Source organism: Pan paniscus, chromosome 9, assembly GCF_029289425.2.
Source record: "Pan paniscus chromosome 9, NHGRI_mPanPan1-v2.0_pri, whole genome shotgun sequence".
NCBI lineage: Eukaryota > Metazoa > Chordata > Mammalia > Primates > Hominidae > Pan > Pan paniscus.
Genome location: NC_073258.2, coordinates 120,899,476 through 120,969,611, shown reverse-complemented (window position 1 = coordinate 120,969,611; position 70,136 = coordinate 120,899,476). Strand labels below are relative to the sequence as shown.

The following is a 70,136-nucleotide window of genomic DNA, read 5'->3' as shown; positions in this document are numbered from 1 at the left end:
GGAGAGAGTAGTGATGGAGAGTTGGCATGGGATCTGCTGGTTGGGTCGTGATGAAGACTGCAATTTTCAATCCAAGGAGGATGGGTCAATCTGAGAGTTCCGAGCAGAGGAGTAACATGATCTGACTTAAGCCTTTACACCTGCAGGGGTAAGAGAGGAGGAAGGGAGACCAACTGGGAGGCTGCTGCAATAGCCCAAGTGGGAGGGCAGCGGGCTGGATAGGATGGTGGCAGTGGATGCAGTGAGCAGGGCCAGGATGTACTTAAATGGACAGCTGACAGGGCTGGCTGATGCGGGGATGTGGAGGGCAGGGGAAAGAAAGGAATCCAGGATGATTCCTAGGGTCTGGGCTTCCTCGGTGAAGCTGTGGTGGTGCCACTCACTGCGAAGGGGTGACTTGGGGAAGAACTCAAGAGTTATGCTTTCGACATGCAAGGTTTGAGATGCCAATTAGATATCCCAGAAGAGGTGGGGAAATGAGTTTGACTCAGGAGAAGTGTTCGGTCAGGAGGTATCAATTGTGTAGCCCTCAGCTTATGGGTGGTAGCTAAAGCCGCAGGACCCAGTGAGGTCACAAAGGAACTGAGCCTAGATGAGGAAGAAAAAAGGGTCAAGTTTGGATGATGAGGAGGCACCAGCAAAAGAGACTGAGAAAGAGTGGGCAGGCAAATGGAAGAAAGACCGGGTAAGTGTGCTGCCCTGGAGTGTAAGAGGAGAGGGGCTTTCAAGAAAGGAGACAATATGCATTTGAATGAGACCTAGAAAGTGAGAAAAATAGCATTGTATAACAGTTTGACTTGGAGAGGGTCATCAGGTTTGTGGACAATTAAAAAATGTCTTCACTTTTGATTTCTGTGAATGCCATTATGATGTTGTTAGTGAGACCCATAACATGAAAAAGGTGTGTAAGCACAATTCAGAGATTAATTTGAAAATGACCAATACAATCAACCATTTCTGTTGCCCGGAAGTTTGGCCGTGGCCCCCTTCTCAAGAGGCATCTCACCCTGAGGATGCATCTGCTCCACTTGGAGCCTGATGATGGAGTTTCCCCTTCTCATCAAATTCATTCTTATCTGCTGTGGTATCTCTCATTTTCCTTGTTCCCAGGCACAATGAAGGGCAGGATTAGAGTGCAGGGGCCAGCCATGGCCTCCCGGGAGACTGGCCCCTAGCGCTGCAGGAGGGCAGAGAGTGGCACATGGCTCAGCCTTTGGCACTCAGGTAAGACAGCTCTTGGGAGACATGGCCTCCCTCATGTCTCCGAGCCCATGTGTCTAGGCTGAGACATAGGGACACAGTCTACTGGAGGTATTAGGTTCATATCTGGTGATGCTGTTGATTTTCCCTCCAGATCTGGCTGAAGAGGAACCACCGCAGCCCTCATTTTACTGCCATGCTTGTTCCTGCTTTCCTTCCGTGGTCACTGGACTTGTTCCATGGAGCAGCTCTCCCCACCCAGCCTACAGGAAGGCATGGAAGGTGGTACCTGGGAACTGCAGATGGTGATTTAGGTCACGGGGGCTCTGCTGTGGCCCCAATGCTCCAGATTAAGGCAACTGGCCAGTCATTCCTGCAATGCTTAAATTTATTCATCTTTGAAACAGTACTGAAGGTACTCCTCTTTCCCAGAGAAAGGAAGAGATGCAATGATTATATTGTGTTAAAAACTGGTCCACGATCACCAGAAACTTTTCTACTCCTGTAAGATGCTGTGTGGAGGAGCAGCAGGGTATGCTTAGAAAGAGTCCTGGACTGGAAGTCAGAGGACTCAGGTTCGAGCCTGAGCTCCATCACCACCAAGCTATGTGAACTTGGTCAAAGCAGGGACCTCCTGATATCTCAGTGGTAAAACAAGGTCATGATTCTTGTTTCATTCCTTTCCCAGGAATACAGTGAGAATTGGGTGAGATAAGCAGATGGCTAGGCTTCTAAACTGCAGAGCTGGGTTCCAGACACCCTATACCACCCCCCCAAAAGGTGGAGTCTGATCTTGTGTTGGGGACTTTGCATATGCTGCTCCCTCTGAAAGGCCCTTCTCTCCTCCTCTTCTACCTAGAAAATACTCACCCTTCAAGACCCAACTTAAAAGTCATTCTCCAAGAAGCTTATCCAAAGCAAAACAAAGGATTTCCTCCTCTGTGTTTCTGCATCATTCATTCATTCATTGACAGGGTCTCACCCTCTTTTCCAGGCTGGAGTGCAGTGGTGCGATCTCAGCTTACTGCAACCTCTGCCTCCTGGGCTCAAGCAATCCTCCTAGCTCAGCCTCCAGAGTAGCTGGGACTAGAGGCATGTGCCACCATGCTCAGCTAATTGTGTGTGTGTGTGTGTGTGTGTGTGTGTGTGTGTGTATGAGGTCTTATCATGTTACCTAGGCTGGTGTTGAACTCTGGGCCTCAAGCCTCAGCCTCCCAAAGTTCTGGGATTATAGGCATGAGCCACTGCGCCCAGCTCTTATCCCTTATAGCACATACCATGTTTTTTAGAGTCAGTGGCTTATGTGTCTGTTTCCCTCATGAGATTGTGAGGTCCCAGAGGCCAGGGTTATTGTATCTTGCTCATCTTTATGCCCCAAGTGTCTAAAACAGTAGGTACTGAAGGATCATATGTTTGACAGATCCAAATCACTGAGAAACTATGACATAAACTAACCTCCTATTCAGACCTAAGAAACCACAGGCATCCCCATCCACAGAAACCTGAACACGTTCTATTTCCAAGCCCTGGCTCCGTCTTTGGAAGATGGCTGCCGCTGCAGAAAAACCAGAACAGGACAGAACACATATGGCCAGCAGCATTATTTTCAGAGTCCAACACCGAAGTCTAACCTCGGAGGGGAAAACACCTTCCTGAGGCCACACATGGCCTCAGAGAACCTGAACCAGGACAACAGCTCAGATTTCTTAACTACCAAACTCACACAGTTTTTCCGATAACTCCAACGCATTGAGTGACGCAGAAAAAAATTGAGTATGGTTTTAGACCTTAATCAACAGCTTAGGCTAATAAAGAAGATAGATGCGGATCAAATCTGGAAGTGATTCGAAGCAGAGAGCAGAAAGCAATACATAAAAGTAGACCACAGAATCAGGATTAGAAAATATTTGGTAGGCTCTAACAGGAGACCCAAACCAACAAGATAAAATGTAACAGGAATAAATACAAAGTCCCATATTTAGGCTAAAAAAATCAACTATATAAAATCAAAGATGGGGAGGTGGAACTGTATGCTTAGAAATGGTTAAGATGGTAGGCTGGGCGCGGTGGGTCACGCCTGTAATCCCAGCACTTTGGGATGCCAGGGTGGGCAGATCACAAGGTCAGGAGTTCGAGACCAGCCTGATCAACATGGTGAAACCACGTCTGTACTAAAAATACAAAAATTAGCTGGGCGTGGTGGCACATGCCTGTAATCTCAGCTACTCAGGATGCTGAGGCAGGAGAATTGCTTGAACCCAGGAGGCAGAGTTTGCAGTGAACCAAGATTGTGCCACTGCCCTGCAGCCTGGGCAACAGAGTGAGACTCCATCTCAAAAAATAAATAAATAAATACATAAATACATAAATACATAAATAAATACATAAATAAATAAGAAAAGAAATGGTTAAGACAGTAAATTTTATGTCATGCATTTTTTACCATGATAGAAAAATATAAAAAAGCCAACCAAAAGTTTTATTAGGGAATTCTATTTTGACAAATAATGTAAACTGGAAATCCGCTTTTCTACTTCATATTGGATAGTCAGCTAAAGCAGTCCAATTGCGCAAAGATATGCTCCACTTTTAAGATCATCTGCTACAAGGTGGAACCTCATGAAGACTGCTTTCAGCAATACCAACAACCAACCTCAAACTGGAACCAAGAATAGAAATAATCATAGCTGATACATAAAGCAATTAAAAATGCGTGTGCATATTTTAAGATACTTTACCATCAAAATTGCTGTGAGAATTAAATGAGGGATTCGTTTTGTTTTGTGTGATAATGATATTGTGCTTAAGAAGGAAAATGTCTTCATGTTTTAGAGATGCATATTCCCTTATTTAGGACTGAAATGTTATAATGCCTGTAATTTAAAAGAAAATATTCCAGTAACGAGAATGGCAAGAATTTGATGGTTGCTGAGAAGGGGTGATGAGTGCATGGGGGCTCATTGTATTAGTCTCTCCTTTTGTGTTTGTTTAAAAATGTCCAAAATAAAAAGATATTGAAAATAAATGTATAAATAAAATACTTCAGAAAAATAGATGAAGCAAATATGGCGAAATGTTCATTATTGAATCCAGATGATGGATATGTGGCTGTTCATTGAAGTTTCTTTTCCTTTTTCTGTATGTCTGAAATTTTTCAAAATAAAAGTTGAAAAGGTTCATTGAGGGAACATTTGAAAGCACCTGGCCCTGTGCCTGTGCAGTCAGTGCTGAAATAAATGTCAGTGGACTTTTCCTTCCTCCCCATATACTGGCCTGGAAGTGAAGCAGGCTTAACCTACAGCTCCAAAGAGCAGAACAATGGTAGAAGCTGTGGGGAAGCAGGCCTCCTTTCAGCATAAGGAAGAACTCTGTAAAAAGTGTACCTGTCCACAGTGAAACCTGCAGCGCCACAGAGCTCCCCATCCTCAGGAATATTCAAGCGGAGGCTGCTTATTTCAGGGCTGTTACAGAACTGATGTTTGAATTGATGAGTCAATTTGATAGCGTCAAAGTGGATCTCAAGTGACCTCCCAAATTCCCTCCATCTGCTGAAGTCTTAGGATTCAATGCATTTGATTGAAACGTACCAGGACTTTTTCTTCCCCTCCCAGAATCTTGTCACTGTCTACAGCATCTGCAAAGAGAGGCACAGGGTGGACCAAAGAACTCTCTTCACCATTTCCCTGGGTCCTGTTGGTTCTGTATACAAATAAAAGATTAAGTACACAGAAGGGAGGGGTAGGGCAGAAAGGGCTCACAAAGGAAGTGCCAGAATTCCCTGTCTGGAGGTCTTGGGAGCAAATGGATGAGATCTGTGCCAAGCAGGAAGGGCCAACAGCTGGGATCTCTCCAGGCCTCTTTTGGTTCTCATGGACCCCTGGGAATCTCTGGGCCAGGAGGCCTCAATGGCAAGAAAGTAGGAGAGGGCATATGCCCAGGAACCCTGGCTCATAAGGCTGGGAGGGAATGCAGGAGATCATCCAGGCCTTTGGGAAGATGTGGTTTTATTATTCACCTCATTTTACAGGCGAGGAAACTGAGCCTGAGACCGAACAAGGGTAAGTGATTGCACAAAGTGAAAGAGCTTTTAAAGCATGCAGGTATGTGGGGAATGATCCTCAGGGGGAGGCAAACAAACAAACAAACAAACAAAACACACACACACACACACACACAAAACAACAAAAAAAACCCATGTCTCCAACCCCAAAGCACTGTTTTCTTCCCACTCTGGCAAGACTCCATTCTTGGAATCTTTTCTGTTTTTTTGAGAGAATGTCTCACTCTGTCATCCAGGCTGGAGTGCAGTGGTACAATCATGGCTCACTGCAGCCTTGACCTCCCCGGCTCAAGCAATCCTCCCACCTCAGCCTTTCCAGTAGGTAGGACCACAGGTGTGCTACCACAACTGACTAACTTAAAAAAAAAAATTGTAAAGACAGGGTCTCACTATGTTGTCCAAGCTAACCTGGAACTCCTGAGCTCAAGCAATCCTCCTGCCTCGGCATCCCAAAGTGCTGGGATTACAGGCATGAGTCACCGTGCGAGGTTCTGGCATCTCAAACTCGGAGAATGTCTGAGGACTCATCGAAGACCCAACTTAACCCCCCAACGCCAGCATATCCCTGCTCCCTCACAGTGCCCAGGACTGTGCATCTCCACCAAACAGCTCCCCGTGAGAAGCCAAGCTGCAGTTGGAGGGATTTGGGTTAAACATGAGAACATCTAGGTCCACAGAATTTGAATTAAGTGATCAAGAGAGTAAAAGGCACACTAAAATTCTGGGGAGCCCCAGGATTCCAATACAATCTCCTTAGGCCAAGACGGCCATAATACCCAATGAAGTGCTGCAGAGGAAAGTCCAAGGATCCTAATGGAGGAGGTGCCCAGTGTCAAAAGCAGCCTCCGCCTCCACCTCTCCTCCCCTTGGCATCCGTGGACACCGTGGATGCCCACCAACAGTGACCTGAGCTCCCTGGCCAAGCCCCTAACACCAGGAGCTAGGCGTGGGGCCCCTAGGAGGGTCCTGCTTTCCCACCTCCAAGATGAGCCAACAGCCCAGGCTAGAAGGCTGATTTGCATAGCTTTGGCAGCCCTGGGATGTGAGTTTGCCTGGGGAGCAATTCTCTGGGTGAGGGAGGTGGAAGCCGGAGAACTGTTCAAGCAGGATTTTTCACTTCTGCCTGGTAAACAATGGAGAGAACATTCGGCAATGGGGCCGAGCCTCTCCCATCTCTGGTTCTCTTCTCACCAGCTCTACTTTCCAGTATAACCCAGTAAGACTTCTAGTGACACTAGCACCTTGCTGGCATTTCCTGGGAGAGCAACCATTAAGCTACTGGGACCTTGGAAGCGCTCCTCAGCAGCCAGCCACCAGAACAAATGGAGAAGCTTCCAGCGTGGTCATTTAAACCAGCCCAAAACAAGTTTTTTCCAGGATGCCCCCAGACATTATGCCTACCTTTTTTGGTACTTGAGATTCATCCAAGGAACTGGGAAGTGTGGCCTAATGGTCAGAGTTCTGTCCAGAAAACGCACAGTAAACTGGGTTCTAGGGTCACTTTGGAGGCTGTTTCATGCTCAACTTTGGCAAGTGGCTTAATCTCCGTAGCCTTCAACTTCCTCTAAACATTATATTAAAACAAAAATTGCTGTCTCCATTCCTGCCACCTCCTTCTTAGGAGTGAGGAAATATCCAGGAGAAGCCTGAAAGCAATCCTTGAAGCCACCTGAAGAATAGGACCCAGGAGGCCCCATGAGGGACTGTGGGAAGAGCACTGGTTTAGGAGTTGGGAGGTCTGAGTCTTATTTCTCCACTAGCTGAGAGTCCTGGGTCAAGCCAGGGTGTGGATAGCAAATGCAAAGACACCGCGTGTGTGCAAGCCATGCCCAGGGCAGACATCACTAATGGATCCTGGCTTTCCCTTTTTCTTTCCTAAACTCAGGGCTCACTGACCACTAGAGGTGACCAGAATTAGTGCTCCTGAAGACACTCACTTGCTACTCCAAGATTGGATGATCTGTCAGGTTCTCTCTACCCCTGACAGTCTGTGGATTGGGGAGTTTTCATGGTTTAAAGCTCATACCTCTCTACCCAGAGAAGAGTCAACATCACCAACCTCAGGGCTTCCTTGTGACGTGGCCTATAGGGCATTCTGATGACTTTCCTTCAAATGCACAGTCATGAAATCAAACCCTGAAGCCTGCTCTCCAGGCCGGTCCCACAGATACCAGGAGGCTAGGGCCATGCCACAGGGGACAGAGGAGCTCTGCTGCACCCACCTTTGCTACAGAGGAGCCCAGCATCCCCTCAGCTTCCCACTGCAATTTTTCATGTCATTTTTTGAGAAAGGGAAGGTTCCTCAGCAAGGTCTCCTTGTTCGTTAGGAAATACAACCCACATTTCTTCTCATCTGAGATGGGGCCCTCTGGGCTTCCCATGCAACAGGAGATCCCTGCCTCAACCCCATCCCCTGTTGGCCACACACTGATGCTGCAGTCATAGAGCCAGGGGCAAAAGTGGCAGCATGGTCAGGACTAAGCAGAAGGAGCACCCTGAGCAGACGGCACCAGGTTTCAGAAAAAAGTGTCCAGGCACTCAGGCCACTGCTGCAAGGAACGGGGCCAAAAGATCCAAGTTCCCAATCAAAACCTTGACTCATAATCCCCCAGCCTTGGAAAAATAGTAAAAGTCCAACTTCAAAGGAAGTTAAATAAGAGCTCTGTTCTAGTTGCACCCAAAAACACATCTCACAGAAACGCCCCACCCAGACGCTATTTTTCTATCCGAGCTTTTTTGTGCTAGAGAGGAACCAGAGCCTCCTTGTTCTGGACCCACCATTTACAGGTAAGGAAACTGAGTCCCAGAAAGGACAAGCCATGTGCTAAAAGTCATGCGACCAGCAAATGGCAATGCAGGGACAAAATCTCTGAGCTCCAATGCCCAGACTTGACTATGTTCATGACAGCCCATGGAGTTCTTTAAACACTGATTCCAGACCAGCACCGCTCCAGCCTTACCCCAGCCTTGCCAGAGGAAGGGGCTCAGAGAGGTTTAAGGTTAGTAAGAGTCCAAGGGGCTCTTTCCTAGTCCTCTCCCCCAGGGTGAGGAAAGTGGGGGTGAGAAGGGGTAGAGAGCGAAAGAGCAGGGGGAGCTACCAGAGGTGCAAGATTCAGCTGGGCGCTGGCTCTCACGTGGTCACAAAGATGTGCTTAGTGCAGCTCAGAGGGGCGCGTGTGGAGTGAGAAAGCTCACACCTAGAGATGCTATCTCACATTTGTAAAGCAACTCACACTTGAAAACTGCTACAGATAGACTCTCATTTCATTCATTCCTCACAATACATCTTACGCATAAGGAAACTGAGGCTGGAAGAGGTTATGTAACTTGCCCAAGGTCATTTGCTCCAGAGCTGGAGAGAAAGAACTCAGAGCTCCAAGTTCTGGCTCCAAGGTCCATGTGCTGGCCACCAAAATGCATGGTTCATTTGCACCAAAATGCCTGGCTCAAATGCACTTGTTCCTTCATTATGCAGCACACTTCCATGTCCATTTCTTGTTTGATCCTCACCGTGCCTGTGAGGTCTGCAGGGCCGGAATTACAGAAATCCTGTGTTACCACTGAGCAAAGTGAGGCTCAGAGGGGTCAGGGCTTGTCAGAGAGTGGAGATGCCATGTCCTTTCCATGACGTGGTGTGACGCTGCCAGGGTCACACTCTCCCCTCCTCTCTGGAGTGGTGTCCCCAGGGCTGGAGTGCAGGGGAAAGGTGCACTCAGAGGCCCTGAGAACAGAGCAAAAACCCTTGTGGAGGAGCCAGTGAGAGGCTAGAGCCACGGGACCCCAGGCCAGGGTCACAGAGAGCCCCTGAAAGTGAGAATCGAAGGGTATGGTGACCCCGAGATGTGGCAGGAGCAGGTCACGTGGTGCCGGGCCACTTCTGAGGGAAGGGTGGTAGGCAGAGGGGAAGCTCTGTCCAAGGAAAGAACAAAATAGCAGAAAGGAACAAAACCAAAGCAAAGGACAGAGGACCTGTTTCTGGGGCAGGGAAAGGGTCCTAAGGAAACGTGGGTCTTGAACTCCCGCTGTGACCTTGGGAAAATCATCCCCCTTCTCTGACCCCAGTCTCCTCCCCTATAAAATAGGAAAATAGGGCAAGATCAGAGAATTTTCCAACACTTTGGCAGCAGAACACTGTTTTCAAATAATAAGGATTAATTAGTAGCTGACATTTATTGAGCATTTACTACGCACCAAGCTTTGTAGTAAACATTTTATACACAGGACAGTATTTAATCCTCACAACTACCCTGTGAGTGGGTGTTCTTATTATCCCCATTTTACAGATGAGGAAACTTGAGGCTCAGAATGGTTAATTACCTTGCCTAAGGTTACTGATTAATAAATCACTGAGTAGAGACTGAAACCCACATCTGTCTACCAGCAAAGGCTGTCCATACTACACCATGTTATCTCCAAATGAAACCTCATATGAAGTTGCTGCAGAAACTCTATGGGAAAAAAAGACTTTTAGATCTTCTGGAACTACAACATCTAGTCTCCGTGAATCTGCACCATCTCTTAGCACTGGGTCCTGGGAGGAGGGGGTGCTTCCACCAGCTCCCTCCCCTTCTTCCTGCCATGTTCCTACTTCCTAAGAAGCAAAGACAAACTTGAGTTAGGATCAACATGAGGAGCCCACAGTGGGTTAATGTGACAGATGCATCTCCCTGGGTGGCAGAGTGGGCTTCTTGTGGGGTGACAGTCACTGAAGCATGCTTCCAACTCGAGAGTCCTGGACGTGTGTGGACATGACAGTGTGCTGACCACGAGTGAATGTATAGGCAAGCCTTCCTGGGAAACAGGCCATATTTCTCACTGAGGCTCCCTGGAGTGGCTGGTGGTCACAGCACCCACCACTTGGACACTTTGTCCTGCTGATACTAATAATAGCAAATAGCATTATCATCTGGCAGGCGCTCTTCTAAGTGCTTTACAAATGTTGACTTGTGTAATCCTCACAGCAGCACTATGAGGTAGGGACTATCATTAATCCTGTTTTATAAAGGAAGAAACTGAGCAGATAGCCTTTAAGTAACTACCCCAAAGTCAGAGCAGAGGAGCCCTTCTCAACACATCAGAGACACTTAGGGGTGCAGCAATTCACACTGCTCAAAGAGCCTTACAAATACTAACTGATGTGTGAAAAGGGTTAGAGTGTGTTCACAGACCCCAGCATCTCAGAGCTGGAAGTTGTTTTAGAGACCCTCAGATTCAGACCCTTCGTCTTATGCACAAACTCCAGCCGAAAGAGGGACGGTAACTCAGGTGAGTTCACAGGTTTGTGATAAAGATGAGTCCAGAATCCATCTGTCCTCACACCTCCTCTGCCAAACAAGAAAGTGCATGGATTATTCCCCAGTCTCGCTGAGGGACAACCTGAGATGATCAGTCCAAGGTCACTAGAGGGAGGAAGGCATGAACCCAGCCCCAGAATTCACGCAGTGGTCCTTCCCATGAACTCAGATGTCCTCAGGACACCGAGGGGCTAAATGGAGCCCAGGTGCAGGAAGGGACGGAGACCCAGCCGGCTCTCCTGTGAGGCAGAAGTTATAACACCCAGCCCAGCGCCGACTCCTCCAACCACCCCCAGCTCTCCAGGGTCCCGTGGAGATGGGGTGGGAAGGGAGCCAGTCAAGTACACACCTCCCTTTGATAACCTGGAGCCCTGGAGCTGACATTTGCCAGCAGGCTTAACCCCTTTTGTCCACACTTCCCTCCCCAAGAAAACCTTAATCATCCTCATTTGAATTTCAAATGACCTCTCCCCCTCCCCACCCCAACAGGCTTTGAGGCAGGGATATGGAAATTCACCCTGCAGTATGGAAATCATCGCCCTATGCAAATTGGGCGCCGAGACCCCATCGTCATAGCAACCACCCAGTTTCCTCTCCTTTCCGCACCTCTCTGGGCTCCCCGGCTTCGATTTTTCGTTCCTTTTTCCAGCCCAAGCAGCTGAAGGGAAGGCAAGCCCCCTACTGGGGCAGGTGGAGTTTCCCCAGCTGAGGTGCCCAGTGGGGTCCAGATATGCCAGCCTACCTGCCCACACCTCTCATACAAACCTGGACTGGGCACACCCAGGCAAGGCCAACCGCTGGTTTTTCTGGCTGGGCTAAGCCAAGGGTGGGCTAGGCTGTGGTGGGGAAGACCGGGAGTCTGGGGGAGACCATGAGGCCCCCAGAGGTGGCAGGCAGGAAAGGAGACACATGGGGGGCTTTGGTGGTGCCAGTGGTAGGAGATGAAAGGCAGTGTGTGGAAGCTGTATGTAAAATGCCATGCAAATGAACACCTATTATTTTTTGAGTCAACAACAGCACTGATGCTTTTGGGAGATGCCTGCAGCTGTTTCCCATGCTCCTGGCTTGGCACAAAGGCCTGCCCTTCCTGAGTCTCCCAGGGATCTGCTGTTACCCCAGGAGTGCCCACCAGCAAGCTCACCAGTCCAGGGAGAGGCCAGGTGGGCACTTTGAACTCTTGGTGTCTGAAGCCCATAGGAATGAAACCCAGCCACTTATGAGGGCTCTGGTCACACATCCTGCCCTGTCCTGCCAGACCCCCAGGCTCCAATGTGGGAGAACCCCAGAAGCCCCTGTTGGGGTGACCTCATGCCGCTTTCCTTTTAAGTACTCTCAGCTTGACTCTGGCCCTCTTCCTCCAAACCAAAGCCTATGAGGAGTGGGGATGAGAGGAAGCGCTCCTGCTTTTCTCCCTTTCCACTTCTTCACCTCCTAGACAGTCCTAGGAGTGGGTCGTCCTGTGCAAGCCCTTCCGGGGGGAAGTGGTCTCCACAGACCCATAACAAATGCTGGCCCCAAACTCCAACTTGTCATCTCCTCTGCCCCTCCTGTAGTTTCACAAACTTCCTCAAGCACCCAATTCTGCCTTGAAAGAGCAACCTCGACCAGAAAAGAGACTGCCTCTAGGTGCACCCCCCACTCTGGGGTCTGAAGTGTATGTCTGCTTGTCTATGCGGGTGCTTGGGGGCTGGGTTGGGACAGACTGTAGCTGCATGTCAGTTGCCTGGGTTCTGGCTGCTCTTCAAGGCCCTAAGATTTGTCTAATTTGAATGCTCATTTCTTTCTAAATTCTTCCTCCACTTTTTCAGCACTTTTCCACACTCAGGTGTTCATTGCCCTAATCGTTTCTGGGGGAGGAAGGTGAACCCAAGGTACATAAAGGATTTACTCCCAGCTTGGGGCTGGGGGAGTCTGCAATTTTGGGTGCCTTAGTGAAGGGCTGAGGCTCAGAAAGCTGCAGTGGCCTGAGTCTCTGGATGCTGCTCAGTCTTCCAGTCTGCAGGGTAGGTGGGTGTCATGCCACCCCGGTCAGCAAAGGACAGACTGGGACCTCCCTCTCCTGCTGGGTCTCCCATCATCATCCCCCAACATCTCCAGGGAGGGAGTGAGAGGAATGGTAAGGAGGTCATACGAAGATGTACCCAGGGTCAGGTGGAGCCATTGCTCACGGAGGCCACAGGAAAGAGACTTTCTAATACACAACGCAAACTCCACTAAGGTAGTGCACCACAAGGCATGAGCCACCGCGCCCAGACAGCTACCATTGTCTTATGTCCTCTGTCCCTGGTTCTCCACGTTGACTCCCAGTCTTCCTACCACCATCTTTAGGTAGAAAGTCCCCGCAACGACCAAAGCTGGTCTGTGCACTGTGGAGGTCCAGGACCAGCTACGGACAAAGAGTGAGTATAAGAACTTAGAAATGTTGGCTGGGTGCAGTGGCTCATACCTGTAATCCTAGCACTTCGGGAGGCCGAGGTGGGCGGATCACCTGAGGTCGGGGTTCGAGACCAGCCTGGCCAACATGGTGAAACTCCGTCTCCACTAAAAATACAAAAATTAGCCAGGCATGGTGGCACATGCCTGTAGTCCCAGCTACATGGGAGGCTGAGGCAGGAGAATCGCTTGAACCCGGGAGGTGGAGGTTGCAGTGAGCCAAGACTGTGCCACTGCACTCCAGCCTGGGTGACAGAGTGAGACTCCATCTCAAAAAAAAAAAAAATTAAAAATGTTAATAGCACATCCAAGCACTCCATCAGTGGGCCCTCCAGCTGAATTGGGTGTGAGCCATTTGGTGCTGTTGAGTACGCATGGTAAGTGCAAGCTGCAGGCTGTCGGGCACAGTAGGTCTGGGTGCATGTCTGTGACAGGCTGGAAATATAAACACTGGTCCTCCTCCCAGACTGTTGGAGAAGCAGTGCTCTAAAGAATGACCACTCATAAACTAAGGGAACTCTGGGTGGTAAAAGATGGCTTATGGATGCCTCCCACACCAGGCTCCCCCTCCTTTTTCCCCTCTTACGTTGAACAGAAAAGGAGTCCAAGTTCTACTGGGGGCTGCAAAGGTGGCAGCTGGGGTCGAGGGGTGACCATTTCCTTAAGGAGATCTCCAAGAGGAAGAGGGAATGGTGTCGGGCAGGGCTAGCCAACTCCTCACGGCTCATCTGAACCATACAATCCTGCCCCCTCTGCTTACCCTAGTCCTGGGTGTTGGCGTGGGAATCTACGGATGAGAAAGTATCTGTAGTTGTAAGTCATGGTACGGATGTGAGCTGCTGCTGTGGCTGCTTTATTTGATAAGGTTCTCTGAGTGCTGGAGGCAGAGAAGCAACTCCTGGCACCACAGGCTGTTCTGCGATCTCTGGCACATGGAGCCACAGTCTGCAGGCTGAGTGGCGAATCAGTACTTACTAATTTCCCTGTCACAGAAAGCAGAAACTAGGTGGGGTGGGAGCCACTCTGAGAAGGGCAGAACAAGGCTGGGTGCGGAGGCTCATGCCTGTAATCCCAGCACTTTGGGAGGCCGATGCAGGCAGATCACTTAAGGTCAGGAGTTTGAGACCAGCCTGGCCAACACAGTGAAACCCCGTCCCTACTAAAAATACAAAAATTAGCCAGGCGTGGTGGTGGTGTGCCTGTAATTCCAGCTACTGAGAAGGCTGAGGCAGGAGAATCACTTAAACCTGGGAGGCGGAGGTTGCAGTGAGCCGAGATCGTGCCATTACACTCTAGCCTGGGCAACGAAGCAAGACTCCATCTCAAAAAAAAAAAGAAAAGCAGAACAAGAGGTAATGGGCTTATGCAGCAGCATGAGGGTCTTAGGTGAGAGATAAGAAAGGACTTCCAGGCACTGAGGATGGCATCCTGTAGGAATAGGCAGCCAAGGCCAGGCGCAGTGGCTCACGCCTGTAATCCCAGCACTCTGGGAGGCTGAGGAGGGTGGATCATGAGGTCAAGAGTTCAAGACCAGCCTGACCAACATGATGAAACCCTGTCTCTACTAAAAATACAAAAAATTAGCTGGGTGTGGTGGTACACACCTATAATCCCAGCTATTCGGGAGGCTGAGGCAGGAGAATTGCTTGAACCCCGGAGGCAGAGGTTGCAGTGAGCTGACATCATGCCACTGTACTCCACCCTGGGCGACAGAGCAAGACTCTGTCAAAAAAAAAAAAAAAAAAAAAAAAAGGCAGCCAAGAGAAAACGTGGGGTTGGTTTTTCTTAGAGATATAAAATAGACAAAAAATAAGTCTCTAAGAAAGCAGCTTCTCTCATTTTCCAGGGATGGGTTTGAAACGTCTCCAAAAGAAGAGAGAGGCATGGACAAGATGTCCTCTCAGGAATTCATAGCAGGAATATCAGGACCCCCTCCATGTCTGGGGGGGCTACAGTTTCATTCCTCTCTTCCAGAGAGGTGATGGATGGAGCCAGTACAGACTGAGGTGCAGATCCTAGAGGCTGCCTAGCCCACTGCTTCATTTTATTCCTGCACTACCCTTCTCCTTCTATTACGATGAAGAAATTCAAGTCCTGGGCACAAGTGCATGCAGGACTTAATGACGGACTGTGAAAATTGTACACCATCATACAAATACAGTTCAGACTTGCTCTGTCATTTAATCATAAAAAGGGAGGGTGTGTGTGCATGTGTGTGTGTGCGCACGCACATGCTCACACATGTGCTTCATCTAGAGATGGTTGTCAGCCGGGCATGGTGGCTCACACATGTAATCTCAGAACTTTGGGAGGCCATGGTGGGAGAATTGCTTCAGGCCAGGAGTTCAAGACCAGCTTGGGCAACATAGCAAGATTCTGGCTCTACAAAGAGATAATTTTAAAAAATTAGCCGGGCATAGTGGTGCATACCTGTAGTCCCAGTTACTCCAGAGGCTGAGACAGGAGGATCACTTGAGCATAGGAGTTCAAGGTTGTGGGGAGCTATGATCACCCTACCACACTCTAGTGTAAGTGACAGAGTGAGACCCCGTTTTTTTTTTTCTGAGACGGAGTTTTGCTCTGTCACCCAGGCTGGAGTGCAGTGGCGCGATCTCGGCTCACTGCAACCTCTGTCTCCCGGGTTCAAGCAATTCTCCTGCCTCAGCCCCCTGAGTAGCTGGGATTACAGGTGCCCACTACCATGCCCGGCTAATTTTTTGTATTTTTAGTAGAGATGGGGTTTCACCATCTTGGCCAGGCTGATCTTTAAGTCCTGACCTCGTGATCCACCTGCCTCGGCGTTCCAAAGTGCTGGGATTATAGGCGTGAGCCACTGTGCCTGGCCGAGACCCTGTCTTGAAAGAATAAAATAAATAAAAATGGTTGTCAAGTACTTCTTAGATTTCTCCTGTCCTCTCTGCCATTTTAAGAATAGTTTTATTAATATTTGGACTGAAAAATCACACTCACTCCTAAAAGTCTTCTGCCTATTCCTACCTGGAACCTCACCTCTCAGTTGCCATTTTCAGCTTGTTTTCTTGGGGAGGCAGCAGGGTCTCATTCTTTCTTTAGGACCTTATGAGAATCACTAACCTCCTGTGCCTCAGTTGTGCTTCCCTCTAAAATCATGTCCGTGCCTTCTGAAAGCCATGCTGAAAATCCCCAGGGTTAGGTGGGAAGACTTTCTGCAAAGGGTCCCCAAACAGCTGACTCATCTCTGAGGTCCTTCTGCAGGGTGGGGCTGATGTTAGTCATTCCTCCTCACAGACAGGACAGTGGAGGCCAGGGAGGAAGGGCAACAGGAAGGGCTGACAAAGCCCAGTTCCCTCCCTCATCTCTAGCTTCCCCCTTTCTCCCCGGGCTTCCCTCTTGGAGTCCTTCCTTCACAGATCTCTAAGCAGAGCAAAGGTGCCAAGGCACTTGCTCTTCAGTCGTCTGGGCTTGAAGCCCCACCCCCTGCCCCTGGCCCTACCCCTGCCAAATGACAACTGAGCCTAAGGGATATGGGGGTGGGGAGTAGGGGAGGAAACTGTGGCTTCTTGGACTAGATTAGTGGGGGACTTTGCTTCCCTCCAGCCCCTCTGTGTCATCCTCCATAATTTTGCTACCATTGTCTTTTTTTTTTTTGAGACCAACTCTCACTCTTTCTCTCAGGTTGGAGTGCAGCGGCGCCATCTCAGCTCACTGCAACCTCCGCCTCCTGGGTTCAAGCGATTCTCCTGCCTCGGCCCCCTGAGTAGCTGGGATTATAGGTGCCCAACACCACGCCCCATGCCCGGCTAATTTGTGTATTTTTAGTAGAGATGGGGTTTCACCATGTAGTCCAGGTTGGTCTTGAACTCCTGACCTCAAGTCATTCGCCTGCCTTGGCCTCCCAAAGTGCTGGGATTACAGGCATGAGCCACCGCGCCCAGACAGCTACCATTGTCTTATGTCCCCTGTCCCTGGTTCTCTACGTTGACTCCCAGTCTTCCTACCACCATCTTTAGGTAGAAAGTCACTAGAAAGACTCAGGCTTAGTTCTGTCATTCTCTAGGTATATGGGAGCTTGGGAAAAGTAGCTAAGGTTCTTTCCCATCACCAGCCTCCATTTCTCCATCTGTGAAGTAGGCTAATAATACCTGCTCTCATAGAGTTGTTGTAAAGGCCAAATGCATGAAGTATTTGAGAACACCCTTACAGACACATGTTGTCACTGTTATCCAGGCAGCCATGAATTCCTGCACTAGAAGGACAACTCCTTGAGGACAGGGATGCTCTTCATCTGAGCCCAGGATTTGCCACCAAGCCATCCTCCAAAGATGTTGGTTATACAACTACAAGCTAAGTCAAAGAGGATCGGAGCCCAAACAGAGAAGACAGCTGTGGGTGTCAGAGGAGAAAAGACTGAAAGGGAAGCTGGAAAGAAAGGAATGGGGAGAAAACTAGGAAAAAGGATGGAGAGAGAGAGCTCAGAGCTGAGGAAACCTGCACAAAAATGCAAGATCTGGAAACAGATGGAAAGAATTGTGAAAAGCAGAACTGGGCACACATCCTTTAAAATTCAGCCCTTAAAGAGGATCTACTCCAAACCCTGCCTCTATGGGGAGGAAAATAAAGGTCCACGTGGGGAAACGCTTGCCAAGATAATATGCAGGGAGTTAATGGCAGACCCAGGATAAGAGTCTGATAGAGTCAGACAAGGCCAAGTTTGATTTCTGGCTATAAGCTGTGTGATATTGGGCAAGTTAGTTTCTCACTCTGAGCTATGGTTTCCTCATCAATGAAGATGGGGTTAATCGTGTCTCTATCTCATAGCCTTATTGTAAGAATTAAATGAGATGCTGTAAATAAAGTTGCCTATATGTGCCTGCTGTGGGAGGAGGCTCTGTGAATGTTACGATCTCTCCCTCCTTCCTCCTGACTCTCTGTTCTTTCCTCCCTTGTGATTGAGGCAATGATGTGGCCAGCATGGTCAAAAGTCACAGGGTTAGCCACATCTGCACTTGGGGGTTGTCAGTTACAGACCTGGGGGCTTTTGAAATATGGGTAAGGCTATATTCTCATCAACCACATAATTGAGAACAGAAAAAAATTGTTGTCAGCCTCAAGAGCGGAGAAAAGTCCCGGCGCGGTGGCTCATGCCTGTAGTCCCAGCTACCTGGGAGGCGGAGGCAGGAGAATCCCTTGAGCCAGGAGTTCGAGGCTGCAGTGGCCATGACTGTACCACTGCACTCCAGCCTGGGCGACAGAGGGAGAACCTGTCTCAAAAAAAGAAGTGGAGGAAAAGTGACAACAGATAAGGAAGCAATAGGTAGGAAGGACAGAAAAGCTGATAGTTCAGAAATCTAGAAACAGGAAAGAGTACCGAACAGGGGCTCTGAGCTTTGGCTGGTCCCTTGTGCTGCTGCAAAGACATTCTGAGCTCGTGGGCAGCTTATTCTTCATCTATGCCTCGGCTTCCTCACAGGCCAAAGAAAGGAAAACATGTGCCCCCGGCCACGTCTCCACCAGCCAGGAGGTCTGTGTCTGGCCCTGAGAATGCTCGCCTGGGCATTCCTGACCAGTGCAGATGGGGAAATTTACCTCCCTTTCCCAGTTCTTACCCCCCCAGTACCCCTTGGGGATTTCACGCAGCACAGGGGGCGCTTTCAGGGAGCTGGGGCTTTCTAAGTCACCTTTGTTTATAGTTCCTTTAAAACCCAGAGACAAACCACCCCTTAATTCATGCACTGCTGAGAAGGTGAATCTGCCTTTTAAAATCCAAAGGAAGCCATTAAACCAAGTTGGTAACCATTGTGACTCATAATAAGCTTTCTTCTGTAAAAAGAAAATGAGTCAGAACGACTTTCCAGGAAGTTTGGTTACTTTAATTAGCCACCTCTTTCTTCTTGCCCTTAAACACAGGCAGTAATTTGAAGATCACCTAAGTATTGATGCTACCAGCCGGGAGCCCTGAAGTGAAAGATCTCCTGGTGGTGGTAAAGTTCCAGACATCACGGGCTCCTTGGAGCTGAAAAGGGACCTGTGCAGAATCCTTTCCTAAATGGGAAAGGGAGCAAAACCAACCTTCCGGGCTGACGCACTGGCCTGAGTAAAGCGGGGAATGAGCCAGAAGTACTCAGCAGCGATGCCCATCTGTATATTCCAGAATCTTAATGACGATCGCAGCTGCCATGTGCCAAGCACTGTGCTAAGGGCTTGAGACATCATCTCGAGTAACTCTCAACCCACTCTCTAAATTGGGCATTAATTTTCCCCCTTTACAAAAGGGACAAGGATAAATTTTCAGGTCATGCAGCCAGTAAGCAGTGGAGCTGCAAATTTTATCCCAGGTCTGTTTGATTCTAGATCCATACTCTTCAAAGCTCATCTGTTCCTACCTCCTAGGGAGGCAAAGTGGCTGGTCTAAGGTCATATATTGAATTGGTGGTATCCCCGGATAAGAGACAGATTCTGAAGGTCTTAGCCAATGTCTGGATTCTTTCTCTCTTAACCTACTTTATATATAGCTCCCAGATAGGAAGCCAGAATTTGCTCATATTGACCATAACACACTAACCTTCCTAACCCCCACCAGGATCTGAACTCCCTCCCTTTCCTGGCTCCTCTTTCAGGGTTCTATGTGGCTCATTCTCACTCCTAACACTGTTACCCTGATTTGGTCTTAGTAACAGAACACCAGTGCAAGCTGGTTAGGCGTGGTCTTCTTTCCATGTGGACACTCTCTTAGCTGTGTCCCCACACACCTGGGCGATGGGCCCCAGGTAAACAGAGTTGGCTCCAGCCAGCCTGCTTCCAGAAAAGGGCAATCCAGCCTCTCTGGATCATGGCTCCTGGGCTGATTTTTCTCTAGGGAAGGGTGTCAGTGTGGGGACTATATCTATCACTCTCTAGCTGAACTGAGTTTAAAGTCTTGCTCAGGTTTTGGAGATAAAAGGGAATCTTCTTCTCAGCTGGGAAGAACAGGTGCCCCTCTCCACAGACCCTTAGTAAAAGATACTCTGCTAAATAATCTATTGAAACATGAGTGTGACCGGCCCACATTCTCCTTAGTCTTGCTGCCTCTGTACATAAGCAAAGCAAAATAGAAAGATTGTAGTTTGATGTGTATTGCTACCTGTGCAAGGAAACACTGTTTCAGTATTAAACTGGGGAGCAGAAAAGTTTATGGCAAATGCATACTGTGGATGCCCTCCCTGCCAAGACCCCCAATTATCTTGCCCCTGACAAGAATCTCATAGCTTCAAGAATGGAACCAGACAGCTCTACAAGATTTGAAAAAGATTTTAGCTCTGGGGGACATTGATTCTCTTCCACTTCTAATTTCTATGTCTCTAATGATCCAGATGAAAGACTAATTGAGTTCTGGTTGGAATGCTATTAAAGTTATTTGGTGGTGTTACAATTTATACTCATCTTTAAGTTCTTTTTAATTATATGGAGCTTTCAAAGCAAGGCTTGAACTATGGAGGTAAAAATAGAGAGCTATGAAACTCTCTTTTTTAATTCTTCTTTGTTCCTGTCACCTTTTTTTGAGACGGTCCAGCCTCAAACTCCTAGGCTCAAGGAATCCTCCCACCTTGGCCTGCCGACTAGCTGGGACTACTGACATCCTTTCTCTTCTTTCCAAAGCAAAGTCATCTCCAGGCACCAAGCCTTCCTCTCTGAGCCTATTTGCCACCCACATGCACGTTATTTGGAAGAGAAATATTTGTACACAGGCCTCTTTGGTTAGTGCCTTGAGTAGGACTATCAAGGTATCTGGGGCTAAAAGGCCTTGTCCCCATCTAAGAAAGACAGGTTCTGCCTCTGCCAGTCACAGCAGTTGGGAACACAGCTGCTCCTGAACTTTTTTGGTTTCGTTCTGTTTTTAAGTATCTGATCTCTTCCTAGCCTAATTCCAGAGGTTTTGTTCCACTGTGGACCAATATCTACTGTTCAAAGGCTCCAGAATCATATCCCATGTCCTCAGGGAATTCCCTTAGTTCCTAAGACCTAGCTTTGGGGTCTGCTTGGCTGAAAGACCAAGCAAGAAGAGACACCAATTGTTCAACAATTCCCAACAACTCTCTTCCCCCCACCCCCTCCATCCCCGAGAAGAGAAGACCCTTACCTGGCTCCACCTGGCTGAGAGTGCTGCGAGCATCCGTGGAATCGGCTACATCCCCACTCATCTTGATATCTGCAGGGAAAACACAACTGATTTTAATAACAGGTCACAATTTTTCTTGCTATGACATATGTGGCTTTAACTAAATAGCAAAGATGAATGTGTAATTACAACAACCATCAGACTTTCAAATTCCTGATTCCCGAACATACAACCATTAGAATATTCATAAGCTTGAGGGCACGGATCCCCTCCTCCCATGCTCGCCTCCTCTCCTTGCCTTTCTCTTCCCCTTTCCCCGGTGCCACTGCAGGGTCTCTCACCTTTTGCATCATTCATGGCCACTTGCTTCTATCACCAGGACTCAGTTGGTAAAAATTTAACAAGGGGGTGGAGGGGACACTTCCCATTTCCAACACTCGTTTCCTTTGGGATCTGAGGAATTTATTTTATTTTTAAATAGTGAAAGTATTATCCCTCCCCGCCTGCCTCCCCAGCTCTGTTTCCCTTAATAACCCCATCCTGGAAGGTAAGAGTGCCCTTAAACCAAGGCTTGCCCTTCTCACCTTTCTTCCCAGGTCCTGCCCGGGTTCTCTGTCTGGTCTCAGAGGTCAGCCCACTGTCTGGGGATCAAGTCCTAGCTCCTGTGTTGTCCTCCTTGGAGATCCTGTCCTCTGGGGATCCTTACCTTCTCTCCTACTCCTTCAACTGGCTCAGTGAGAAAGGGATGGCAGCGGGTCAGTGCCCCACAGAAAGAGAATACCTACACCAGGCCCCTGGCTCAGCCCCCAAGTCCTGCTGGTCCGGCCTCTCTGCCCTGCTTCATTTCAATAAATTAAACATTTACCCTTAACAGACAGCTGCCACCACCTATGTGGGAGGCCCCTAAGTCTCCTCTTGGGGTCAGCAGGGGGAAGAAAAGAGGCAACTTTGAACCAACTCACTCTCTCTATGCTCCTCTCCTTATTAAACCACCCAAAGACTGAAGCCTTAAAGACAGAAGAATATTTTATTCAAATCATGTTGACCCCCACACCCCCCCTTCTCTGGGGCAGCACTTTAACTCTTTCAAACCAGATAAAGTCTTGGTGAGCCAATTTGCATACTCAGCTCCCCAGCCAATCCCAGTCAAGCAGGCAGTCTTAATTTGCATCAGGTAATCAGGCAGTTGGCAGTCTGGATGCCCAGGTCTGGAGATGATCAGGATGAGGAAAAAGGGTAGACCTGTGCCCCAGGGAAAGAGGGGAGAAAACCTACTTTTTCGTGTGTGTGAGGACTAACGTGTGTGGCTCCGGCCGAGGTGTACACCTCTGGAGTGTAGCAGCTTCGATGCCAAACAAGACATAGATGGGGGATCCAGAGATTTAGAGGCTAGAATACCCCAGAAATAGGGGAGAAAGTCAGGAGTCACTGTGGTTTAAGGAATTTTCAAGACCAGCCAAATTGAGGGAAGACGCCAAGGTAAACACTTAGAGCTCTATGGAACCCTCCCCAGACAAATCTACACTGCACTTTGTGGTTGGTCACAGAGCTCTGAGGAAGACCTGCAACCTTACCCCCCACCCCTAACCTCCTAGTGCACAGCGTTTAGGGAGGCATTTCTTGAGCCTAACCTCGATCCGTCCTGCTGCAGTCTCAAACTCTCTATAGTTTGCCATGCATGAATATGCAGAATAACTACTATGGACCACCCAGACACATTTGCAAACGGCTTCTGCTGCCACTGGCCTTCTGTTCCAATGGAGAAACGGGCTCCCCTCTCCCACCCATTAAGTACTATCCCCCCTGGAGCTGGGCATTGCCTAACGCAGATCTGCTCAGCTCATACTTCACCATGGGGATTCTTCAACAGTGCTGAGAAGAGGCCCTGAGTTAGAGACTGCTGGAAAGGTGCACAGGAAGTTCTCCCCCACTGGTGGTTTCAATTTGCTTCATCAGCACCAGGATTCAGAGCATGGGATTTGGCATCAGACAAACCTGGATTAATCTCAATGCCATCACTAACTAGCTGGGGGACCCTAGCCACATATTCGGATGTGAATTTTCTCACCTAAAAATGAGAATAATGATACACACTTCCCAGGGTTTTTGTGAGGATTAAATGAAATACTGAATGAAAACTGCCAGGAAAGGAGTTCCAGGCACAAAGTAAGCACCTAATAAATGAACTAATTAAACAGACACTTAGGCTTAGATGCTAGTCCGCTTCCCTTCGTGCCTTCTTCTCATGCCCCTCCATTAACCCCTTGCCCCATTATAAGGAATAGCTTTGGTTTTCTGTCTCAGCACCATTGTAATTTGTCCTTTATCTGGGAAACCGTTAGGATTCTCCAAATTCTGACTTCATAGAAAAAGTGTTCATGAGGACAGGAAAAAGTTAAGAGGCAGTGACGCTGGGATGATGACCAGAGTCTCTGAATCAACTCATTTCAAACTCCTGAAATTTAAGCAGGTAATTCTTTAGCTAAACTGTAATCGCATGCCTAGAACCCAAATTCTCCTCCAACACCCATTCTCCACATCACCTTCATCAAATACACACAGAAGCTCTCATTCATCCTTCAAGTTAGCCTAACATTTAGTCTTAATCATGTCTAAAAATAACTTTTAAAGGCATCAACCCCCTCCCCTCCTCATCTGCCATGATGTCTACTCATTTGATGTATCCATTATGGGATCAACAAGGTGGCACTTCAGGATTGGAGGGGCAGGGTGAGATAACCTATCAAGCCTCTTCTTGAGTCCCATAGGATGCTAAGACACTGAGAACCTGTTCCTGTTGGGTAGGAGGCTGAGGCTGATGGGTGGGACGAGCTTTTGGGTCTCAGCCTAAAAATGGGCCAACATCGAAACTCCCTGAGACGCTGTAACCCTTCACCTGTCGGACAGCACTTGCCAGGGGTGAGTGAGAGAGGTGTGGGGTGGGGCCAGGCTCCTCTGTGTTATCTCAGCCAGACACTGAGTAGGCTCCTTGCCATCACTCCCTTCCCTGGGGAGGCTCAGCTGCTCTGTGAAAGAGCCCAGACACCAGCTGCAGACCCTTGGCTGCCCCACTCAGCACCATCACACCCTGAAGTTAGCGTTGGCTTGACCAGAAGTGGCCCCTCCTTAGACATCTGTGAACCCCAGGGAAGAAAGCTCGAGAGGAAACACTCCCCCCAGGCTGCAGGCTGAGGGTCCTGGACCTCCTGGGACCAGGCTACTCTGGAAAAGCAGAAGCCACAGCCCTCTCTCCTAGTGTCCATCTTCATGTTCTTGGAAGGACGGGAGCTCCCTCTGGCTCCTCCCTCACATACCTGCTGATGGCGGCGCTTCCACTGGGAGACTTCAAAGGACCCACTGGCCCCACTTCTGAGCTAGCCAAGGCTCCAACTCTCTGCCAGAGGAGACTTCTCTCATTTCTTCTCAGTCCCATCATCAGGCCTTCCAACCCAAATGCTATTCCTGAGCTCCAACTGGCACCCGTCTGTGAGACTCAGCCCCCCTTTCCCAACCTTGGTGGGGAAAAGCTCACAGTGAGGAGAAGGGCAGAGAAAGAGACACCTGGGGCAAACCAGGTGTGCCCCCGCCAGCTGGCTTCCCACTGTTTTCCTTTGTCTCTTATCTGCCTCCCTAGCTGGCCACCTCAGGTCTACTTCTCTGCCTGTTTTTAGTCAGGGAGCAGGGAGCCCCTCCTTGCTGCAGAGCCCCTGTGTCTGGTGATCTTCTGCCTGCTCAGGTCTTTGTGCTTCCAGGTGAGAGATGCTCTATAAAGTACAAGGTGTGAAGGCTCCAGGCAGACCTGAATCATGGCTCGTACCCAGGTTATCAGAGCAAGACAATGGGGCTAACTCCAGCTGGCCTCAGTGCGAGTGGAGCCCTTGGAGTGGGCGACCCGGGAGCAAGCCTATGCTCTAGTTTGTGTGCTCCTGTTCCTCCTCCTTCCCCCATCCAAACTCCTCCAGTAAGTCAATTAAGGAGGAGACCCCAAGGACCCAGCCCTGGGAATTCACAGGAGAAGTACTATTTATCAAGATCAGTAGGATACAGGATTACCTTGGCAGGGGAAAATTGGGACTCAAAAGAGACCACATTTCCAAAAGAGGATCCTGGACTAAGGGACCCTAGAGAGGGACCCATAATGAGATATTCCATAGAGGGAAGAGCGATCCTCCTTCACAGACCCCACAGCAGGGCGCGCACTGGAAGACCCTACAAAGAAGATCTTGAACAATAAAGGCCACCAGGAGGACCCAGCAAAGAGAGCCCTCTAATAGAGACCCAGTTAGAGAGAGGGGACAGAAAGTCCTAAACTCAGAGACCTCTGGAGGTGCCACTGAAGGGGAACCCTCAGACACTACAGAGGGGCCAAGACCCAGCAACTGCACAGGGAGGCCAGGTAGCCCTGAGGGGGGAATGGGCTGGGGAGGGAGCAGGCAAATGGAGAGAGATGAATTGGGCAATCTACCCCCAGGTACATGGAGATCCCGCCCTGAGGAATCACCCCACCTGGGGTTTAGCTCAGTCTCCCCCCATGTGTCGGGAATACCTGCTCACAGGGACAGGGTGGAGAAGGTGTCTGGGCTTCTGAGAAGCATCAGCCAGGAGCTCACTCCTGGGGAAGGCATAGAGGCCAAGCCCTATGCCTCAACCTCATCCTCTGGTGTTCTCTGCTCTCTGCTATATCCTCTGAGGCCCCAGGCTGCCTCCCTGCTGGGTCCCAACTGTCCCACCCCCTCCCACTTCCACAGAATGGGAGCCTCCAGTAGACAAGGAGGTGGAAAACCCCCAGGAAGTCTGTGATCTTGGTGCTAAAAAACTTCCCATCCACTGCTAAGCCCACCTTTCTGAAGAGACTTGCTCCCATTCAAACCCTGGCCTTCTCTGCGGGCAGTGAAGGGGAGAGCACCTACCCGGGGATCTGCCCCAGGTTTGCCCAGTCTAGAAACAGACTTTCCTCAGACTCTGGATGACACCCAGTTGGATGGCTTCTTCCGCCTCACCTAGCCTTTCTGGCACGTCCTGGAGAGCCACTCAGTGCCAACATCTCACTGCCAGTCTGCCTCTCACTCAGCCCTGCCAGGAAACAGCATCTGGGGAACTGGGCACTCCAGGTCCCCTCCCTCCGGGCACTCACTGACGCTTGTTTTCAGGCTGGGTAGGCCTCAGGCCTGCTCTGCTTCTTGGGGTGGGTCTGGAGCATTGCCTCCTCCCTACTCTCCCAGAAAGGAGACCAGGTAACAACATTCCCATCAACAGCCCCGAAATCCTAAAGAAAGATCACTGGGTCCTGCCCACTTTGAGAGTAAGTTGCTAGGTTAGAAATGGCCAGGTCAGGTACCGCTTTCTTCACTTGTTCTTTGCTCAGGCCCTGTGACCTCCAGAAGGCCCACCCTAACACGAAGCCCCAAGCCAAGCCCAACCTGGCTGCCTGGCAGCTCCTGCCTTAGCCCAGCTGTGGAAGGAGGAACAGCAAGGTGAATGGAGGGGCTGGGTTCCCTCCATGCCCACCTCTCATTCATTCATTCAGGGAAGCCTGACTCCCGGCAAAGCATTTGCATCTCCTAGGTTTCCACCCCTTAGGGAAGGAAGGCATGGGACATGGAACCCAGAGGATGTGTCTGTCACCATCCCCTCTCAAACACATGGGGGCATGGCCCCTGCCCCAGGGGCACCTCTGTAATTGCCCCACCTCAGCCACTTCTCCTAAGCCCCCCAACCACCTAAATGTCCGCTTTGCCTCCATTTCACACATACGCCCGGACACCAGCACACAGCATGTGGACACATACATTTCCCTCACTTATGCACTCCCAGGTCCACACCCCTGGCTGAGTGACTGAACCACCCATCCCTGCAACCTCCTGAGACTATGACAGTTCAGTACTCCCACGTCCCATACAACTGCCACTCCCCAGACCGGGGGCTTCGAAGCCCTCCCGCCCTTCACCAGCCCCCACCCTCATTCTTTTCCAGGGTTTCTTATCCCAGATCCCCTCCCTTTAGTCCCCAAATACTGACCGGCACCCACCCCAGGACAACCCGCTATCCACACCGCCCTCTCCTGGCCGCTGGGAAACAAGCCCCCCTCCCTAACCAGAACGTTGTCCCTCTCCTTCACCCCTGCCCACACGCAGTGACACCTGTCAGAGCTCATTCCCTCCGCCCCTCACCTGTGTGCATGGACTCCAGATTCACCATCCTGCCCCAGGCGGGGCCAAAGCCAGCGCCCCCCCAGGCCCCTCGCCTCTGCCCCAGCCGGGCCCCCTGCGAAGCCAGGGTCTCCTTCCTCCAGTCCCCGGCCGCCGCCGCCGCGGGAGCCGCTGCCGGAGCCGTCGCCGCCACTGTCGCACGCTCCGCTGCTCCGGCCCGGGCAACACTCGGCGCCGCCAGGATTGCCACACTCCCCAGGTGAGCACGCGGCGCGGGGCGGGGGCCGCCGGCCACGCCCCCTGGCGGGAGCCCCGCGCCTGGCCCCGGGCCCATGCAAAGCAGTGATTTGCATACATGGAGCTGGGGACCTGGGGAGGGGGCCGGGGGTGCTGCCGGGGCGGGTCTCGATCCCGCGGAACACCTGCCTGCTCCAACCCAGCCTGGCAGCACCTCCTCACCGCGCCCGGAGTGGCGCCAACTCCTGGTCCTGCTCGCCCTTTTTAGGAAGCACTGGCGGGTTCTCCAGCCTGAGCCCGAGCTTCCTTCTGGACAGATCCCGAAGTGTAAGCGCTGCAAGGAGTTGGAGTGTTTGGAGAAGTCGCGGGGGTCTCCTGGAAAGAATTCAGTTTTGGAATCTCGCCTCCCAACCGCTTACCAGCAGTGTGGCTGGGACAAGGTTCTTCACCTCCCTGAGCTCATTTAACTCACCTGTAAAACAGGACAGGTGCTAATCGGGTTCCCTATTGGGCTGAGCAGGTGACCAAGCTCAGGGCCCCCATGGCATCCTCACAGCATTATGGGATTTAGACGGGGTGCAGCTTATTATTAGCAGAGTTTGCAGGTGCACACAACTGCTTCCTGCTTGCCCCTCCAGTCTCCGGCCCCAGGTCCCAGGTTGCTGTGAGGCTCTACGAGATGATGGATGTGGAAGTTACCAGTGCCCAGGCTTTTGGTGACAGCCACCTTCCAGAGCTGGGAAGTGGCTTGCTCAAAGGTGCACACTTCCCTAGGGACAGAGCCTGGCTGGAATCAGGTCTCTGGACTCCCACTCCAGTGCTCTTTGCAGCACCCATCATAGGCTCACCCCTTTCTCTTCGTCTCTTCAAGTCCCAGTAAGTGGTCTGTCACCACGGGATGGCCTGCATGGAAGCCCAGAAAGCTGTGTGCAGACAGGAGGGCAGGGCCTCGCTTTCCTTCCCAGCCAGGACTCCTCATGAACATGTCTTCTCCTTAGTCCCATGGGCTACTTTCTGAGCACAGAACAGGTTTTGGGCTTTCCTGCCTCTACACCTTGTTTACAGTGTCCTTTCCCCCTGGCACGCCCATCCCACCGTGCACTCCAGTCATGCCCACGATAACACCCAGCATTTCGTGTGCCTTCACTGTGTATCAAGCACTGGGGTGACCAACACTTGAAAGGCATCTTTCGTGCCTTTAGTTCTTGTTTAGTCCTCAAAACCTGTACATTGTACTATGATTATTGCCATTTTATAGATGGGGAAAATGAGGCTTAGAGAGTTTAAGTTCCGTGTTCTTTTTTTTTTTTTTTTTTTTTTTTTTTAGACAGAGTCTTGCTCTGTTGCCAGGCTGGAGTGCAGTGGTGCAATCTCGGCTCACTGCAACCTCCACCTCCTGGGTTCAAGCGATTCTCCTCAGCCTCCTGAGTGGCTGAGACTATAAGCACGTGCCACTACACCCAGCTAATTTTTGTGTTTTTAGGAGAGACAGGGTTTCACCACGTTGCCAAGATGGTCTCGATCTCCTGACCTCGTGATCCACCTGCCTCAGCCTCCCAAAGTGCTGGGATGACATGTGTGAGCCACCACGCCCAGCCTAAGTTCCATGTTCTTAACAGCCTTCGTGGCAGGTTCTGAGGGCCTTTTCTTAGCTTACCTCCTGGTTGGTAACTGATCAATTGCTTCATTCTAGTGCCAGCACCCCAGCACCTAGAACAGGGCTGGGCACACAACAGGTATCAGAAAGTGTTCTGTGGGTGCTACAGTGGCCCCAGAGGAACAGGAAGCACTTAAGTGCTTCTTCAGGTCCACATACACCACCCTCCCCAGTCACATGGACCTCCCTTCCCCACGCTCCCGAAAAGAAGGGAGGAGAGAAACTTCTTCTTGCTTCTTTTTCTTTTTCTTTTTTGAGATGGAGTTTCTACCTTGTTGCCCAGGCTGGAGTGCAATGGCATCATCTCGGCTCAAGGCAATCTCCGCCTCCCGGGTTCAAGCGATTCTCCTGCCTCAGCCTCCCGAGTAGCTGGGATTACAGGCATGCGCCACCATGCCCGGCTAATTTTGTATTTTTAGTAGAGACGGGGTTTCTCCATGTTGGTCAGGCTGGTCTCAAACTCCTGACCTCAGGTGATCTGCCTGCCTCGGCCTCCCAAAGAGCTGGGATTACAGCTGTGAGCCACCGTGCCCGGCACTTTTTCTTGTTTCTTCTGGGTGAGGAAAGACACCAGCAAGGGCTTATTGGAGGCCCAAGGGGGTCCCTCTCAGGACACTCTCAGCCTCTGTTCCTTCCTTCCCTCCTATTCAACACTCCCCCAACTCCCATCCCCTTCTGGCCTTTTCTTCTCCTCCCCAACTTCAGGTTTGGCCCCTTCCCTGAAGTCCATTTCTTACCTACAACTGCACTCACCTGCCACCATTCTGGAAAAATGCCTGCACACAGCTTATATACCCCTGTGTGCTTGTGATTTCCATATCTCTATTTGCATATTATTTGCATGGCCATGTGCACCGAGGGTCTCATTCTCCGACCACCTTATCTGGGGCCCGTTGCCCTTTTTCATGTGCAAAGTCACATTTCTTCTCTGGGCTTTAGTTTTCCAAAAGTCAGAGAGGCCCATATTTGATAATTTCAAAGGGCCTTCTGTCTCCAGCAGCCTAGGATTCTGGGGTTCTGGGGGGAATGGGGATATGGAGTTCTTGTGGGGATTGGGGTGGAAGCTGAGGCACAGATAGGACCTTGGAGGTTCACAGTTGGAGGCACAGCTTTGGGTTCCAAACTTGGAGTGTGGAGGTAGGAGGATGAACGGGGCAGAAGGGGCTGGGTGGGGAGAGGATAGCAGATACTCCCTCACATTCATTCATTTACTCATTCACTCAATGAATATAGATTGAGTGCTTCCTACGTGCCAAGAACTGTGCTCCATGCTGAACATACACCATCTGATTTTAGTCAGTGCCACTTTAGATGGCAGGTACAATTATTAGCCCTGCGTTACAGATGAGAAAACTGAGGTTCAGAGAAGTAAACGCAGCTAGTAGACTACAGAGTTGGTATTTAGACCCAGGGCTGCCAACCCCAAAGCCAGGATTTTAGTCTTGCCCTCCAGTTTCTGAATCTGAGCTTCCCCTTCTCTTATCAGATAACGAGGTAGAAAGAACCTAGATATCATTGAACCCTTCATTTGAGGGACCTGAGGCCCACAAGGAGGGGGACTTACCCCAGAAAACAGAACAAATATATGGCTCAGCAGAGACGTTTCTACTCTTCCCTGCTTCTCCTTCATGTGCCCTGAGGCTTAGAAGGCTGAGGTGCCCTGTAAGTCCCACCTGTGCATGGGGTTGAGGGGGAATGGTGAGCAATCTTTATTCTTTCGCTCTCAGACTTGCTCACTGATCATTTCAGTTAGATGAGCTAGAATGGGAACGTAGAGAACTCCTTTATCCCTTCCTCTTTTGCAGTTCTTGGAGACTCCTTGAAACCGGTTTTTTGAGCTCTGGGCTGGAGAGAGATAGAGAGGAGAATGTCAACCCCCCTGAGCCTGATACTCCATGTCCCTGTTTAGCTTAGGAGAGGAAAAGCTCTGGGGAAGAGAGAGAGATAGGGGTTTGCCTGGAGGTTAGAAAGGAACAGAAGAAAGAAAGGGAAAAAGAAGCCAGGACAGGAAATTTCTGTGCCTTTGGACATCAAAAGAACTATATGTAAATGAAATGCAAATTAAATGCAAATCATCCCTCCCTCCCTCCCTTACCCCACCTCTCTCAACAGCTGGAGGACTTTTTTCAGAGTAGCAGAAGCCTTACTCCGGGATGCTGTGGTTTTGAAACTGTCATCAACTCTGACCCCTCCCCAGGTCCTCCGGGGTCTCCTGGAGTGACGTCTAACCCTCTTGGCTGCACCTCTAGGGAGTCACTAGCGCCCCAGGCTTCATTTCTATTTGAACATATCATCAACTTCTTTTGTTTCAAGGACAGAAAGCTCTAAGAGTCAAGCCTCCTTTCCAGACACAGTGGGTGGAAATGGTGCACAGCCCTGGAGAGGGTACTGCGTGGAGTGGGCCCAAGCCCCATCCCCACCCCAGCAGGGAAAAGGGACCTTCTTGGCTGTAGACCCTGGGCTCACTCCCATTTCCTGTCCTGTCAGCTGGATTGAGTTGTCAGGGCTAGGAGAAGGGCGGAGAGTGAGGCATCCTGGAAGGCCACCAAGGAACAAGTCCCTTCTAGCCCTTTCCTTCTGCCAGGTGGGCCATAGGGCCCAGAGCGTGGGGGTACAGGAGAGGGTCAGCTCCTTGCCTCAGGGTGATCAAAGAGAATGGATCCAAACTCAGATTCCCAATAAAAGCAGATGGGAGCAAGGGAGAGGCTAGGAAGGACTTCCAGGCCTGTTTTAAATCATATGTCAAGGTACATCTGAGGGCATCATTGCCGGGAGGCTTTTGGTGGAGGTGGGGTTCGTGTCAGGGTGACACAGTGAAAGGTGTCTTGGGAACCAGGATAAGGTAACTGTGACTGGCAAGGGGATGGGTAGAGGACACCAGAGTCAGGATACAGAGCTATTCTCTGCTCTGATGTCTCTAATGCTGAATACCCCCTGCCCTTGCCCAAGGGACATCTCCCCATACCCAGCCTTCACCCATGTCGGGGGGCAGCACACACACATTCATTGTCCATTTTGCACTTAAAAGTTCAGAATCATTGATAATAGCAACATATATTTAATTTAAAGACAACATAACAGCAACTCTGCTTCCAATCAATTTTTTTGACTTTGAGGCCGGCATTGGACCTGAGCTGGATCTTTCTAACTGCACCTTCGACGGAGCCCAGCCTCAGCCTCTGCCTCAGCCAGCCCTTTCCTGGCTGCCTGGACCCACCTCACCCCAGGTAACCTTCCCAATCCACTTACACGCTCAGGGCAAGTCTAGGCCCTGCGCGCCCTCTTGTGGTCACAGGGGCGTGTGACCCTGACTTTTGCACCTCTACCTGCAAGACCCCGGAGAGATCTTTTCACACGAGTGCCCATCCATGGCTGGGGGATGCACAGGGGAGGGCCCCAGGTCTAGGCAAGATGGGGATGTTGAATTTTAGTTTCAGACCACCATTGGGTCTTCCAGTCCCTGCTCCCCATCAAAGACCAGACCTCAGCCCAGAACCCTAGTTGGAGTCAGCCAGCTTGGTTGTTTCTGCTCAGTCAACGCAGTGACAGGTGCTCCTGGCCTGTTGGGCTATCCGTCCTGTTGCTGGACATCTCTGCCAGTCAAAATGTCCTACCTCCTGTACTTCCCTTTGCAGCTGCAAAGGGCACTGATCCCCGTGGGATCAGCGTATAGACAAGGACTGAGTGTGAAGGCGCGAAAGCAGGAGCCACGAGGGTGGTGATATTCACATGGGAAGGACCTGGAATCTGCCCTGACTTCGGTGAAAATAGTTCAGCCATTTCAGTAACAGACGACTTGTGACACATATCCTAGCTGATTGCTGCATAGCCTTGAGTAGCGATTCCAAGGTTGGAAAGTGCTGGGGAGGAGGATGCTGGCAAAAAGGTGGTCTGTGAAGGAGCAGGGAGAAATAGGGCAGAGGTGGAGAGGGACCTGGTTTTGAGGTGTTTTTTTATTTTGTTCTTAAGATGAGAAAGAATGCGAACTCTCCAGGGCCACTGGGAAGGAAGCAGGAAAGGGAGCGATGCTAGAGGAAGAGGGGATCATTTCCCCCAGAGAGGGAGGTCCGGGAGAGTGGGGAGAAAAGACATGTCTCCATGAGGACAGGAGGGGAACTGGGAAGGTGGGTGCCAGCGTAGGCCAGGGAGTGGTGAAGAGGCTTCTCCTCTCGAGGCTTCTGCTTTCTGTGATGTAGGAGGGGAGGGAGCTGCCTCTCATCCTGCCTCTCCCTGCTTAGGAATCAGGACCTTGTCACAGGAGCCAGGGCTGGTGAGATAGTTGCCCCCCAGGGGCATGTGGACACCACCCTTGTGACTGTCTTTCCCTGGCTCCACTGAGAGCTCCTGAGGTCCAGCCCTTCTCCATGGAGGTCTGCACTGAATACCCACCAAGTGAGCCTACACTTTCCACCCGCTTTTACCCTCTTCCCTTCTACCACTAACCTTCTAGGTCCCCAGCTGGGGCCACTGTGGTTATCAGTCAGGGTTTCTGCAGGAAAACAGAACCAACTTAACTCGGAGTGCCTCTAACAAAGGTGTTATTGACAGAGATGCCAGCAGGCTTAAGGGAACCAGCACCCAGAGAGGGGCTGCACAGAGAAGCGAGGGCAGAAGAGGCAACAGGAGGAGACAGTGGTATGGGAGCCCCGGAAGATCTGGAGCCTTGGAGGAATGAAGCCAGTGCCACATGTGTGGTGCTGAGGCAGCCAGCAGGGAACTGACACCCCACTGCTGTCCTGTGCTCCCACCTGCAGTGCTTCTCATCGGCTGAAGCCAGAGGGTGAGGAATCCCAGGTGACGGCAGAGGAGGGTGGAGGGGAACAACCATCTCAGCTGTCACCTGGCTACAGCCAATAGCTGATACTGAGAATAAGCCCTGGAATGCTATCATGTTTCTCACTGGTCAAACAGCGAACAGTTTATGACAATACCAAGCGATGGCAGGCATGATGATTCATTTTATGTGCCAATTTGGCCAGGCTCTCATACCCAGCTGTTTTGTCAAACATTAGCCTAGACGTTGCTGTGAAGGTATTTTATAGACGTGACTACCTTTATAATCAGTTGACTTTAAGTAAAAGATCACCCCTGTATTGCGGGTGGTCCTCATCCAATCAGTTGAAGGCCTAAAGAGCGAAAATGGAGGTTTCCTGAAGAAGACATTCTGCCTTAAGACTATAACACAAGAGTCCCGCCTGAGCTTCCAGCCTGCTGCCCTGCCCTACAAATTTCAGACTCCAGGCTGGCCACAACATTAAGTTTTGCCTCAGCTGCCAGACTGCTAGTTTGTTAGGATTTTGGGCTTGCCAGACCCCAAAATCCAGCAAGCTAATTCCTTAAAATAAATCTTTCTGTGTGTGTGTATCTTACTGGTTCTGTTTCTCTGGAGAGCCCTGGCTGATACCACAGGAATATGAGAGAATGGGAACTTTCAGACACTGCTAGTTGTGTGTAAACTGGAACAGCCCCATCTGTAGGGTGATCTGACAGCATCTACAATGTTCACGCCTGTGACACAGACATTCCAGTTGCCTGTTTTTTCTTTTCTTTTTTTGAGATTGAGTCTCACTCCATCACCCAGGCTGAAGTGCAGTGGTGCGATCTTGGCTCACTGCAGCTTCCGCCTCCCGGATTCAAGCGATTCTCCTGCCTCTGCCTCTCAAGTAGCTGGGATTACAGGCGCCCATCACCACGCCGGCTAATTTTTGTATTTTTAGTAGAGAGGGGGTTTCGCCATGTTGGTCAGGCTGGTCTTGAACTTCTGACCTCAGGTGATCTGCCCGCCTCGGCTTCCCAAAGTGCTGGGATTAGAGTCAGTTGCCTGTTTTTTCTATTCCTGCCTACAACCTGGCTTGTAAGAGCAAGTCACAGTAAACAATTCGATTTTCCATCAGTAGCCAAATGGCCAATAGACCATTTGGGAGAATATTAGGCGATTAGACATGGAATGCCAGTGTTGGGGAAGACCTTGGAGATAACCCAGTGAGACCCTCTCTCTGATGGGATGTGTGTGACCCACACAAGGTCACACAGAGCTGGGCCCCAGCGGGTGCCCATGCTCCTCAGATACAATGCTGGCCTCGAGCCTTTGGTTCTCGAGAGTGGCACTTGCCCTCCTTTTTGCCGGAGTCCTTGTCCCCTCATCCACCAGAGCCAGGTCCAATAAAGACCCTGGGGCAGAGGTCCTCCAGGTGTGGCCCACAGTTCCCCCACTGAAGGCCTCCCTTGGCTAACATGCCTGAAGGGAGAGCTGCCTGAAGAAAACCCTCAGGAACTCCACAGTGAGGTCCAGCCCAGCCCGGGTGAGGTTGCCCAGGGAACCAGGCACAACTCATCCTCCCGGCTTGCAGCAGCACCAGTCAGGGCTGGGTTTCTGGCCTCCCCGAGGGTGCTTTGCTTACCCTGGCAAAGGGAAATCAGGCACTTCTTCCTGCCAATTCTGGTCCCAGGAATCTTTGGACACTGTCCCCACCACCCCCTGCCCACATGTTCAGTGATTGCTACTACAGAGACTGGCCCAGCAGGTGCTCTACACTCCACACTCCTCCCCGTCCCACCGAAGCCTAGGTCCCCTCCTGTGGGCGAGCTGTGCTCTCGGAAGTTCTGGCTGGCCAACCTCATAAAGCCCTTTGGGTTAGGAGGGGGTGTGGAGTAAGAAGGACAGGGGTTGGATCTCAGTTCTGTTCTAACAAGATGCCTGGACTTGAACTTGGGCTGGTCACACAATTTTATAAGGGAGCCACATCTATAAAATGTTACAGAGTCACTACAAGGAGCCAATGGCCAATTTATATGAAGGCACATTGTAAACCCTAAAGTCCGCAGAGAAATAAGTACTGATATTACCACTCCCAAGTGTTTTACACGGCCACAAAAGCCTCCTGCGATAGGGAAGTCTTATCTCAGTGTTTGCCAAACAGCTGACCACCTACGTCTATTTCAACAAGCTCCTAAGTGATTCTGATGCACACTAAAATTTGCTTTTCAGCAAAGAAGTGACTGTCACGGCAGGATTTCAGGTGCTGTGACAGTCGGGCTAAGGCGGTTGGACGAGTGCTTTGGAATGGTGGACTCGAGCCCTCGGATGCGGCCCTGTGGGAGGTGCCTACTTTGCAGAGTGTTAAGGTCAGCCCAAAGTCTCAGGGATTCTTCCCATCACCATCCCCTGAGGCTAAGAAGGAGCCCAAGGCAGCTGGTGTCTGTAGTGATGGTGTCCAGAGCCCCCTCACTGCAGGAGCCAGACAAGCTAGGAGGTGCTAGTCAAGGAAGGTCAGAAAAACACTCCAAGTCGTGAAAACATTGCTTTTTAAAAAAGCATTATTTTTGGTGACTTGGAAATCAGAAGGGAAAACATACTGATTTGGGGACTCCCCTTCCATCAACAAAGGCACACAGGAGGTAGCAGGTGCCTTCTCCAAGTATCCCTCGCCCACCTGGAGCAGTGGCTGGGGCTAGGGATGGAGGCCCTGGCAGAAAGGGAAGGAGAAAAAGGACTGGGGGGTGACTGATGGGACAGCTCCCTCCCCATCCCCCAGCAAGGCTGAGCTGGTCCTTGAAAACAGGTTCAGAAGGGAGGTGTGCCCACCTGAAAAGGTTATCTCCCCGCTGACCCTCAGCTCAACCAAGGCCAAGCAAGCCCAGCTCCCTCAACCCTCTGGCCTGCATGACTTCAAGGGGCAGTTGCAGCCTGTTCTGGGAGTTCTGGGAGCAGAGTAAAGGGGATCGCCCTGCAAACCCCTTCCCTCGCCAAGGCCTTCAAGGAAGGATCTGACTGTCCCCATCTCTTCCTTGAGAAAGTTGGGTCCCCTGGGGAACCCATGAGACTCTTCCAACCCCTAAAACACTCCTGCCTCCACCTTGCCAAATTGTTACCATCTTCCAGCCTCAACCCACACCCCAACTCTTCCAGAAAGCCTTTCCCAATACCTGCAGCCTGCACATCCCTCGCTCTGGAACCATCCAGAACCCTGCCCGGCACTTCCTATTACAGCCTCTTCATGTTGAAAGATACTTTGGAAGTGAAGAGCCTTCCAGATGTCTGATTTAATTGAGTCAGGCTTATAGCTGCAGGAATGTCTGCTTTTTTCACTAATAGTAATGATACTAGGAATGGCTAACAGCACTATGTGCTAGATGCTTGACATGCAAGAATTCACTTCAGTCTCTTAAGTAAGCTCATTTTATAGCTAAGGGAGTGGAGGCACAGAGAGGTCAAGCAACTTGACCCATGGCTGCACAGCAGGTAAGTAGCCGAGCCCAGATCTGAAGCGGGGTTCCAATCTCCATCCCATCTGTTGCCTTCGCGCTGGCTGTTTCTGACTGGCTTACCACGGTTGCAGCTATGTCTGTCTCATTGTCTTGGGTGCAGAAGTTTTATCTCATCCTTCCCTAGTAACATCTTCCTTCTCCTCCTTCCTTCCTCAAATGGCTGAGCACACAGTAGGTGCTTTCGAAGCTGTTCCAAGATAGGCCACTGCTAGGGTGTGGGGACACTTCTGACACCAGGTGGCAGCATTGGCCAAAAGTTTTCTCCAAACTCTGGGTCTCATCAGTCAAGTAAAAACTTAAAACGTTTATTTCTGGTAGAAATGATAAATACTTTGCATTAAAAATCTGGAATTCAAGTTTTCCTTGTACTTCATGCTCCCTCCCTGCCCCAGAACCTTACAAAAATATTTCTGTGTAGAGAGGGAAAGAGCTGGTGCCTGCTCTGGAGGCAACGTCCAGGTCCGGGAAAGGCACTCGTGGTCTGATCTGTCTCAGTGGTGGGAGATCTCCACTCGCCCCACAGGCAGCCTCGGGGCCAGAGATGAGAACATGCTGTAATCCAGTACAGGGGCTGCGTCGTGGGTCCCCAACAGCTCCTTCTTTGGGGATAGTGAGCCCCTTGTTGGGGAGTAGGAAGGGACTGAGGGGCCAGCTCCTTCCAGATGTGTGCATGGGGAGGGGAGTTGTGTCTGGGGAGGTGGGTGTCCAGGTATAGACTCCTTTTAGGGTCTAAACATTTAAGGAGTTCAACAGAACCACCATAGGCCATCACGTTTTGGCAGCTTGCAAGTGAACACTCCAGGGGAGATGCAGGAGGGAGGGGTGTAGGTCTGGGGAGCCCCTCTCTCCCTCTCTGCCCGCAAGGAAGGCACAGGGTGGGAATGGGGGTGCCTTCATGAGACCCCCTGCCATGCCACACCCCCTTCACAGTCATGTGAGATGGGGCCAGAGGGGCCTAGGCTCTAGGGCCAGGGGAGTGGGGAGGGAGGGAAATAAGGCCTCAGGTGGGGGTTGCCACCCCCTCTAGTGGCTGGTGAAGAGCAGTGGGCCCAGAGCAGGCACCCGCCAGGTTGCTCCCACCCTAGCCTGGGTAGGGATCCTCATCCCAGAGACACAGCTGCCTCTGGGGCACGTAGAAGTCGAAGCTGTAGCTCTTCTGGCAGCTGCGGATGCCACACTTGTAGGGCGTGGGCCGGTCGCGGCTGTGGCAGTACTTGAGCATGCAAGGGTACCAGGCCAGGCTCAGGCCATAGCGGCAGACGCAGGGCTTCCCGCGGTCCCCCACCTGCCCGCAGCGAGGCAGCTCCGCCTGCTCTGAGGCCTTGGGCAGAGCCTCGAACACAGAACTGTCCACACCTGGGGGAGAGAGGCAAGGATCAGGGAGGGAGGGAAGGAGCTCCCCTAGCCAGAGGCCGCTGCCATTCCCCACTTGGTCTCCTCTGTCATCCCACAGGCATTTACAGACACCTCCATTTCCAAGCTTGCCATGGGACACAGAGGTAAGACCTGGTTACTAGGCTCCTCCTTGCTGGGCTCGTGGGAGAAACAGATTAAATAGGAATCACCCTCCTCTATGGCATCAACTGTGTGCTACGGGCTCTACTTACAGTACCTCCATCAGTCACCCCATGGGCTAAGTATCGTCATCCCTGTTTTACTGATGAGAACATCGACCCAGAGTTTAATGATCTGGCCAAGGTTTCAAGGCCTCCACTCGACCACACTGCCACCCAATGCTTTAAAAAATCACCATACTGGAGTGTGCTGAGACAGAGGCGTGGGGAGACAAGGTTGGAAGTCAAGGAAGGCTTCTTAAAACAGGTGACATCTGGCCGGGCACAGTGGCTCATGCCTGTAATCCCAGCACTTTAGGAGTCTGAGGCAGGTGGATCACCTGAGGCCAGGAGTTTGAGACCAGCCTGGCCAACACGGTGAAACCTTGTTTCTACTAAGAGCACAAAAATTAGCTGGGCATGGTGGCAGGCACCTACAATCTCAGCTATCCTGGAGGCTGAGGCAGGAGAATTGCTGGAACCCGGGTGGCGGAGGTTGCAGTGAGCCGAGATCGTGCCATTGCACTCCAGCCTGGGGGACAACAGTGAGACTCTATCTCAAAAAAAAGTGACATCTGAGTAGGGCTAGGCAGAGAAGGGCCAGCAAAGCACACCCACAGAGGGGCAGGTCAGGTCAGGGTGGCCAGGGCTTGGATCAAATGGGAAAGTGTGCATATTGGGGCGCTGGAGGACACGGAAGGTACCGGCCCTGATTAGGCTCAGGGGCTGTATGGGACGGGCCAGCTTCTGGAGGACGCTTACATCAAGCTTGCAGCATAGTCTGGGGTGCAGGCCATGGGGGAGGGTGTATGTGTGTGGGGGGCAAGACCACAGCTCGGTTGGGTATTTCTAAATCTGGGCCTGCCCTGGGAGGAGCAGGCATTTCACCAGTGCTCAGTTGGCTGGCAGAAGGCACAGGGGCTCAGAGTTGGAATGGCGCCATTTCCCTCTCCCCTCCACACAGGGGACCTGAGGGCGGTCCTGGGAAAGGTACCCAGAGAGGGGTCAGCGCTGAAGTCACAGAGGTCAGGAAGGCAGGGACCATGCAGTATGGAGAGGAGCTTCCAAGGATCTTGGGGCAGAGATGCCGGCACCAGGGAGGGCCTGAAGCTGATATCTGAGAGGTGTCAGTGGAGGGGGGCAGGGTGTCCTTGTGCCCCACACCCATGACAGAAGACCCCATCTCTGTGTCCTCACTAAGGGCAGGGACAAGGGGAAGTACCTGGGAATCTCCCTCCACAGGGCCTAGCAGAGTCTGTGTGCCCTGCCTGGAGCAGGGCCCTTTCCTCTGGCTGAATCTTCTCACTGAATAATCACACAGGCGCCATTTCCTCCAGGAAGCCTTCCCAGACCAACCGTAGCCTGGTTTGGGGGTCCCTCCCTGAACGCCTGTAGCTATCATGGTATTCTATCACACTTAACTCTGTGCAGATCTACCCTGCTGGGGGACAGGAACTGAGCGTCTACATCTCTGATTCCTGCGCCAGTACATCTCTGTAGGTGTTCAGTAAATGTCTCCTGAACAAAGGAAAGGCTAATGATGAGACTTGGCTAATGATGAGACTCAGCTAGTGATGCTCCTGCCCTCCTCCACTGCTCTGTGTTGTCTCCCTGTCCCCTTCCCTCCGCCCAGCAGCGGGCAGTGCCCAGCTCCCAGCTGACCTTGCTCCAGCCAGAACCGGACATCCTCCTGGCGGGTGTAGATGGCATCCACGGCCTCGGCACACACGTTGTGGAGATGGGGGCTCAGCAGCGCCCCCTGGCTGAAGTTGACAGCGACATCCATGTGCAGATGCTCCAGACCCCGAACCTCCTCCGCCTGCCGCACTGCCCGGGGATTTTTCTGTGTGTGGGAGAGAAGTCACTCCTACCTGGCTTCAGAATGCTCCCTGTCCATCTTCCCCTGACCCTCCAGAGTCAGGCGAGCCCAGGCTGACTGCCTTTAGAACGCTGGGGCCATCTGCAGGGTGGCAGCCCCACCCCTCTCCAACTGGCAGTGAAACTGATGCCTAGAGTACAGTCGAGCCTTTTCAGCCTCTATCCAGAATGGACGCTTCCCAAACTATGTGCTGGCCACTGGGCTGACCTCTGGGGCCTGATGGAGAATGCTGAGGTGTGGATGGGAGGTGGAGGTGGGTGAGCCAGGCGAGCTGTGCCAGGGCATATGACCTCTGGAATCACGTACTTTCCAACATTCAGGGAACCAAGTCCCTTTGGGAAAGCAGGCAAAGCGCAGGGGCGAGGAGGCCCCCAGGGCAGGCTCTGCTGGGCAGGCCAGGGAACTCAGATGAGGCTGGGGCAAGACCCTGGGTCTAAGAAGACAGCAGGAGCAGGCCGGCAGCTTTGAGGGTCTTGAACACTTCACATATGTTAGCTCACTGAAATCCCCCATAACCCAGTTGCAATGAGAAAATTGTGGCTTTGAAAGTAACTTGTCCAATGTCACCCAACTAATGAGTGACGAAGATGTGATGTCTGATCTGACCTCAGAGCCCAAGCCCCTAGCCTGTCACACACGGGGAGGTGCTGGAACCAGACGGGAGAAATCTGAGAGTTGGGGTTCAGTTAGCGATCTGCAGCTCTAGGGTCAGGTTTGGCCTGGGGCAAAATCAGGGGCTCAGGACTCTTGGGTGAATGGGGTACCAGGGATGAGGGCGGGTCAAGGGCCGTGGGTCCAGGAACAGCGTGAAGATGAGGAGCTGGGTGGGAGGCTAAGGTTGGGGAATCAGAGCTTAGAGCTAGGCTGGCTGCAGGGGTCGGGTCTGCAGGTCAGGATCCGGGCCGGGTCTGCGGGTCGGGATCCGGGCCGGGATCTGGGCCGGGTCTGTGGGACGGGATCTGGGCTGGGTCTGCTGTGGGTCGCAATCTGGGCCAGGTCTGCTGCAGGTCAGGACCTGAGCGAGGCAGGCCTGGTGGGGCACTTACCTGCCGGAGCTTGGCCATGGCCTCACTGGGGATGATCTCATTGTGCTGCAGCTGGGTGACAAAGCAGAGGGCCTGGAACTGACTCTGCCCCTTCTCCAGCTCCCCCAGGATCAGGGCCCGGAAGATCTTCACATCCTGAAGAAGGGCAGGAGGATGGGAACAGCTGGAGGGTGCGGGACCTTCCCACTGGCCCACCAGGTGCTCAGCTTGGCCCCTGAACAGGATGCCTGGACACTGCCCGGCAACAGACACCTCCCTCCTGCTGGTCTAGGAATTTTTATCTTTTCCATTTAAACCCATGACTTAAAAGAAAGAACACATCCCAAATGTTCCAAAGCCTCCTGGAAAATTGACAAAGTGAACCACTAGAGTTTTTCCCAGCTGATGATTCCTCTCGGCAGAACCCCTTAACGTCACCCTGCTCAGGGTGGGTCAGGGCCTCTACAGGCACCTGATCAGGGGATCATGGAGGAGGGCTGGACTTTTCCAGTACCGATTCCAGAGTTCCTCTCTCTGACTTTTTTTTTTCTTTGTAGTTGTAATGGCTAGAAATCTTAGACATTCTTATTCAGTAGATTTGGGGAGAGGTCTCAAGATGCCCTTGGTGCTTCTGATTGGCCAGGCTCCTGGCCACCGACCTCTGAGTGAGTGGAGTGGTGGGGCCGGGAGGGGGTGAGGGCAGAGTGGGAGGCTGGCTGCAGCTGTTGCAGCCTTCCGGCCTGAGGGAGCTAAGATGCCTCGCCTCTTCCTTTCCCTCCCCACTTCCCCTTTCCCCCATGGGGTCGCTAATGGCATTGCCGCAGTCCAAGGGCTCCTTCCTGTTACTGACTCACTGTGTGAATGGGGGGTCTGCAGCAGGATGGAGGGAGTAGAGCTGTAGGGTGGGCTGGGGCCCCCTTCCCTATCTGGCTGCTGGAGCCCTGTGCTCTGCTCACCTGTACCGCTCACCACATGAGAAGTGGCCCCTTGCCTTCTTACCCATCTCTGTGACTTGATTAACTCTGCTCCCAGTGAGAAGTTAGTGGGTCCCAGTCAGAAGTGGTCTACATCTGTCAAGACCCCTCCTGTGGTGGAGGCACCCTGACCTCAGTGACCATTCTCTGCTGGGAACCCCTATGTCTCTGCACTGAGACTTAGAATGACAGCTCTGTGGATCCTCTATTAATGCCCGGGCCCCAGCCCCCCACCACACAGTCACTGAGTACTTGCTGTACACCCGCGAGAACAGAAGTGTCTCAGCAACAGGCTCTGAGCGGCCCCCTTGGAGTCCAATACATGCGGCAAGGGACTCACAGCTCCGCCCCGAAGCTGCAATGTATTAGTGAGTCCTCCAGGCTTTCCCCTAATTTCTCTGATGTGTAAAATGGGGATGATCCCAGTTATGTGACAGGGTTGTGGTGAGGACTAAGTAAGTTATCTGGAAGATTCTCACATGGGGTCAGCGCTAGCTGGGATTACTCTTGTAGGTGACCAGCAAGCATCGTAGGTGGTCTGCAACAAACGAGTGCATGTCATCTCATAAATGCCCATGTATTTCTGCAGTCCTTTAACTCTACAGAGTTTCTCTTACTTGCTTTTATTGTAAATGATCTCTGGAACGATGAGGTATGGAAGTATAGGGGGAGGTTTTCCAGAAAGGGAAACTGAGGCTCAGCTGTTGAGGAAGGTTCCATTAGGTTCCTTATGATCCCAGAGATTTGTGAAGAAGGTGAATCAGAGCTCAGCCAACCCCTGCTTCCTCTCAACAGGAAATCCCTTCTTGGTCATGATGCTGCAATCTCCTTGTCCTGCCAGCCTGGGCTATCTGATCCTCCCCTCACTCAGGTCGGCTGAGGAGAGATGGGAGGCGGCTCTGCCTGTAGCATATTCCATTCTGGGCTCAATTCCTGCCAGGTGAGACTTGATACCAGACTTCCCCTGCTAGAGCTTGAGCCAGGCCATGTCCCTGGCAGGATCCCCCAGGAAGGATCCAAAAACCACTTCCCTGGTATTTTCAGCTCTGACTCTTTGGAGAGAAGCCTATCTGGATATTCACAGCATCTTCTCCAATACCGCAGGTGCATGAAATATCCGGAAGTCTCAGGGCTGCTCAGGGGTCTCTTTGCTTGGTGACATCACCTGACTACCGTTGGCAAGAGAAGGTATTTGAACTTTCAGACCAGACTAGAGGATGAAAGAAATCTATTTGAGCTTTTTTCCTGCCTCTATATTAATAATGTCATCAATGACAATAACAAAATGCTGTCAAAATGGGAACTGACTGGGGGTGCAGGAAGGGAATGATAATTTCTCACTGAGAGGATTTCCTCTGTATCTCCTATTTGTATAGGAAAAAAAGTTACTGAAATTTGTAACTAGAAGAGAAAAAACATTGTTTCCATGGGTCAAAAGGATGTATGATCCTCTTTAAAATCCTTACAACAGGCGGTAGGAGCTATGATTGTTACCGAGCTTGGATTAGGTAACCTGTTCAAGGTCATGGACTAAGAGGAAACATAGCCAGGATCTTAACCCAGACAGTCTGACTTCAAAGCCTGAGCTCTCTTAACCAGAATCCATAATTGCCTCCTGGATCAGCTAGTCTCATCTCCTTGATGCTCAGCTAAAGAAGCTGGAACTCGGGCACACAGAGGTTGTGCGGTCTGCCCTTGATGCCTGAGGTGGCCAGCAGCAGAGGTGGGATTAGGACCCGCTCCCCATCATGCCCATCTGGTGGCAGCCTGCCTTAAGTCAGCACACCTGCCTTGGAATGTGGCGGCTCTGGCTCTTGGTTCCTGCAACTACCAAACAGCATGACACAAATAAGAGGAGAAGAGGAGGCAGGAATACCCTTCTAACCCACCTGCCTGCCCTGCCAGGACTTTTTTTGTTGTTTTTTTTGTTTTTGTTTTTTTGAGACAGAGTCTCGCTCTGTCACCAGGGTGGAGTGCAATGGCGCGATCTCGGCTCACTGCAACCTCCACCTCCCGGGTTCAAGCGATTCTCCCGCCTCAGCCTCCTGAGTAGCTGGGACTACAGGCATGGGCCACCATGCCCAGCTAATTTTTGTATTTTTAGTAGAGATAGGGTTTCTCCATGTTGGCCAGGATGGTCTTGATCTCCTAAGCTTGTGATCTGCCCGCCTCAGCCTCCCAAAGTGTTGGGATTACAGGCGTGAGCCACTGCGCCCGGCCTCTGCCAGGACTTTTTAAACTGCAAATTCTCCAGTCTCTCCTTTGTGTGCATGTTTTTTTTTTGGAGACTGAGTCTCATTCCGTCACCCAGGCTGGAGTGCAGTGGTGCAGTCTCGGCTCACTGCAACTTCCGCCTCCCAGGCTCAAGCAATTCTCTGGCCTCAGCCTCTGGAGTAGCTGGGATTACAGACATGTGCCACCATGCCCAGCTAATTTTTGTATTTTGTAAAGACAGGGTTTCACCAGGTTGCCCAGGCTGGTATTGAACTCCTGACCTCAGGTGATCTGCCTGCCTTGGCCTCCCAAAGTGCTGGGATTATAGGCGTGAGCCACTGCGCCCGGCCCTTTCGTCCTATTTCCCCAGAAAAGCACATTCCACTTGCTGATCCCTGAGAAAGAGCGGGCAGCCCTACTTTCTGGGTCTATTTGGTAACAGGACTCCATCATCCTGACCAGTGTCCCTCCCGCTTTCCACTCCTTGCACCTCAGACTCCCTGGCAAGGTTCTGGGGCCCCCTCTTCTTCCAACCTTCACAGGGAAGGGTGAAAGTCCCCTCAGATGCTAAGCCCAGGCCAGATGGAAGCCTGGCTCCCAGCCTTCCTCCTTGCCCAGGAATCTGTTGGGATGACGTACTTCACGTGGCCTAACACCTAAAGCAGATGCTTAGCTGGGGAAGAGCCTACAACAGGGACTGCAGGCAGGCTCCTGAGGCTCAGGACCCAGGATAGGGCCCCCAAGACGGGAGGTTGTTATAAGGCTCCTTCTCCCACAAGCTTCCAGGAACCTCCAGCCTACCTGGAAGAACTGGAGCATACTACATCCAGGGCCAGGATCTGGGCCACGCAGAGGGTGTGGCAAGTACCCTGGGGAAATAGTGTTTGCTAGGGTCCTCATCTGTAGTTTTAAGTAAGGAGTAGGTAGGCTCTAGGATAGCACAGAATTTAAGAACAAAGGCTCTGGAGCCAGTGTTACCCATGTTCAGATCCTGGCTTTGCCTCTGCTGGCCACATAACCTTGAGGGGATTTACTTAGCCTCTCTGTACCATAGTTTCCACATTGGCAAGCTGAATAAAACGATAGTATCTACCTCAAGGGACTGTTGCAGGGAATAAATGAGTGAAAGGTTTCAGAACACAGTGGGCTGAACTTTCAGTTTCTCTCTTGTGGCTGCAATTCCTGGCTCTATGTCTGCCTTGCTCCACCTGAAATCTACTCCACTCCTGAAGACCCAGGAGTTGAGATTGTTCTCTTCTAGATGTACCTACGGCCTAGACAGGTCAGGTGACTCCTCTGGGGCTTGCAAGTAATCAGCCAATCAGTGGGAGAGCACTGATTAGCAGGACATGGGGCAGGGCCTTCACAAACACCTGGGCAGGGGAGTGGCCTTGGCCAAGACACAGATTCCTGTTTTCCAGGGGATGGTGGAGGAGGCTGACTTCTGACAACTCAAGTCAGCAAACAATAGGCCTAGGATTGAGGTTTACTCCAAGTGCAATGGAGGTAAAGGGTGGATGAGGGAGTGCTCGTTGTCCCCTTAAGGTTGGGGCTGGGGGTGGCATGAGGGAGGGAAGACTTCGCACAGTGAGGGACTCCTCATTGGCCCTTGACAGTTAAAGGATGGAGGGCTTTCCAGCAATGAGGCATTTACCGAAGACAGCCAGGCATGAGTCTCCCAATGCCCCCACCCAATCATCCCTCCATGCTACTATCACCCGAGTGGCTGAATGCCCTTCAAGGGCTCCCTTTGTCCTCACCAGAAAGCCTAACCCCAGAGCCTGGCATCCCAGGTCCCTGCTCACAGCAACTGTTGCACTTCCCATGCAATGAACCGGAGAGCTTGTAGTTCCCAGAATGAGCGATGCTGTGTCACCCCTAGGCCTTTCTGTGAGCAGGTTCCTCTGCCGGGATGCCCTGTGCTCAGCTGTCTCAGCTGTGCCTTGTGTGCAGGGCACAGCTCACAAACGACCCTCCTCTGACTGCCCTCCCAGTGCTGCCCTCACCAGCCCTTCTGCAGAGTTGGCCAATCCCAGTCGCTGCCTCTAGAGCACAAATCCCACTGTCTACTCCCACTGTGTTTGTGTTGACCTCTTTACTTGTCTTTCTTTCCAGACTCAACTTGAGCCAGGAAAAGTGGCTTGCTTGAAGTGCATCCCTGCCCCCTGGAACACAGCAGGTGCTCAATAAACATCTGATAAGGAATACATGAAGGGTGAATGAACAACAGCATGGAAGAGTTCTCTGAGAAAAGTGGTGGGAATGTACTAGGGGAGGAGGGGAAGGGTCGTGAGTGCTGATGAGGCTGGCAAGGGGCCAGGACACAAGCAGGACGCAGGGTCTGAACCAGGCTGAGGAGTGGGAGGCTTCCTCTTGTGCATCTCTGGAAGTCATTGGTGGGTTTGAGCCTGGGGTGACATGAGGGACCTGTGGTTTGGAGCTGAATCAGACTCCGCCTGAGGTTGTGAGAGTGCCTTGGATCTCAATGCCCTAGTCAGATGGTCTCTGTCCTCATGGAGCACCTTCTGCCCAGGCAGTAAGTCATCCAGGCCCTCTGTGACCTGCCTCTGGCTCAAGAGCAGCGACTCTAGCCTATTCACATGGTGACCCTGGGGTCTGTCGCACAGCTGGGGCTCAATGCTTAGTAGCTGGAGGAACAAATGAATGCTCTAGGGCCTCCATCAACCCACTGGCCTCCAATGTGCAGACACTCTTTCTTCTCGGCCTTGCCTGCAGCTGGGCTCCTGCAGGCTGGTAGTGCTACAGCTGCTATTTTGGTGTCTAGAAGGTTTAGGGGATCATCTAGTTCATGGCCCAGTGAGGTTCCAGCAGGGAAGTAACCTTCATGAGTCACACAGTGGCAGAGCCAGGGCCAGAAGCCTAGACCTCCTGACTCTGAGTCCAGTGATCTTCATGCTTGTCCTGGCTCCCCTCCGTAGCCCTTGTCCAGATACTCAATTCCTCCCTGTGCCCATCCCAGCCATGCTGTCTGACTGGGATCCACCTGTGTCTCCAGAGGGAAGGCTGCTCTGGTTCAGCCGCACTGGGGGATGCGCTGAGAGACGGCAGAGCACCCCTGGGCAGACATCCTGTGCTCAGCACTGAGGGTGGGGAGGGAGCCCATGGATCCCAGGGGATAGCGGGGCTGTCACACCAGCCCTGACTAGCTTCCAGACTCAGATAACATTGGGAAGAATGAAACAGGCTGTTTTGCCACAGCCTCAGCCGCTGTTCCTGGGGGTTTATTTTACTCACGGCTGAGCCTAATCCGAACTGATGCACAGGCTCACACAGCTTCCCCATTCGCGCACACCGTCCTCTTTCACAGACAAGCTGGGTCTCAGTCTCCTTCCCGCAAGGTCTCCCAGTGGCTCCTGTTCCACATTCCCATTCCCTCCACAGGGGCGCATCTGGGCCTGTCTCCTCCCTCAGTCTCCCTGTTCCCGGCAGAGGCGGCTCCCCACCCTCTCATCACACCCCTCTCCGCAGTCCCCACGCCCACCCCCCTGTGAATTCCCCATCTCATGCCCAGCGTCAGGGCACACCCCGCATCACCCTCCTCACTCGCTCGATTCTCCTCACACGCCTCCTCCCGACGCCACTTCTCATAACATGTGTACACACACACACACACGTGTACATGCGTGCATGCGCAGGCACACACTCTTACCGCATGTCATCACCTTGCTCCAGCCTGCCCGGTCTCTTCTGGCACCCTGCCTTCCCATCACGGTCCCTAGCTGGCCCCACTCTCCAGGCGCTCTTCCTCAGCCCCTCCCCAGAAAGCCCTGGGGTTTAGGGGGAGGCCCGCCTGCAGGAGAATGGAAAGCAAAGGGGGCCAGGGCAGCAGACTGCTCCTTCCCTCCACACCCTGCTTCCAGCCACCACTGTCCAGTGCTGGTCACGGCCCAGGCTGCAGGTCATCGCTCTAGGGCCACACAAGCCACTTGGCCCCCTCCCATTCTTCCAGCCCCCTTGCTCCTGGACAGCTGGCGCTCTCTCCTGGGAGTGTCCTCTGCCATCTTGGTCTCCTTCCTGTCACACCAGAGAGCATGATTCTGGGGCCCAGGCTGAGCCAATCTAAATATTTATTCCTCTGCTCCTGGCTGGGGCTGCTTTATGGCTAGAGAAGGGGCTGGCTTCGCTGGGCTGGTGAGGGGAGAGGGGGTTTAGCCTGCAGAGCCAGCCAGGAAGCAGTGCCTTCCTAGCCCCACGGCAAAGCTGGAAGCACTCTGGCTGCTCTGCCCAGGCTTCTCGAGCAGGAACGGGGTGGATGGATTCCACCCAAAGCCAGGCCACGCACATCCCGAGGCCAGTGCCCAGGGACCTAGGCCGCCCCATGATGAGATGCCAGCATCCCCTCAGGGCTAGGCCTGGACAGAGGCTGCTTGTCTTGGGGCATTAGCACAACCACTCACCCAGAGCAGTGCTCCTGCCCCCAGCCCCTCCCCAGAGCAGTGCTCCTGCCCCCAGCCCCTCCCCAGAGCAGTGCTCCTGCCCCCAGCCCCTCTCCAGAGCAGTGCTCCTGCCCCCAGCCCCTCCCCAGAGCAGTGCTCCTGCCCCCAGCCCCTCCCCAGAGCAGTGCTCTGTCAGCCGAATCCCAAAGGTCACCACTGTCCTGACTGCTGCAGGAACAATGTGAGGCTTTATGTGGATCAGCTGCGCCCCACTGTGCTGCTGACTCAGTGCTCCTAAGATGGGTCTCCATGCTTCCCTCTCACCCGCACTCCCAGCCCTGATGCCTCCCTTGCTCCCTGCCCTTTATCTGAATCTCTAGTGGCAGCCACTTCAACATTTGCCAACTTCAAGGATGTTAGCTCCTCATGATGCTTTGGTCCCTACAGCAGAAAAGCAGCAACATGCTTAACGGTGGGGTAGACGGACCTCCCGGCCTGCGGGCACTGGCACCTTGCTCCTCACATGCCCACGCGGGCCTCTGTTCTGCGAAGGGCCTCTTAGTCACTGCGCACACTGAGCCCCGAGCATCACACTGTTGTCTCTGGTGTACCGGCAAGGAGCCTGGGGCTCAGAGAGGTTAAGTGACTTGCCAAGTCACACAGTGGGTAAGTGGCAGGAAAAAACGTACATAGTGATTGCTCACTAGTGTCTGTGAGATATTTTCTTTTCTTTTTTTTTGAGATGGAGTCTCACTCTGTTGCCCAGGCTGGAGTGCAACGGCGTGATCTCGGCTCACTGCAACCTCTGCCTCCCCAGTTCAAGTGATTCGCCCGCCTCAGCCTCCAGAGTAGCTGAAATTATAGGCACACACCACCATGCCTGGCTAATTTTTGTATTTTTAGTAGGGACAGGGTTTCACCATGTTGATCAGGCTGGTCTTGAACTCCTGGCCTCAAGTAATCCGCCTGCCTCGGCCTCCCAACATGCTGGGATTATAGGCATGAGCCACCACACCTGGCCTTGGTGAGATATTTTCCAAACTCATCCCCCTCACCCAGCTCCCCAAGAGGCCATGCCTGCAACTCCTCTCTCCCCTGCATGGACTCTACTAGAGGTAAGAGCGTGGGGGAAGTGGTCCAGCCCACGTCTGTACAAACGAGGGTCTCTGTGGATTTGTTCCTCTGCACCAAGGTTTTTTCCAGCCTCCTTCTCCCCTCCACCTCCCTCCCCAGGGTTCTTTAGCCTACTGGAAGGAGCCCACTCATGGTACCATGGCAGACAGGCAGTCAGGATATACTGGAAGGAACCCTGGGTCCTAATCTGGGATCATCAGCTGCTTGATCTTCTCAGCCTCACTTGAGAGCTCCAGGCCTCAGCCTGCACATCTACACAGAGAGGCACCATTTGCCTCCTGCTGTCTATGGCAGTGAGGATCAGATAAGACCATGTGTGACACGAGGGACTGCTCAATGGGTGATCTCCAGACCCTATGCAATCCTCACTTCAAGGCTGGGCCCTCCGCCAGCAGAACAGGAGTCTGTCCTAAGTTTATCTCCACCACCTCTCTGTGCCTTGGGAAGCCTGGGAGGGAACTAACTCACTTTCCCCACTAGCTTCCCAGCAGGATCCTCCATTATCCCAGGTGGCAGTCTTCATGGCCTACCGGGATCTTTTGCTAGGACTCCACCTGGACATAGCATTCAGGGGCGGGAGATGCTGGCCAAGCTCCAGGGAGGGGGTCTGAACCCTCAGGCAGGGCTGGCCATCCTGATCTGAGGAGGAATTCCTCACACGCAGAGGAGGGACAGATATTAGACCCAGGAGCCCCATGTCAGTGAGCCTGGTCATTCCATCTGGCGACTTCTTGTAAATACCTGTGAGGAAATGCTCTGACCTCCAGAAAAGTCTGGGCCTCTCCCGAAAGCACCTCCACTGCCTTCTCCTCCCCAAGGAGACTTTCCATCCATCAGATGCCTCCACGCCAAATCTTAAGGGTGCCAACACAGACAGGGTAGGGGCAGACTGGGCCCTGAAAGCTTCTCGGTCCCACGTCTACGTGCTGTGATATCTCCTTGGGATACACGTTCTTAGGTGGCAACGTGGACATTGCACATTCCACATCTTCACTGACTGCACCTCAAGGCTTCCCGTGTTGCTCCCCTACCCACAGACCAGGCCCCCCGGCACAGGGGCTCTAGCATTCTTTGGACTATCCCTTCCTCTGGCTCCCACTCACTCATCAGTGCCCAGGACAGGGCTCAAGCTTCCATCCTCCATGGGTCCTTGTCCCTTCGAAGTGGCCCTGAGCTGACCCACACAGCTGTACGGTTCCCCTTATCTTGCTTATTCCCTCCAAGGCTCCAGCTGTGGGCCTTCAGGATCCCCTCTTTCTACACTTTTGGAGTCTGTGTCTCCCTATCCTCCCTGATGCTGGGAGGGGAAAGGGACCCCCACCGCCCACCACCGTGATGCCATCACACATGACCTTCTTCATATCTGTCAGTATCACCCTCCCCATCCGGTCAGCCCCAAGGCAGGCAGCCTGGAGCGTGACTCATCCTCTTCCCAGCTTTTGGCCACTTGGACTAGGGGACAGAGGTGAAAGAGAAATTGGCAAGAATACCAGCTTCCAGGAGGTAGACCAGAAGGGCTGTCAAACAGCCAGTTTAGGGAGAGGGGATGGTGACACACCTATGATTAGATATGCCAGTGATTATGTACATCCAGGGCTAATTACACCCATAGGATGTGGAGTATAAAGGAGAGTGTTGCCCACCAAGGGCGCGCTGTGAATTAGTTTGTGTACTGAGGGCACACAGCATTAGGCCCGAAGTATATGTGCTGCTCAAAACACATTAGGATTAGTGTGGGTAAGATGACAGGTTTCAAATATGTGACTGAGTTTGGGCCCTACCCTCATTTAACCTGAGCTGGCTCCTTCTCCAGGTCCCCTCCCCTCCCCTAGAGCAACTGCGCCAGTGGTTCCCAAACTTTGCTGCACATTGGAATCACCTGGGTTCTTTTGTCACCCAGACTGGAATGCAGTGGCGCGATCCTGGCTCACTGCAACCTCCGCTTCCTGGATTCAAGCGATTCTCCTGCCTCAGCCTCCTGAGTGGCTGGGACTACAGGTGCATGCCACCATGCCCAGCTAATTTTTTTTTATTTTTTATTTTTTAGTAGAGACGGGGTTTCGCCATATTGGCCAGGCTGGTCTCGAACTGCTGACCTTGTGATCCGCCTGCCTCGGCCTCCCAAAGTGCTGGGATTACATCACCTGGGTTCTTTAAAAGAAAAAACAAAACCAAAACGACTGCTGCCTGACTCCCATCCTGAGATATTCTGATTTCACTGGTAGGGTGTGCAGCCCAGGCACTGGGAATTTTCAAAGCTCCCCAGGTGATTGTGAGGTGCGGCAAAGCTGGGAGCCACTGAGCTGCAGCATCCTTTCAGAGCTGTGGCTCGGTCAGCCTGATGGCCTTCACTCAGCCTCTGGGCAGGGCTTGCAGTAATGCAGGATGGCCATCTGATAGCTCCAAGCTACTGAGTCTGCAAGCCTCACCTGGGCTCCAGGCTATGTGTCCTCCAGTGGGTTGACGACTGTGACTGCTTTGCTGCGTCAAGGTCCAGAGTAGTAGCGTGGGAGAGAGTTAGACTGTCAGAACTCTGACGCGGGTAGAGACAAACAGGTGGGAAGGGCTGGAGAGAGGGGGCTGGATAGGGTTGGGAATCAGACAGAGGCCTTGGTCCCATCCCACACAGGGAGGCTCACTGCTGCCCTGGGTGGACTGTCAGGACAAGGATGGCTGCTCCTGCTCTGAGGGGCTGACCAGCAATTTTGGCACTTCAAGGAGAAGGTTACGATGAAGAGCTCAAGGCTCCTCCAGGCTCAGTACTGACTTTTCTGCATGACCTTGGGTCTGTTGTTCAATGTCTTTGAGTCCAAGTTTAGCAGAGAGGATCCTTGCTGAAATGCTGTGTGAGCCACAATTGCAAAGCTAACAGCTCCTATGTCTTGAGCCCTTAACACAGTATCTATTACAGAGTAAGGATGTCATAGGCACTACTAACTGTGGGATATGTGCTATTATTATCCCCATTTTATAGATGAAGAAATGAAGGTCTGGAGAGATCAAATAGCTTGCCCAGGGTGAACCTGCTAATAAGTGGTAAACCAAGTCTGTCTCATTCAGTCTGGACTGTTCTCCCCAACGTGATCAAATGGCAAACAAGGCTCTTCCCAAGTAGATTAGGACTTTTCCCAAATCACTGCAAATGAGTTTGGTACAAGAAACACAAAAAGCATGACTTCCCAGGCTGGAGTGCAGTAGTACAATTGCAGCTCAGTGCAGCCTCAGCCCCTGGGCTCAAGTGATTTTCCTGCCTCAGCCTCCTTGAATAGCTGGGACTACAAGGCACACACCAGCGTGCTCCGCTAATTTTTAAATTTTTTGTAGAGACAGGGGTCTCGTTTGGCCTGAAGATTTCATATTCCTGGTTTCAAGCGATAAGCCTGCCTCAGCCTCCCCAAATCCTGGGATTACAGATGTGAGCCACCACACCGAGCCGAAGTCTTTTTCTTATAGGAAAAATCATTCCTTCTAGACCGAACTTTCTTATGGAAATCTGACAAACACTATGAGGCATGAGGCCTTGAGAACTGAGAGGTGACCCACCCTAGAAGGATTTGGACATAGAAGCTGCTGTGGCCAGTGCAGGCAGTGAGTGAGTGGCCTGGGTGAGGGTAAGGCTATTCTCCCCCACACTGCACTCTCCAACTCCACCCCGTCCTAGGCCAATGGAGAAACCTGGAGTTAAAGGGACTTGGGAAAGCTGGTTTCCTTTCGGTGTCTTCCACTCCCAATTCCCTCCCTTGCTGATGAAAATGGAGATGCCAGAGGTGGGTATGAAATGGTAGCTTCTGGGCCAGAGGCTAACCTGAAAATCAGACTTTAGAAACCTGGGCGGAGGTCTGAACCACTGTAGAGATTCAAATGAGGTGCTCACAGTCTCCAGATGCATTTTCTAACTGGGCAGTCAGATGACCAGCATACCCTCACTCCAATCCCCAGCACCCCACCCCCGCCATCAGCCACTACTGCCATCACATCACAGCTACCTGGGTACTTCTTAGCCTCTCCCTTCAGATCACAGCAATAAAAACCTTCCAGCTGTAGCTAAAGGCTATAAAAGCTCAGCCCTACTCATTGCCTTTCACTGTCCTGGCCACAGCCAGGGAAGTCTCTCTGCAGGATTCTAGTGCAGCCACAAGATGACATCCAGTGGGCAGGGGGGTGGGAGCCTCACAGCCTGGCCTAAGGCTAACTTTCAAGGACAAAGGGCTTGGACAGAAGATTAGATCCCCGATTCCTGATGGATCCAGCCACTAACATAGATTTTTCAGGAACAGAACACACTTGATAAAATTCTCCTAGGGTTTAGGTGGGGAGGCAGGGTGGGGAAGCCGACCCTATCAGCTTCCCTCTCTCTCAACCTGCATCTGAGAGCCTAGCTTAGGCTTGCGGAGTAAGGATGGGCTACAAAGTCTTCCCATTTGTGAACGCTCACTACCCCACCCCCCATCTGCCTGCTTATGTCCAATGTCAGTGCCAACTCTGTGGCCCTGGGGCAATCAGCGGTCAAGCCTCACCCCCCAACCCCACCCACCTCTAGCGGTCAAGCCTAACCCCTCACCCCTGCTAACTATGGCAATCTGGCTGGGTCCCTAACTGACTTCCCAAACTCCGCCACCTCTCCTCTAAAGTGCCCTGTCTCTACGAGGGAGGAAAGACAGGCAGCTTCAGCAAGGGTCCCCGGGGCCCCGGGCTCCCCCAGCTATCTAATCTGCTTCACCCCTGCACTCCCCCAGGGACAGAGCCTCACAGGGCCTCTCTTTAGCTGGGGGAAGGAGACAGAACGCTCCTTTTGAATACCTAAGACTTACCCACCCTCTTTTCCTCCAGCTTTCCTGCTGCTGGGTCACTGTTAGTCACTCACCATCCAGGCCCATTTCCTGATAATCCCCCAGCCCCCTGGGTGCAAGGCCCTTCTTATTCCCTCCAACACAGACACACACACACCAAGAGCGGGCTGGTCTCTAACTCCCAAACCCTATTCTGGGACGGGGACGGACACACACACACACACACACACACACACACACACACACACACACACACGGCTGGTCTCTAACTCCCTAACCCTAATGTGGGCCAAAATAGGGGGGTTGGCTCGCTTCCCTGCCAGGCAGAGTGAAGGGCAGCACTTCTCCCAGAGGGAGGGGGCCTCAGCTGGGGTCTCTCTCCAGGATCCTCCTGCTGCAAGCGCCCCAGCCTTCCAGACCAAAGAGGAGACAGGGCTTCTCCCGGCTTGAGAGGGACCAGGGGCAACCAGCTCTCCCCAGAAAAGTGAAACAGAGGGAGAGGTGACAGAGGGACTCCAAAATGTCAGGGCTGGGAGGCCTCGCAGACCCCTCAGTGCCCTGTACAGGGGTGAGAAGCCAGGCCCATAGGAGGAAAGAGGCTTGCTTGCTCTAGATCACACAGGGAGAACCCACAGTGAGAGCCCACAGCGAGAACACTTCGCCTAGGACTTTCCCACTAGAGCACAGGGGAATGACTCCAAGAAGGGAGTCCAGTCGTTAGTAGGAGTTCTGGAGGAGGGTTAGCACCTGGGGGGCTCTGGGAGCGCTGGAGGAGGGAGTGAGAAAGGGAAGCAGAGGGGTTCTTTGGAGAGAATGAAGGGGTGGGCCCTGGGGAGTGGGCAAAGAGGTGTAGAGAAGAGCCCGGCGTGACCTTGGGCCAGCCGCGTCTCCCTCCTGGGCCCGCCTTTCCGTCTGCAGGCAAGAGAGCGCCTGGGATCCCGGGGGGCTCAGGCTTGAAGGTGCCACCCCGGCGAGTGAGGGCGCCTCACCTTCTTGAAGTCGGCGGTGAAGGAGACGAGGGTGCCGTCGGGCTTGCGCAGCTCGAGGCTGATGCTGTCGGCGTCGCTGTCCGCCTGCAGGCTCTCCTCGGTCACCTGGCCGTCCGGCAGCCGCACGCGGACCCGCAGCTCGGCCGGCGCACCCGTTCCCAGCAGCGGCGCGAGCAGCGGCAGCAGCAGCAGCAGCGCAGGGCGCGCCAGGGGTACCCCGGGAAGGCGCATCCCCGGGGGCCGCTGCCGTCCGCGGCCCCGGCGCGCCGCGTGGGGGCGGGGAGAGGCGCAGGCAAACTTCGCCCAAAGTTGGGGGCTAGTTCGGGGCGCCCGGGAGCCGCTCCGCCGGGGGCCTTGGCCGCGGGGTCGCCCGCGAGGTGGCGCGGACGCACGTGGGTAGCGCTCAGCAGGGCGCCCCCGGCGGCCCCGAGGCGGAGACGGCGCTGCCCTGGCCCGGCTCCGCGGCCCCGGGCTCCAGCGCTGCGAGCCTGTGTTTTGCACTTTTCATTCAATCCCACCCCCCGTCACTTCCTTCAGAAAACAGAAACCACCAGGACCCGCCTTAAAGAGACCGCGCACCTCGCGGCCCTTAAAGGGCCCGCGGCTGCTCTCCGCGCTTCGGCGTTGGCCGGGCAGGGGGCGGGGAAAGGGGGCAGCGGCTCCGCGGCTTTGTGCAAGCGGCCTCCTCGACCTCCCTCCCGCCCGGCCGCGCGGAGTCAGCGACCCAGGCGGTGTCAGAAGTTTGCTCTCCCGGCAAATCCCTTCATTCCAGCAGGGGCAGGACGGGTGACTCTTCCCCCGCCCTGCACCGCCACCCCCCACCCCCCGCTTTTTTTTTTGGCTTGCTTTTGTGCCACGTGGATGAAATAATCGGGCTTGGATTTTTAGGGGTTTTGTTTGGTCTTTCAGTTTCTCTGACAGCGAATTTCTAAAAAGCTTCTGCAAAATCAGACCTCGCTTTGCACTCTGCCTTTTCCCAGCCCCACATTGGGAGGGTGGATCGGGGGTTCTCGCCCAGCTTTGCCACGGCCAGGTGTTAGACCTTGATGAGTCAGGTCACCCATTGGGACGCGGCCCTCAGGTTTTGTGAGCCCCTGTGCCTCTTTCCTTTTCAGTCCTGCCTCCCGTGCTTCCCGCATTCACGGCCTTTCCTCAGTCCTGCCCACCACCGCAGACCCGGTTCTTTCTCTCTATTATAGACTATGAAAATCCAGGGAAATGTTAGATTCCAGGTCACTTGGGAGAATTTACAGGGACTCGGGACGCTGGCGCTCCATGACAGTGGCTTTCCCACAAGCCACAAGGAAACATGCGTGCCCTGCGGTGCACCCCAACAATGAGAAGGGTGAAGACCAGGAGATCTGGATTGCTGCCTCCTCTGATTAGTTGTGGAATTTAGGCACGTTTTAAAAATTCTTTGGGCTTAAGTGTCCCCGTGTGTATCGTGGAAGCTGCTCAGACCTACACTGTCCTGCCAGTCCCAGGCAAGGGAAAAAGCCCCACGAAGATGCTCAAAACCAATTGTTCCCTGACTTCCATTTTCACTTCTGTTGGGACCTTGATTACTGATGGGTGAAAACTCCCTTCTCTGCAGCCTCCTTCCCTGCTAGGGCTTCCCCAGCACAGGGCCATGTGAACTGCAGGGTCCGGCTAGAATCGGCCTCTTGCTATCATCCAGGGGCCCTTCCCGCTACCCGCTCTCTGCTGCCTAGATTTAGGACTGAAGGGAATTTAAGAGACTACCAAGTCAGCCTTTTCCAAATTTGCCTTTCCTGAAGAATCACCTGGATGCTTGTTAGAAAATAGATTCCCGAATCCCTAAACCCATGGAATCAGATTCTAGGGAAAAGAACTGAGGATTAGCATTTTTGACAAGGCCCACATGATGCTCGACATAAGTGGTTGACAGCAGGTATTTGGCAGATGTTTAAGCGTAGAGCGTCTGGGCCGGGCGCGGTGGCTCATGCCTGTAATCCTAGCACTTTGGGAGGCCGAGGCGGGCGGATTGCCTGAGCTCAGGAGTTCGAGACCAACCTGGGCAACAAGGTGAAATCCCGTCTCTACTAAAATACAAAAGAAATTAGCTGGGTGTGGCGGCGTGCGCCTGTAATCCCAGCTACTCGGGAGGCTGGGGTAGGAGAATTGCTTGAACCCAGGAGGCAGAAGTTGCAGCGAGCCAAAATTGCGCCACTGCACTCCAGCCTGGGTGACAGAGGAAGACTCCGTCTCTACAAAACAAAACAAAACAAAACAAAAACATAGAGCATCTGAAACAAGCAGCAACCTTCCTGGAGAACCTGGCTCCTAAGGAGTTCATCTTCACATCAGGGAGATAAGGCAGGCTGTTAGGGAATAATTGGATTAGCACAAGGATTGCTCCCCTAAGGACTCCCACTCTTAGCTGGCAACCGTTTAGACTAGAGATGCCCAGGGTCTTGAAATTGGCCTCCCGCCTGACAGGATGCTGGATCTCCATGCGGCCTTGAAGCTAGGTCTCCCACATGAGTCAGCCCACACAGTCATTAAGGGCCTCGCCCACATTTCCTAACTACCCTTGTTTCAGGTCCTGTCCCCATCCGCCACCAGCTCTGCCCTCAGCCATTTCCCAGGCTCTTACCCCTTCTCCTCCCACAACAGCCCAGAAGTGGGCAAAGAAGCCCTGGATGTCGGATTTCTTGTTTAGGTCCCTGAGGTTTGTCTCTGTTCACATTTTGGGTTTGGAAACAAGGATGGAAGACCTCATCTCTTTCCCACCTCTTCCCCATAGTCAACTTCCTTCTCTACTTCAACCACAGATCAAACCAGATTTTTCTTTGAAAGTGATAGGGCATTTGATAAGCCCTGCCTACCTACATCTCTATGCCTTGCTATTGATTTCACCTGACCACCTCTTCAAGCTCCAGGACAAAACTCAGGTTTCCCAGGAAGACTTTCTCGACTCCCCACCGACCTAGCCCTCTGTTCTGTGCCACTGTCTCCGGCCTCTGGACTCCAACAGTAGTCATTATTATAGCAGCTCCTCCCCCATTGTATTTTGATTATGTCCAGGTTCTGTGCCAAGCATTTTACATGGATCATCTTATTTAATTTTCATGGCATCCCTCCAAAGTAGGTTCTATTCTTAGGCTCTTTTTACTGACTAGGAAACCAAAGCTTAGAGAGGTTAGGCAACATACCCAAGGTCACAAAAGCAGTAGAGCCAGCCGGGACTCAAACACAAGTCTGCCCGCCTGACCACAAAGCCCTTGCTTTGAACCACAGTAGCCTCTGCCTGTCGGTAGCCCTCACTTTCTGCCAGTCCCATTCGGGGCTCACATCCTGCGCTATCTTCTCCTGTTATCTAACGGTTTCGCGTGTGGCAATCCTGTATCCCCAGTGAAGCCGTCAGTTAGTTCAAACAGGCCAGCCCCGTGCTGGGAACAGACAGCGTTTCCCTCAAACCATCCAGGCATAGAAGCATCCATTCATCTTAAATGTAAAGGCCGTCAGAGGAAGAGCTCTAAGAAGCCTAATTACTCCGACTACAACCAAACAGCCCTCATTGTCAGAGAGTTCTTTATGTCTCATCGCAAGACCTCTGCCACACCGTAAACCAATTTCCTTTTTTTTTCTCATCTCTAGCCCTTGGAAAGCAGTAGCCAGTAGTGGTTCAGAAAATGGGCATCAGGATCTCAGTCCTGGAGCTCGGCCCCACTCATGAGCTGTGCGTCAGTGAGCCTGTTTCTTCAACTGTAAAATGGGCGCATACGTTTCTCCCTCACTGGGTTGCTTTGAAAATTAAATGAAACATTGTGCATAAAACATTTCGCAACATGTTTGGCATATAGTACAGATCCAATAAATGGTGGCTGTTATCCTTTAATTCTGTTTATTCTTTCCCATTGTATCACATACTAAATCTCTGATTATACAAGTCTCTCCCTCTCACCCCCTGCCACATGTATACGCGTGCATGTACACATATTCTTTCAGAAACATTTTTTTGGCTGGGCGCGGTGGCTCACACCTGTAATCCCAACACTTTGGGATGCCGAGGCGGGTGGATCGCCTGAGGTCAGGAGTTCGAGACCAGCCTGGCCAACATGGCAAAACCTGTCTCTACTAAAATACAAAAATTAGCCGGGTGTGGTGGCGGGCGCCTGTAATCCCAGCTACTCTGGCGACTGAGGCACGAGAATCGCTTGAACCCAGGAGGCAGAGGCTGCAGTGAGCTGAGATCGTGCCACTGCATTCCAGCCTGGGTAACAGAGCGAGTTGGTCTCAAAAAAATAAATACATAAAAAAGAAACATTTCTTCCTCTCTATCCTCTTTAGGTGTCTAAGTTTTATGGGTCTTGAGACCTCTGAAACTGAGAAATGGATAGCAGCAAAACCTCGGGAGGCACCTTCCCTTTGCTTTTTGGTCTGAGTGTGCCTTAATTTGGGAGGAAGAGAAACACCAAACCATCTCCCAATCTGTGCCCAAGAAAACAGGTGCTGACAAGACCCTGCAGGAGGTGGAAAGGGAAACTGAACCAATGACCTTTACCGAGAGACAGGGAGAGAACCACCAGGTGCTTGTCTTTGCAAGACTGGAAAGATTTTTTTCTTCCCATGACTTTCTGTGAGTGGCTGTTTGGTTTGGGTTAGGTTACAGCCCCTTTGTCTCTGGGCCTTTGCAGATAGAGTGGAGGATTTGCGATTTGAGTTTGAGAACCAGGGATGGAGTGAGGGATCCCCTCTGCTTCTCAATGTCAATTGCAAAGCTCCAGACACTTCATTGCCAGCACAGAAGTACAAATTAGCTTTCTGCCATCACACAATTATGCAGTTCCATCCATCAAGGGTGTGGTGGGAAAGTGGATTGGAGAGACAGCTGGTGGGGATACTGAGTGGAAAGGGAAGAGAAGTGGAGATAGCTGGGGTAGGCATGGAGAAACTATTCTTTCCAGGCAGAAAAACCAGGCAGAAGGGAAGTTGTCATGGAGGTGGGCTGGATTCATGACTTTCAGGAAGGAAAAGGAAGCCTGGATGATCAGAGCTGCGAGTCAAGGCAGATCTCAGTCCATTGATTAGTCCATTGATTATGGTAGCTCTTCAGGTGCCTTTTACCCTCTGCCTCTTGCTATAATTATTTCACAGTATTTGTGTTTGAAACCAGAGGCTACAAAAGAACCTAGGCCAGCTGTAAGTGGTGCTGCTCAGATTAGAAGCCTGGCATTCTGAAGCCAGGGCTTGTCTCCTCCTTTGACACGGCACAGAGCTCCATGTTGCCCGTTGACTCTTGAAAGTCCCAAACATAGCTGGGCACGATGGCTCACGCCTGTAATCCCAGAACTTTGGGAGGCCGAGGCGGGCAGATCAGGAGGTCAGGAGTACGAGACCAGCCTGGCCAATATGGTGAAACTCCGTTTCTAATAAAAATACAAAAATTAGCTGGGCATGGTGGCGTGTGCCTGTAGTCCCAGCTACTCGGGAGGCTGAGGCAGGAGGATTGCTTGAACCCAGGAGGCGGAGGTTGCAGTGAGCCAAGATCATGCCACTGCACTCTAGCCTGGGCAATAGAGCGAGACTCTGTCTCAAAACAAACAAACAGAAAAAAGTCCCAAACATAACCTCTTCTCCTCCATGCTAGTTCCTCCATGAGGCCTTCCCTGCTCCCCACCCCCAGACTCATGCATTCACTCGTTCATTCAGTCATCTAGCACGTGAAGAGTGAGTCACTGCACTAGATGCTGTGGGCACAGCAGTGGAACAAGGCAGATGCAACAATTATTTACCCTGAGATGGAACATGCAAGAGAAGCAGGCTATAAAATCATGGCAAAACAAAATATTTTAATTATAATTGTTATAATGGAGAATTAGAGGAGAGTCTAGCCTAGACCAGGAGGCCTTCTGGAAGGCTTTTCCAGGTGTAGCCTAATCTTAAAAGATGAATCAGCATTGACCAGCAAAGACAATGTTCCAGGCAAAGGAAACAGCTTGTGTACAGGACCTGAGTCTGGTGGGCTTCCCAGAAACATCACCAGGTAGCTAGGGCATGACGGGGGGAGGAGAGTTGCTTGAAATCATGCAGTACAGTTTGGCAGGGCCCAAGAAACGCAGGGCCTTGGAGGCAATATTAGCACTGGACTTGGTTTTGTTTTGTTTTCCTAAGATCAATGGGCAGTCATCGAAAGGTGTTATATAAGGGGTGACATGATCAGACTTGTATTTTAAAAAGATTGTGCTCGGGAAATGGATTGTGGCCATGAGGAGTAGTGCTGGTGAGTGGGATGGTGGTGGTGGCAGTAGGGGTGTGGAGAGGGGTTGGAATTCAGCAACACGTGGGAGTAGGATTTGATGTTTCTTTGGACTGGGGCAAGTGAGCAGGAGTGGTCAAGGGCAACTCCTGGTTCTGGCTTGCGTAGGCTGTGGCACCATGAATTAAGGTTGGGAAGCTGCGGAGAAGCCCTGGGATTGCCTTTATGGTAGCTCTTCAGGTGCCTTTCACCCTCTGCCTCTTGCTATAATTATTTCACAGCATTTGTGTTTGAAACCAGAGGCTACAAAAGAACCTAGGCCAGCTGTAAGTGGTGCCGCTCAGATTAGAAGCCTGGTGTTCTGAAGCCAGGGCTCGTCTCCTCCTTTGACATGGCACAGAGCTCCATGTCACCGCCTTCACTCACGGTCTTTGTAGGCTGAACCTGGCCCCTCTTTGCGTCCACCTTATGCCCAGCATGGTGCTTTGTATGCAGAAGGTGCTCAATAATGACATCTCTGTAGCCCTGTGTACCTGGCACTGGGCTATGGGAGAGAGAATCTGAGACACAGTCCCTGCCCTCAAGAATCTTGTTGACCATGTGATCCAGGACCTTCCAGAGCCGGCTGGGCCACCTCATTATAATGGAAGACCTCAGGCCCTTTTCAGATGCCAGCATTGCTCCTACCTGGAGACTCAGACATCTGTCCCTGAGAGCATTTTGCCCCTCATGCCCTGGCAAGTCCCTCATCAGGGCACACTCAGGGAGGCTTTAGAGAAGAGAGGTCTTGTTCACTGGTCTGGAGCGTCGCTGCCTTCAGCCACAGAGACCTTAGACTGTACGCCTGCGGCAAGAGGATGGGATCTGGCAGGGTTTGTGTGCCTTGTGTTGATTACATTTTAATGGGTAAACACCCTTTCCTTTAGGCAAATCCCCGAGAAAATTTATTACTTTTTTTTTTTTTTTTTTTTTGAGATGGAGTCTCGCTCTGTTGCCCAGGCTGGAGTGCAGGGGTGCGATCTCGGCTCACTGCAAGCTCTGCCTCCCGGGTTCATGCCATTCTCCTGCCTCAGCCTCCCGAGTAGCTGGGACTACAGGCGCCCGCCACCACGCCCGGCTAATTTTTTGGATTTTTAGTACAGACGGGGTTTCACCGTGTTAGCCAGGATGGTCTCGATCTCCTGACCTCGTGATCCACCCGCCTCGGCCTCCCAAAGTGCTGGGATTACAGGCATGAGTCACCGCGCCCGGCCAGAAATTTATTACTTTAAAAAATCAGTTGGATTTTTAGCCTGGTATTTTATTGCTCTTGAAAAATGTGCGTGTTACAACTTGGGATGGGACATCCTGCTTTTTCATCAGGGGGCTGAGTGTGAACAAAGTTGAGCCTGGACAGGGGCCATTTCTGACCAGAGCCATCAGCTTGTCTCCCTTTTCCTGTCACAGTTGCTATGGGCCCCCTTATCAGAACATCTGGCTTCCATCTGACTGATGGTATCATCAAGGCTTAGGCTAGAGAGTCTAAGAAGGTTCTAGCATTATCCAGGGAGGGAGGCTCAGGGCCTAGTTTCTTATCCAGTGGAAAAGGGAACATTGCCCTCTCCTGAACTGGGGATCTCAGAGCCACCCTCACTATCATGACTTTTTAAAAAAAGATCTTTCATTTTTCCGAACAAATGGAAAGACACTATGTTTATCGAGAAAAATGTGATAAAAATATATACATTTAGTGCATTTCCAATTAACATCCTAATGGAGCTTAAACATTTTTAAAACAGACTTTTTTATTTTTAACAGTTTTAGGAGTCACAGCAAAATCGAGTGGAAAGTACAGCGTTCCCATATACCCTTGGCCCCTATGTATTCATACTCTTCACCATCAGCATCCCTGCCAGAGGGCTATGTTTGTTACAATCAATGAACTTGTAGTGACACTTTGTAGTCAACCAAAGTACACAGTGTACATGAGGGTTCCATTCTTGGTTCTGTATATTTGATGGGTTTTGACAAATGTATCCACCATTACAGTATCATACAGAGGGTTTCACTATGCTAAAAATCCCACGTTCCACCTATCCATGCCATTAAAAAGTGCATGTAATCGTGTTAGGCCACTGGAGAGAAAATAAAACCTGATCAATATTGATTTCAGATTATCTTCTGAGCATTGTGGTTTTTATGAAGTTATCGCTGCATGCCCTGTGTTTCCTGTCCTGCTTTTCTTAATATTATTTCCTACATGCATTTCCACATATTGACACAGTCCACACATCATTCTTTTTTTGTTTTTTCGAGACAGAGTCTTGCTCTGTCGCCCAGGCTGGAGTGCAGTGGCACGATCTCAGCTCACTGCAACCTCTGCCTTCTGGATTCAAGCAATTCTCCTGCCTCAGCCTCCTGAGTAGCTGGGATTATAGGCACCTGCCACCATGCCCAGCTATTTTTTGTATTTTTAGTAGAGACGGGGTTTCACCATGTTGGCCAGGCTGGTCTCAAACTCCTGACCTTGTGATCCACCCGCCTCAGCCTCCCAAAGTGCTGGGATTACAGGTGTGAGCCACCATGCCCGGCCCACACATCGTTCTTAATAAAGTTATAGAGCACACCATGGTGTAAAGAGTTGACAGCGTACTCTAATCATTTGTTGGTTATTATTTTTCTACTATACAATCTTGTAGAAAAGATTTAAAAGGAGACTACAAATTGTGATTCTGATGCTTTTTGCAGAGGTTGAATGCTATGCACTTAAACTCTAAATTATGCCTTCAGCCAGGTTCCTCTCTAGCAGCCCCTGAGACAGAGTGTCCTGTATATCTCTTTTCATGTCTGTGAAGGGAAAAGACCCCATAATGTCCCGAGGGGACTCAATTACTGCTGTACAAACACAGGATCTTAGCTACTTTCAACTAGAAATTTCTTTCTCATGTACAACACAAATGTCCTTGACTTGAATGTAAACTTTCCACCCTTTCCTGAGTGTGAACAGTTTCTCTCACCTGCACATCGTGTGTGCAAATCAAAAGAGTATGATCCATATTAGGAGTTATTTATATGTGATGATATTCTGCAGGAGAATGTCATAGACTTTTCATGAATTCTCATCAAAGTCAAATAGTACAAACCTTTGTGGGAGGTGTAATTCTGACTTCCATTTTATAGACGAGGAAAGAAGATGATTCATTAATGCTCAGCTTTAAAATTAAAAAAAAATCGTATTATATGTCTTCTATTTGGAATTTTAAATTACTTCCTCCAAATAACCCACTTATTAAAAACAAAGTGGTGAGAAATCATGTCACTATTCATCATTTGCTTACAGTAAGCCTGGAACTTTGGACTCATTTTCTTACTTAATTCTTATGATAACTCTGGGAAGCAGGAGACCAAAGTGACTTTTAAACCCAAGACTTTGGGTGGTGACTGGGGGCAGGGAGGGGGTGGGAGGCACTGGCCAAGGCCATCAGGGATGAAGGCAGAGGGGTTGGGGATCTGGTTCTCACCACTCACCTGAAACTTCTCTCTCATTTCCTGCAAATAACAGAGTGGAACGTGTGAAAGGGCTGTTGATGGCAACCGGGGAGGACACAGAGCAGGACCCATGCCTTGGGAGGAAGTGGGCTTGCAGTTTCCACCCTTCCCAGGCCCCTGATCTTGACATCTTGGCTCTGTTGTTAGCTAGCTGTGTGAAATTGAGCCAATGACAGCCTCCTCCTGACACCGATGAGTCTCTGCTTCCTCCCACGTTAAAGAGGGGATATTAGTACCTACTCCAGTTGGTTATGATGCGGACTAAATGTGATATGGTATACAATTAGGATGGTGCCTATACCAAGTGGAGATTAGTGAAACGTTTTATTTATTTATTTTTGAGATGGAGTCTTGCTCTGTCACCCAGGCTGGTGTGCAGTGGTGCAATCTTGGCTCACTGCAACCTCTGCCTCCCAAGTTCAAGCGATTCTCCTGCCTCAGCCTCCCAAGTAGCTGGGACTACAGGCACGGGACACCATGCCCAGCTAATTTTTGTATTTTTAGTAGAGATGGGTTTCGCCATATTGGGCAGGCTGGTCTCGAACTCCTGACTTCAAGTGATCTGCGCAACTCGGCTTCCCTAAGTGCTGGGATTACAGGTGTGAGTCACTGCGCCCGGCCAAAACAACTTCTTACCTTCCTTTGCTATCTTTCCTGTCTGATAGCCCTGGAGTGAGTTTGGAGTGTCTATGACACTCTTGGATCACCTCAGCTCTTCCTGCCACAAGACCCTCAGACCTCTAGCTCCAACCCTGCTGCCCTACCTGCCTCTCAGTGCTCCCCAGAATGGACGAGAAACCCAAGAGCCAAATCCTGGCTTCCTGACCCAGGGATGGAGCCCTAGCAGCCCTTCCTTGGCCCAGGTCCTCTTTCCTGCACCTTTGTTCTGCTCCCTGCTGTTAACAATGATTCACAGATCAAAGGATGTCCCCAGCAGGGATCCTTAACCATGAATTTGCTTCAGGGTCCAGAACTCTTGGAAATTACAATATAAAAAAACCTTGTGTATATATTTGCATTTTTCTGGAAATAGAATTCTCAGGGATTCCTAACCTCTGTGGGTAGATTTGAGGTGGGAGAGGGATTATGTGGGGTTTCTTCTGTGTGTACTAAAATTCTCTTAGAATTGAGATAGCAGTGTACAAGTTCAGTAGAAAAAGTCTGGTCCCAACCACAAAAAGAAGTGAAACAGAGATGAAGAGCCCACCTCTTACCTAGGGGAGAATTCCTGGGGAAAGGCAGATCTTCTGCTCATATTTTGTAGAATCATTCATGGTCTCTTCATGTTCTGCTCACTCACTCATTCATTTCATCAATCAGCATTTATTATATACCTACTGTGTGCCTTGCTTTACACTAAGTCATACTGGCTATACAAACATCAGTTCTTTAAAGTGTGGTCCTGCTTTAAAGCGTGCTTGTTAAAAATACAGGTTCCTGGACCTCAACTATGGAGGGCATTGCCTGGGACTCTGCATTTTAAACAGGCTCCTTGGGCTCATTAAATTAGTTTGACAGCCATTGATAGAGACTGGCATCTCCTCCCAGGCACAGCCTTTGGCATTGGTATGCAGCAAAGTGCCCGCATCATGGTTGCCTCCAAGACTGTTGGTTGGACCAAGATCACGGTTCTGACCCTTCTGCAGGAGAGGTTAGTTCCCCCCCTCCCTCTGCCCTGGCTTGCCCTGCCTCTCTTGAATGCTGGGCCCTGTGAGGGGGGAGGGAGCGGAGGGGTCGCTGGCTGTCCCCTCTACTGCAGCTGTGCTGGGGGCACAGTCTTGGGCAGATTGTGAACCCCAAGAGCAGAGAGGCTGTCCCAGCATGCGCTGCTCCATCCTGACTGGGCGAAGATCTGAGAGTACCAATTAATGTTAACGAGGCTCCCTCTGCCTAGGCCTGTCTTAAGGCTTGGCTAATTAACACTTCTATGGTCCCTTGGGTCCCTAGAATGAGAGGTTTGCGGAGACCTGCAGGAAGTGACTGGTTTCAACCAAAAGGATCTTTCTACCTGTAGTAACCATCTGGAGGCTGAGACCTGGAATGATAGTGGCTTGGGAACTGGAACCTGGAACAGCAGTAGCTGGTGTTTCTTGATCAACCCGCGTGCTTTACATCCAGCACCCCACTTAATACCCACTTGTGCTCCAGCAGCTAGGATTACTATTTCCCTCCTTTCACAGAGGAGGAAAGTGAGGCCTGGGGTTTGGAGCAAGGTCACACAGCTAGTGTGGCAGAACTAGGGGCGCACCCAGGCCATCTGGCTCCAAAGTCTGAGCTCCTGCTCCCGCTCTCTAGAGCCTTCTATGGCCACACAGCCCAGGGTCCCCCTTGTCTTGGCTTCATGCCCAGGCCTGGGCATTTTCTTCTCCGTTGGGCCCGCAGAGTTGCTGGCAGCGGGAGACAACCGCAAGCCTGCAGCCCTGGACTCCTTCTTCCCACTGTGCCTTTGGACCTGGTCATGGACTTCCCGTTCCCAGAGAGGATGAGGCAATGGGGAGATGGGGCAGGGCAGGGTGGGGCAGGGACAGACCCTTCCCTTCTCCAGGGTCAGCAGCCTTGGGGAGAACCTACACCCTGTGTCCTCCTAGACAGTGCTGGCCTCCTTCTCTGCTGTGGACTCCTCTTACCTCTGAGGAGGGGATGGAGGTGGACAGGGCGTGTGTGCAGCTGGCAGGGACATTATAAACACATGGTCAGGATCTTGCCCCCTGGAACCTGTCTCCAGCATGACTGTGGGGCAGCTTTGAGCAAACTTCAGATTTCTAGGAACTGGTGGGCCTCTGGTCATTTCATGGTTATCAGTCAGCCTCTCCCAACTTCTGTCTTGCTTACAGATGGGCAAATGGGTCACATAGTGAGGACTGTGGAATCAGTCCCAAGTCTGAATTGTGGCTCTGTCACATTCTAGCTGTGTGGCCTTGGACTTAAACCTCTAAGATGTAAAGCTTCAGTTTTTTGTCAGTAAAATGGCTGTAATGATTCCCATCTTGTTGGGTTGTTGTGGGACTTTAGAAAAGTACTATATTCAACGCCCTGGGCTGCCCACCCTCCTGCTCTGTCTCCTGGTCAAGGCCAGACATTCTGCTTCGGTTGGACCTGTAGCAGAGCAGCCGGGCAGAGAGAAAAGACCACATGGCCAGAGGCCTCGGCTACACAGGAAGAGGCATCTAATAACTGTTCTATAAATGGTAGCTATTTTTCATATGTGCTGGGGCCATTGGCAATACTGCCTCTTATTTATTTATTTTAGAGACAGGGTCTCGCTCTGTTTCCCAGGCTGGAGTGCAGGGGCATGATCATTGCTCACTGTAACCTCACCTCAAAATTCTGGGTGCAGTGATCTTCCCACCTGGGTCTCCCAAAACGTTGAAATTATAGGCATGAGCCACCACATCCAGCCAAGCCTCGTATTTCTTAACTAGAGACAATGGAGGCTGATTTGGGCTGATGCGTTCAGACCCCAGTGAGAGGGCACTGAAATCCAGGCAGGATTCAGGGTATCTGTGGCATTCCTGCGGGGAGTTCTGTTTGCCCAATTCCCTCCCCTCCCCCATCCCCTCCCCAGGCCTGCCTCCAGCGTGCCCTCCCAATTCCCCCTCCCACCCTCCACATCTGGATTCAACTAGCAAACAACAGGCTTTCTGTGAATGCCCCCACCTTCCTCTGCCCTCTGTCCTCTGCTACAGAACTTTGGCTCTCACTGGGGCAGATGGGGGCGGGTGGGGAAAACGGGTCAGGAAAGCTTTGAGCTCTGTTTCCCCAAACCTGTAGGGTTGACTTAACTCTGCACCCCCAGCCGCCCGGCCGCCTGGCCGCGCCTCCCCCACCCCCCACCCACCGCCTTGCCCTGATTCTCGGTGTTGTCTGTTGCTCAGGATCCACCAGGGAGCCTGGAGCCCTAGTTCAGAGCCGGGGCCAGGAAGGAGACTGCAGTCCTCCACCCTCCACCCCAATCCCAGGCCAGAGAACACAGCCACTCCTGTCTGCCAGAGAGAAGCCCTGCTGAGCTTCTAGAGGCCGAGCAGTAAATTGGAATGTGGCAGTCACAGTCAAGGCAG

At 51.7% G+C, this 70,136-nt stretch overlaps 2 protein-coding genes and 1 long non-coding RNA gene across 3 annotated transcripts in view; 1 reads left to right on the top strand and 2 right to left on the bottom strand.

Moving 5' to 3' along the window:
• The window catches only part of POU2F3 (POU class 2 homeobox 3), an 81,535-nt gene extending 54,072 nt beyond the window's left edge, over window positions 1–27,463 (bottom strand). The window contains exons 1-2 of the mRNA XM_003819985.4: window positions 27,232–27,463; window positions 21,083–21,151 (exon numbers count right to left, since the gene is read on the bottom strand). Of these exons, the coding sequence (XP_003820033.1) occupies window positions 21,083–21,151; window positions 27,232–27,259 (97 nt within the window). The 5' untranslated portion in view covers window positions 27,260–27,463. The remainder of the gene's footprint in view (window positions 1–21,082; window positions 21,152–27,231) is intronic.
• LOC130540617 (uncharacterized) lies at window positions 620–17,840 on the top strand. Its single transcript, XR_008954615.2, has 8 exons — window positions 620–685; window positions 1,111–1,224; window positions 5,228–5,258; window positions 9,544–10,525; window positions 11,562–11,714; window positions 12,363–12,425; window positions 12,883–12,953; window positions 17,194–17,840. It is a non-coding gene; the product is annotated as an uncharacterized LOC130540617 (long non-coding RNA).
• A 10,193-nt stretch (window positions 27,464–37,656) lies between the features above and the next one.
• OAF (out at first homolog) lies at window positions 37,657–57,034 on the bottom strand. The gene is made up of 4 exons (XM_003820119.7): window positions 56,328–57,034; window positions 41,851–41,985; window positions 40,588–40,768; window positions 37,657–38,728 (listed from the first exon to the last, which is right to left on the bottom strand). Exons 1-4 carry the CDS (start codon window positions 56,556–56,558, stop codon window positions 38,454–38,456), a joined length of 822 nt encoding a protein of 273 aa, XP_003820167.3. The 5' UTR covers window positions 56,559–57,034; the 3' UTR covers window positions 37,657–38,453.
• Between the last annotated feature and the right edge of the window lie 13,102 nt (window positions 57,035–70,136).

Excerpts from the sequence above, each read along its gene's own strand:
- OAF (XM_003820119.7), bottom strand. The coding sequence starts at position 56,558 with ATGCGCCTTCCCGGGGTACCCCTGGCGCGCCCTGCGCTGCTGCTGCTG. Across the intron at positions 41,986-56,327 it reads TCACCGCCGACTTCAAGAAG|GATGTGAAGATCTTCCGGGC; the intron begins GTGAGGCGCCCT and ends GCCCTTCTTCAG. Across the intron at positions 40,769-41,850 it reads CCATGGCCAAGCTCCGGCAG|AAAAATCCCCGGGCAGTGCG; the intron begins GTAAGTGCCCCA and ends TCCCACACACAG.